This window comes from Macaca fascicularis, chromosome X (genome assembly GCF_037993035.2).
Source record: "Macaca fascicularis isolate 582-1 chromosome X, T2T-MFA8v1.1".
Classification (NCBI taxonomy): domain Eukaryota; kingdom Metazoa; phylum Chordata; class Mammalia; order Primates; family Cercopithecidae; genus Macaca; species Macaca fascicularis.
In genome coordinates, this window is record NC_088395.1 from 89,502,106 (window position 1) to 89,574,194 (window position 72,089).

The window sequence follows — 72,089 nt, forward strand, 5'->3', positions numbered from 1 at the left end:
AACTTTTTCATTCATATTCTGAATTGCTTTTTAAAATTTCTTTGTGATGGTTTTTTATCTTTCTCTGATATCTACTTGAGTAGCTTAATAATCAAACTTCTGAGTTTCTTATCAGTATTTCACAGTTTTTATCTCGTTTTGGGTCCATTGCTGGAGAGCCTGTGTGATCTTTTGGGGTGGCATAGCACCCTGTTTTGTCAGTTATTTTTCTGTTTTTTTTCCTCCTTTGGATAGACTATTTATTCTAATTATTTTTAAATTTATGTTTACTTTGATTGTTTCTTTTGTGTGTTTGATTTTAGTTTTTTTTTTATTTCCCCCTTAAAAATTATACTTTAATGCCTTTAGTTAATTTCACCCTAATTTGGTTCTTGGCACTTTCAGTGGTGAAGACTCTGAAAGAGTACCTTGCTTATTAAGAGTTTTTGTATAATGGTTTTCTCACATACTGGTTGTAGTGTCAGTGTGCCTGGTGTGTGAACACTATTTCCTGTGGAGTTGCAATTATAGAGTTACCTTAAAGCTTAACTCATTCCCCTGCAGTGTGTACTTTTTTCATTTATTCATTTACTCCCAGTATTTACTGGTTTGATAGTTTAGGCTTAAGGGCAGTAGGAGAGGTGTCTCTATACAGAAACTGATTGTGACTTAGCACATGGGTAAACAAAGTCTTAGACCTGACAGAGTGACTGGAGGAACTCTCAGGAAGTTGCACCAAGGTCTTATCATGGAAAAGGTTTGGAGCCAGCTCAGCACCTTTGTCAGCTCAGCAGGACATTTATTCACCTCTCAGACATACTCCTGTCACAATGCTATGGCTATTCTGATTAGACAATCACCTCTTTTCATCTGTAGGAATGTTCTAAGTAGAGAGGAATTGTAACTCTGTATCTCATGCAAACCTGAAACAAGAGGGTGCTTCTTCTTTGAAGATGTAGTCATCCTGATGTGTTCCAGAAAGGCTGTCTATATTTGCACCCTTGTTACACTCCCATGAGAGAAGCCACAACTGTGCTTATTTTGGTGGATAAGTAGGGAAATACTTTCTCTTTTCCAAGACCCTTCACATGCACCAGGGCTGTTTGACTGCTGGAAAATAACTGAACATATTGGTGAATTTAGCACTTAAATGGTGCCTCTGCTGAAGGAGGTTTTCCACAAGTGGTAGGATCTGGTCCTCAGGGCCTCCCATCTGGTTACTTTTGTCCCACAAGGTGTTCCCTTAATGTGGTGCACTCCTTCTTTCTTTAGGAGTGGGAGTCTGTGAGAGCTAGGCAACTGTGAGTGTTGTTTTTCCTGTGTCTAGCTGCCCATTGAAGGTGCCACATTCCAGGCTAGTGTTGAGCAATGTCTGAAAATGATCTGGTGATGTGAGCTGTCCTCAAGTTTCCTAGCAGTGAGTAGCAGCACAAGCTCTAATGGGGGCGGCAAGGGAGTGATGTAGACTCTGTGAAATCTTTTGGTTATTGATAGCTTTAGTGTGTTGGCTTTCTTGAATGCCAGTGTTAGTAATAATGAGCTGGTCAGATGAACAGACTCAGGACCTCCTGGTTAGCTAGATTCATGCAGGTAGTTGTGTGGCCAAGATCGCACAGCCATTTTTTTTTCTTCCTGTGTACAGTATTATTCTACTAGGATATACTATAATGGAAAAAGCCAATGGTGTTTGGCTTTTAGATAGGACGTGGCACTTGCAAAAGAGCATGAGCTGAAGTAGCAGGAGGATTTTGCTTGCCTTATGCTGTCTATGGGGATACTCTGTTTTCTCAGGCAGTGGTAGTTCTGTGTAGCTCCCAAGAGATTCTATTCTCTGTGTTAACTGTCAGAGTGGGGCTCGGTAGGGCAGGTTTGCCCTCTGTATCACCATGTGCAGAGCAGCCTCTGTGGGTGTTGGAAGATGGAAGTAGGTCTCAGGCCAACAGGTTGATGCTCCAGAGAGGAGCATTGCTGCCTCTGCTGTGCAAAAGAGTTTGTGAAGGCAGTGGGGGTGGCAGGTGATGGTAAGCCTCACAGTTTTCATACACTTGGAAGGGAAGATCTATTACAACCTCATGGTATACACAAATTTAAAACTTATAGTAAATACACACACACAAAAAGGTTAACAAATCAAATAATACCACTACAAAAAATCAACAAATCGAAAAAAAAAAAAAGACAGCAAGACATAAGCAAACAAAAAAATGCAAAACAGTCAAAAAACAATTAACAAAATGGAAACAGTATGCCCTTACCTATAAATAATTGCTTTAAACATAAATTAATTTAAATTTTCACCAGAAGACACAGAGTGCTTGAGCGGATTGTTTTTTAAAGATCCAATGAAACGCTGCTATAAGACACTCACATTAGCCTTAAGGACACACATCAAGTTAAAGTAAAAGCATGGGAAAATCATGACAAGAAAATGGTAACCCAAAGAGAGCAGGTGACTATTTATATCAGAAAAGTCAAACATTTAGGCAAAATATTTTACAGAAGAGAAAAAAGTCATTATATAATGATAAACTGGTTAATCCACCAAGAAGATATAATAGTTGTAAATCTATATTCACCCAATATTGAGGCAGGGAAATATGTGAAACAAATTTTAACAGAAATGAAGAAAGAAATAGACATCAATAAAAGTATGATAGGGGATTTTAATATGTCGCTAACAATAATAGTTAAATCATCCAGACAGAAAATCAATATGCAAAAGAAAGACTTGATAAAACACTATAGCAAAATAATACATATTTTTTTCTCAGTGCACACGCAACATTGTTCAGTATGGGTCATATATTTGGCCACATAACAAATCTTGACAAATTAAAAATTAATATCTTATCAAACATATTTTCAAACAATAATGCTATAAATCTAGAAAAAGAAGAAATTCTGGAAAATTCACAAATATATGAAAATTAAACTACACTCTACTAAACAATTAATGGGTAAAAACAAAATCAAAAGGAAAACAAAAAAGTTTCTTGAGCCAAATAATAGTTTTTTAAAATACTGTGTATGGTATGAAGCAGAAGCATTATAAAGAAAAAAGTTATAATAAATACCTACATTTTTAAAAACTCAATATAAAAAACAGATTTTTACACATCAAGGAAAAGTAACAAACAAACCAAGAAAAAATAAAATTAAAAAGAAAAAAACCTAATTTTGCAAAAGAGAGAAAAAAAATTAGAGAAGAAACAAATAAAATTGAGATTAGAAAGATAATTTAAAAAATTAACAAAACTGAGGCTTGATCATTTGAGAAAATAACAACTGTTTAAAAAACCTTTTGATTAACCAAGTAAAATGACAGGAAACTCAAATTAATAAAATTATAAGTAAAAATGGAGATAATACAACTGATACCACAGAAGTACATAGAATCATAAAAGACTACTCTAAGCAAATATACGGCAAAAAATTGGAAAATATAGAATGAATTAATAAATGTTTAGAAACATACAATTGAAGCATCTGAAATATGAAGTATTTTCATATTCTATGAACATACTCATATCCTATGAGTATGTTCTATGTATCGAACAGTAATGGGAAAGAAGATTGAATCAATGAACAAAAATATTCCATCGAAGAAAAGCCTAGGACCTGCTGGTTTCATGGCAGAAATCTACCAAACTTTTAAGGAAATCTAACACAAATCCTTCTCAAGCTCTTTCAAATATTGGAGACAAGTAAATGCTTCCAAGCTCAATGAAGGCAGCATTAGCCTTATACTAAACCAGATTATAATGGTATAATAAATAAAGGTACAGTTTAATATTTCTGATGAGCATAGATACAAAATTCTTCACAAAAAAACCAGCAAACCAAATTTAACAGCACAAAAATAGGATCATATACTCTGGCCAACTTAGTTATATCTCTGAGATTAAGGGATATTTAAAAATATGCAATTCAATAGTAATAATGCACCAAATTAATAGAATGAAGAATAAAATGTATATGTTTATCTCAGTAAATGCAGAAAAAAATTGGCACAATTCAAAACCTTTCATGATAAAAGCTTTCAACAAGTTACTTATAAGAGGAATGTATCTCAATAAAATAAAGGCCATATATAAAAATCACACAGCTAATTCATAATCAATGGTTAAAAGCCAAAAGCTTTTTCCGTATCATCAGACATAAGACAAGAATGCTCATTCTAACTACTTTTATTTGACATACTACTAGAGGTCTTAGTGCTGCTAGGCAAGAATAAATAAATAAAAGGCATCCAAATCAGAAAAAAGAAGTATTTTGTTTTCTATTTCCAGATGACATTATTTCATACAGTAGATGCATATGATACTCTCTTCTTCCATGTAAAAGAGCAGAGTAAGTCAGTAATCACACTTTGATTAGATCATCTAAGAAAGAACACTAGAATTCAACGAAGGATGCAAAGCAATAAAAGCAAGGAAGAAAAGGAAATCAAGGCAGCTTGCTGAGTTAGAATTGGCTGATAATTTAGAGACCTATCTAATGCAGAAAAAAGGTAAGTGAGAGTGGTCCATACTCTCACCACAGACTCCTACCTTCTGAGCCATAAGAGAACTCTTAGAACCCTACAGGTCCTGAGACTAACATAGCAAGCTGCCTGGAGATCACGTGAAGGCATTGTTACAGAAAAATTGCTCACACAGAATACAATCTACTGCTGAGCCTTAAGCAGCTATAGGATAGTGTAATTTGAGAGCCCAGCCCCCACCAGATTACTCCTGGTAGTGGAAAATAAATTTCTGTTGCTACAATTTAGCAAGAACTTTAAATTGGAGCTGATGATGTTGAAGCATTTGCTACTGATGCAGTAACAACTAAAATATTCTACTGAAAAATTGATCAGACCCAGAGAAAAGTAGTTGTCACTCATAGCATACATCGGATATTTGGAAAACAGCAGTGACAACAACTGTATGACACCCTTAATGCTTGGAAACAAACTCTGAACAAAGTGAAAAACAGTCTTTTGAGTCTTTCCGATACCTCAGTTTTTATGCTTATAATTTTTGCTCTTTTTGGAAAAAAAACCCATAAATCATAGTAAAACATTATAAACTAAAAAAAGAGAAATTCTTAGCAATAAATGCCTCCATCAAAAAGCTAAAAATATTTAATATAAAAATCTAATTATGCACATCAAAATACTAGAAGAGCAAGTACAAACCAATCACAAATATGTAGAAGGAGATATGTAAAAAAGATCAGGGCAGTATTAAAAACAATGGAGACACTAACAATAAAAAAATCAATAATATGAGAATTTGAAGTTTTGAAAAATTAAACTTAACAAACCACTTACCAAATTAATCAAGAAAATAAGAGAGAAGACCCAATTAAATGAACCAGAAGTTAAATAGGAGAATTACAACTGATGACAGAGAAATGCAAAAGATTATCAGAGCCTATAATGAACAACAAGAACACATCAACAAACTAGAATACCTTGAAAAAATGGATAACTTTCTGAACATTAAAAATTTATCAATACTGAATTAGGAAGAAATATAAAATCTGAACAGAACAATAATGAGTAATGAAATTGACTCAATAGCAAAAATCTTCCAACAAACAAAAGTTTAAGACTGAATGACTTCACTGTCAATTTACCAAGATTTAAAATAACTATGAATAAGTATCAAAATATTTGAAAAAGTTTAAGAGAAGAAAAGTTTCCATAACTCATTCTGTCAAGACAGCATTATTCTGATATTGAATTTATGCAAAAACCAAACAAAAAAAAAGGAAACTACAGGTCAATATTCCTGATAAATATAGATAAGAAAGTTCTCAAAAAAAGGTAGCAAACCAAATAACTGCACATCAAAAATTTATACATCATGATCCAGTGGGATGCATCCCGGGTATTCAAGGGTGGTTCAACATATGCAAATCAATACATGTGATATGTCACATCTACAGAATGAAAAAGAAAAACCGTATCATTATTTTAATAAATGCAGAAAAAATCTGTTAAAATTTAACATCTTTTTCTGATGAAGCTCAATAAATTATGACTAGAGGGAATATATAACAACATAATAAAAGCCATATATGACAAGCCCACAAAAAATATCATAATGAATGGGTAAAAGCTGAAATTTCTTCTTTTAAAAACTGGAACAAGACAAGAATGCTCACTATCAAGACAAGAATGCTCATTATCAGCAGTCCTACAAAACACAGTATTTGAAGTTTTAGCCATAGCAATCAGGTAAGTGGAGGAAATGACAGACATCCAAATTAGAAAACAAGAAGTCAAATTTTTCCTTTTTGCTGATAATAGGATCTTATATCTACAAATATCTAAAGATTGCAACAGAAAACTCAATTATCTGATAAATAAATTTAGTAAATTTCTGTATACACCATTAACACAGAAAAATATTTAATGTTTCCATGCATCAATAGTGAACCACCTGAAAAAGAAAACAAGAAGGCAATCCCACTTAAAACAGCTGCACGATAAATAAAATATCCAGGAATAATCTTAACCAAGAAGGTGAAAGATCTTTTTAAGAAAAAATTACTAAATGTTGAACCAAAAAATGTAAGATGACAGAAACAAATAGAAATATGCCCTTTGCTCATGTATCAGAACAATTAATACCATTAAAATGACTACACAGTCTGATATGGCTTGCCTGTGTCCCCACCCAAATCTCAAGTTGAATTATAATTCTTAGGGTTGGAGGAGGGGCCTTGTGAGAGGTGATTGGATCATGGGGACAGATTTCCTCCTTTTTTTTCTTGTGATAGTGAGTGAGCTCTCATGAGATCTGGTTGTTTAAAAGTGTGTAGCACTTCTTTTGTTCTTTCTTTCTCCTTCTCTGGCCATGTAAGACATGCCAGCTTCCCTTTCACCCCTTCTCCTTCCAACATGATTGTAGATTTCCTGAGACTTTTCCAGTTATGTTTCTTGTACAAGCTACAGAACTGTGAGTCAATTAAACCTCTTATCTTTATAAATTACTCAGTCTCAGGTAGTACCTTATAGCAATGTGCGAACTAATGGACAGCCCAAAGCAAACTACAAATTTAGTGTAGTTTTACACTAAATTATTACACTAATTTTTACTATTACAATGCCAACATCATTTTTCAGATATATAGCTCAAACAATTATATAATTTGTATAACACCAAAAAATACCCTAAGTAGAAAAACAATTATGAGCAATAAATAAAGCTGGAGGGATCACAATATCTGTCTTCAAAATATATTACAAGACCATAGGAGCAAAAACAGCATTATATTATTATAAAAACAAACACATGGACCAATGAAACTGAAGAGATAATACAGAAATAAGTCCATGCATTTATAGAAAACTGAGCTTTGACAATTGGGCCAAAAGCTTACACTAGAGAAAGGCCATCCTCTTCAATTCCTGGTGCTCAGGAAACTGGATATCCATGTGCAAATATGGAACTTGACTTTATTTCTCATCATAACAAAAAAGTCTGCTCAAGCTGGATTAAACACTTTAATATAAAACCTGAAACTATAAAACTACTGGAAGAGGGTGGAGAGATGGAATGGGGTGGGTTAAAAAACTACTTAATGAGTATTATGCTCACTACTTGGGTGATGGGATTCATACTCCAAACCTCAGCATCAATCAATATTTTCATGTAGCAAATCTGCACATGTACTCCCTGTTCCTAAAGTAAAAGTGAAATTAAAAGAAAAAGTTAGAAGTACTAGAATGAAACATAGGATAAGCACTGCAAAACATTGGTCTAGGCAAAGATTTTACATGTAAGACCTCAAAAGTACAGACAACACAATTAAAAACAGGCAAATGGGGCTAACACCTCAAGCTTGCTGCAGCCATCCTACTGAGAAGAGGCCAGACTATATTCCACACAAGTCACCTGACCTACCTGCTCAGGCAGGGCCCCCTGGTTTGGGCTAACAGCATAGCTGCCCAACCCTAGCTGATTTCTCTTCTCAGCCCCTAAGTTTGCATTTATTTTGGGTAGAGCACCTGCAGACAACTGACAGACCCTCTGTCACCGCCAAAGCTGTGGTACCCATGATTCCTACTCCTGGGCCAGTGGGGAGGACAAAATTTTTGATTCCAGCACATTTCAGTCACCGTAGGGAGAAGTGGCCAGACTGCCTTCCCTGTGAGTACTCTCCTCCCGGCACTTTTATCAGGCAGGGCCTCCCGGCTTGGGCCCACAGCACAGCGGTCCCAATTCTGGCTCATCATTTCAATTGGTAGTAGCCCTGTATTTCTCTGGAAATACCTAAATAAAAGAAATGTAGGTGCAGTGCCAGTGATTGAAGGAGTCTTCTCTAAGGTTCAGGGGTAGACCTGGTGAAGGAGTCATCTTTCTTCTCCACCCTACAACGCAGCATGCCTGCAAATGTGAGGAAATACGACGGAGCCAAGCGGCTGACTTAGAGCCTATCTACAAAGAATTACTTTTACACACCATCTACTGTATTGCACACCACCTACAACAACAAAAATACTTTGCTTATATACCCTCCTGTGAATACAAGGGGAATAATTCAGTCACAAATAAAGAGCCTTCACAGAGCCTTGGTCTTCTGAAAACATCTAAAAATAAAACCAATTGACTATGTCCAACTTACACTACATTTAAAGGAACACCAGCCCACCGAATGAGAAAGAATCAGCACAAGAACGCTGGAAATGAAAAAATCCAGTGTTCCCTTACCTCCAAATTAGTCCAGTAGCTCCCCAGCAATGGCTCTTATCCAATCAGAAATGACTGAAATGACAGACATACAATTAAGAATCTGGTAGCAAGGAAGCTAATCTAATCCAAGAGAAAGTTGAAACCCAGTCCAAGGAATACAAGGAAACCCGTACAGTTATCTAAAAAATGATAGAGAAAATGGCCATTTTAAGAGAAAAAAACAAACTGAGTTTCTAGGGAAAAACAATTAAAAAATATCTCATAATATTATCAGAATTATTAGGAATAGAAGAGACCAAGCCGAGAAAAAAAGTCTCTGAGCTTGAAGACCAGTTCTTGGAATCAACAGTCAGACCAAAATAATAAAAGAATTTTCTAAAGCAGTGAAACATCTGAGAAATATGAGGTTATGTAAAGAGACTAAATCTATGACTCATCAACATTCCCGAGAGAGAAGCAGAGAGAATAAACAATTTAGAAAATATATTTGAATATAACGTCAATGAAAAGTTCTCTAATCTCACTAGAGAAATTGAAGTGCAAATCCAAAACATAAGGAGACCCTTGGCCAGGTACTCGACAAGATGACTATCCCAACCGCTTATAATCATCAGATCCATCAATATGCACAAAGAAGGAAACACATTAAAGACAGCTAGAGAGAAAGATCAATTAATATACAGAAAGAACCTCATAAGGCTAGCAGCAGATCTCTCAGGATAAACCTCACAAGCTAGAAGAGATTGGGAGCCTCTTTTCAGCATCCTTAAATAAAAAGAATTCTGTCCAAGAACTTCATATTTCACTAAAGTAAGCTTCATATGGGAAGAAGAAATAAAATGTTTCTCAGACATGAGAATGCTGAGGAAATTCATTTCAATTAAACTAGACTTATAAAAGATCCTTAAAGGAGTGCTAGACATGGAATTAAAAAATGGCACCTACTTACACAAAAAACACACTTAAGGACATATCCTACAGGTGCTACAAAGCAATCATGTAATCAAGTCTACCTAACACCAGCTAACATCAGAATGACAGGATCAAAGCCTCATATATCAACACTAACTCTGAATGTAAATGGGCAAAATGCCCCACTTAAAAGGCATAGAATGGCAGACCAAACAGAAAGAAAAGTCCCTACAATCTGTTGTCTTAAAACGACCAATCTCACCAGTAATGACACTCACAGTCTAAAAGTAAAAAGATGGAGGAAGATCTCTCATGCAAAGGAAAAACCAAAAATGAATAATCTCTATTTATATATCACATTAAACAGAGGGATAAAAGTTAAGAGGGATAAAGAAGGGAATTACATAATGATAAAGACTAATATCCAACAAGAAGCCTTACCTATCCAAAATATAAACACAAAAATTTGGAGGAACCACATTCGTAAAACTAGTTTTTCTTGGCCTATGGAAGACTTAGACAACCATAGTTTAATAGGAGGAGAATTCAGCACTCCAATGACAGCATTAGACATTTCATCATGGTAGAAAACTAACCAAGAACCTCTGGACTTAAATTTTACACTTGACTGATTGAACCTAATAGACACCTACAGAACACAACACCCAACAACTACAAAATATATATTCTTATCTGTGCATCTGTGCACTGAACATATTCTAAGATAGGCCATATACTTAGCCACTAATTCTTAATAAATTGAAAAAAATTGAAGTCATACCAAGTACACACTCAGACTACAGTGCAATAAAAATAGAAATCAGGCCAGGAGTGGTGGCTCATGTTGTAATCTCAGCACTTTGCAAAGCTGACGTGGGAGGACAGCTTGAGCGCAGAAATTCAAGACCAGCCTGGGAAACATGGTCAAACCCCATCTCCACAGAAAATACAAAAATTAGCTAGGCATGGTAGCGCATACATGTGGTCCCAGCTACTGGGAGGCTGAGGTGAAAAGATCACTTGAGTCTAAGAGGCAGAGGTTACGGTGAGCCAAGGTTGTGCCACTGTGCTTTAGCCTGGGTGACAGAATGAGAGCCTGTCTGAAAAAAAAAAAAAAAAAAATCAATATCAAGAAGATCCCTCCAAACTACACAAACATATGGAAATTTAAAAACTTACTCCTGAATAACTCCTGGGTGAACATATAAATGAGGGAAGAAATTTAAAAATAAACTTTGAAATTAATTAAAATAAAGAGAGAAGTTACCAAAATCTCTGTGATGTACCTAAAGCAGTATTAAGAAAAAAGTTTATAACACTAAACACCTTCATCATAAATTTTAAAAGGTCTGAAGTTAACAATATAACTTTTGAACTAAAAGAACTAGAGAAAAAGAACAAAACAAAGCCAAATCTAGCAGAAGAAAATAAATAACAAAAATTAGTGAATAATAGAATGAAATTGAGATGCAAAAATCTATACAAAAGATAAATAAAACCAAGAGTAGTTTCTTTGAAAAAATAAACAAGATTCATAGACCATGAGCTAAAATTAACAAGGGAAAATAAAGATCCAAATAAGTAAATTAGAATGACAAAGACATTATGACCAAGCCCACAAAAAGACAAATGATTCTTAGATAATAATATGAATAACCCTATGCACAAAAACTAGAAAATATAGAGGAAATGAAAAAATTCTTAGAAACACATAATCTTCCAAGGTTCATTCAAGAAGAGATTGAAACCCTTAATACACTAATATCAAGCTCTGAAATTGAAAGAGTAATAAAAACTTTACCAACCACACCTCTCTGCCTACGGAGTAGCCATTCTTTATCCCTTTAATTTCCTAATAAACTTGCTTTCGCTTAAAAAAATTACCATCCAAAAAAGCCCTGGATTTGATAAATTCACAGCTGAATGCTACAACACATACAAAGAACTAAGCCAATTCTACTGAAACTATTGCAAAAATTTGAGAACGATAGGCTCCTGCCTAACTCATTCTATGAAGTTAGTATCACCCTAATACCAAAATCTGGCAAAGATATAGTAAAAAAGAAAATTTGAAGCCAATATTTTTAGACACAAAAATATAACATAGGCACAAAAACTTTCAACAAAATACTAACAAATCAAATCCAGCAGCACATCAAACGCTTAATACTTCATGATTAAGTAGTCCTCTGGAATGCAAGACTGGATCAACATGAACAAATCAATAAATGTGATTCACCACATAAACAAAATTAAAAGCAAAAACTATACAATCATCTCAATGGACTCTGAACAAGCTTTAAGTAAAATCCAGCATCCCTTTCATAAACCCTCAATACTAGGCATAGGATAAATATACCTCAAAATGATAAGAGCCAAAACCACAGCCAACATCATACTACGTGGGCGAAAACTGGAACCAGTCCTTGAGAACTAGAACAATATAAGGGTGCTTGCTCTCTCTTGAATGTATTCAACATAATACTGGAAATCTTAGCCAGAGCAATCAGGCAAGAAAAAGAAATAGAAGGCATCTAAATAGGTAAAGAAGAAGCCAAACTATTTTTCTTCATCAAAGATATGACACTATATCTAGAAAACCCTCAAGACTCCACCAAAAGGCTACTACTAAAGCTAATAAATAAATTTAGTAAGACTTCGGGATAGAAAAATCAATGTTCAAAATCATGATCATTTCTATACACTAATAATGCACAGGCTGTGATTAAAACCAATAACACAATCACATTTACAACTGCAACAAAGAAAATAAAATACCTAGGGATATACCTAACAAAAGAAATGAAATATCTATACAAAGAATACCACAAAACACTACTGGGAAAAAATCAGAAATAATATAAATAAGCGGAAAGGCATTCCATTCTCATGAATTGGAAGAATCAATATATTATGAATGACCATATTGCCCAAAGCATTTTACAGGTCCAGTGTTATTCCTGTTAAACTACCAATGTAATTCTTCACAGAATTAGAAAAATATAATATTCTGAAATTTGTATGGAACTAAAAAGGACCCTAAATGAAACTGTCTTTGCAAAAATTATATCAGTGAGAAAAATTAAGCTAAACTAGCCACCCCTTCCATGCTCCCTTGTCTTTAATTATCATTAGGCTATTGGACCAAGTTAACTTTGAAAGACATTTAGGCTATAGTTTAAATGATAATAATCCTTGCCCAAAACTTAACCACTTTTGTAAAGCTAATGGAAAACCATCAGGCTGAGGAGAGGAGAGGAACCTGAGTCCTGCTAGGTGCAGACATAAATGATTGTCAGTCATTATCCTGGAGGGTATAATATATGCCATTCCCCCAATTACTCCTGCAAATAAGACAACTATTGTCGACTGGCCTTTGGATATATCTTTCCAAGTTTTTGGCTTGTCTGACACCCAAGGCTCCACATGGACTGCCCGTCCCACTCCTGTGGCCCCATCCAGAAGTAATTTAGGAGGACAGCTTAAACTCCCTATGATTTCATCTCTGCCCCAACCAATTAGAGCAGTAAGCACCTGTTACCTGGTCAGCCTCAACCATTCCCCTAAACTGCCTTTGAAAAACCCTTAACCTAGGAGCCTCAAATGAGATGATTTGAATAGGAATTCCGTCTTCCACGTGGCGTGGCTGGATTCATGTCTATGAAACTCTTTCTCTACTACAATGCTGTAGTCTTTCTTTACACAGTTAGCAGGAAGAACCCCTTGGGCAGTTACACAACCATCTGACTTTTAACAAGGCTGACAAAATAAGCAATTGAGAAAGGACTTCCTATTAAATAAACAGTGCTAAGATAGCTGGCTAGTCATAGGAAGAAGGTTAAAACTGGTTTTCTAAATTTCACTATATAGAAAAATTGACTCAATATGGATAGGAGATTTAAAAGTAGAATCTGAAATTATAAAAGTCCTAAAAGAAAACCTAAGCAATATCCCTCTTGTCATTGGCCTTGGCAAAGAATTTATGGGTAAGTCCCCAAAAGCAGTTGCAACAAAAACAAAAAATTGCTAAATATAACCTAATTAAACTAAAAGGCTTCTGCACAGCAAAAGTATCAACAGAGTAAACAGGAACCTAGAGAACGGGAGAAAATATTTACAAACTATGCATCTGACAATAGTCTAATAGCCAGAATCCATAAAGAACATAAATCAACCTGAAAAAAAAATAACCCCATTAAAATGGGCAAAAGGCATGAACAGACACTTTTCAAAAGAAGACGTACACATGGCCAATAAGCATATGAGAAAATGCTCAACATCACTAATCACTAGAGAAATGCATCAAAATCACAATGAGATACCATCTCACATCAGTCAGAATGGCAATTAGTAAAATGTCAGAAAATAATAGATGCTAGTGAGGCTGCAGAGAAGAAAGAATGCTTATACGCTGCTAGTGAGAATGTAAATTTATTCAGCCACTGTGGAATGCAGTCTGCAGATTTCTCAAAGAACATGATAGGGAGCTGCCTTTTGACTGAGCAATCCTATTACTGGGCATATATCCAAAATGCAATAGATCATTATACCAAAAAGACACACACACTCATCTATTCATCAGCGTGCTACTCACAATAGCAAAGACATGGAATCTACCTAGGTGATTATAAATGGTGAATTCTGTAAAGAAAATGTGATACATATGCACTGTGTAATACTACACAGCAATAAATATAAAATCATGTTCTTCGTGGCAACATGGATGGAGCTGGAGGCCATAATTCTAATTGTATCAATCCAGAAACAGAAAACCTAATGCCACATGTAGTCACTTACAAATGGGAGGTAAAAATTGAGCACACATGGATAACCTTGGGAATAATAAACACTGGAGTAATGGAGTAGGGAGGAACGTAGGGGGCCATGGGTTGAAAAACTACCTATTGTGTACTATGCTCACTACCTGGGTAGAATATACCCATGTAACAGGCCTACATATGTACACATAATATCTAAAAGAAATGTGACATTAAAAATATCAAACCAGTGGGATTTTATTAAACTGAGTAGATTTTGCACAGCAAAGAAAACAATCAACAGACTGAAGTAACAATCTATAGAATGGGAGAAACTATTTGAAAACTATTTATCTGACAAGAGAACAATATCCAGAACATATGAGAAACTAAAAAATCTCAATGGAAAAAAAGGGAACAAACAAATAACCTCAACAACATGTGTCACATTTTCTAAATAGACACATCTTAAAAGAAGATAGCTATCATACTAATAGTCAATGGATATAAGAAAAAGTTGTCAACATCATTATTTATCAGGAAAAGGGAAATAAAAAACACAATGAGATATTATTATCCCAGTTACAGTGCCCATGTTTAAAAAGGGAAAAACAACAGGTGATGGTAATATTGCAGATAAAAGGAAACTTTAATAAACATTTTTGAATTTTTTAATTTTTGTGAGAACATAGTAGGCATATACATTTGTGAGGTACATAACATGTTTTGATACAGGTATTCAAAGTGTAATAAACACATTCTGGAGAAAGATATTCATTTCCTCAAGCATTTATCCCTTGTGTTACAAACAATTAAATTATGCCTTTTTAGTTATTTTAAGATGCACGATTAAGTTTCTGTTGACTATAGTCACCTTGTTGTGCTACCAAATAGTAGGTCTTATTTATTCTTTCTATTTTTGCTTACAAGTAAACCATCCCCACCTCCCAACCACATGCCCCCCCCCCCACCCCCCAGTACCCTTCTCAGCCTCTGGTGACCATCCTTCTACTCTCTGTGTTCATGAGTTTAACTGTTTTGATTTTTAGATCCCACAAATAAGTGAGAACCTGCAATGTTTGCCTTTCTGTGCCTGGCTTATTTCACTTAGTATAATGATCTCCAGTTCCATCCATATTATTGCAAATGACAAGATCTCATTTTTTCTTGAGGCTGAATAGTACTCTATTGTGTTGCATACATTTTCTTTTTCCATGTATCAGTTGATGGACACTTAGGTTGCTTCCAAACGTTGGCTATTGTGGACAGCGCCGCAACAAACATGGAACTGCAGATATCTTTTCAATACCCTGATCTCACTTCTTTTGGATATATACCCAGCAGTGGGATTGCTTGACCATATTGTAGTCTATTCTCAGTTTTTTTAGGAACCTCCAACGTGTTCACCATAGTGGTTGAAGTAATTTACATTCCTGCCACAGTGTTCCCTTTCCTTCATATCTTTGTCAGTGCTTTTTATTGCCTATCTTTTGGATATATACCATCTTCACTGGGGCGAGATAATCTCATTTTAGTTTTGGTTTGCACTTCTCTACTGATCAATGATGTTGAGTACCTTTTCACATACCTGTTTGCCATTTGTGTGTCTTTATTTTATTTTATTTTTTTTTGAGAAATGCCCATTCAAATATTTTGCTCATTTTTTATTTGACTATAAAATTTTCTTCCCATAGAGGGACTTGAGCTCCTTATACAGTCTGGTTATTAATCTCTTGTTGGGGGGGTAGTTTGCAAATATTTTCTCCCCTTATATGGGTTTTCTCATCACTGTGTTGATTGTTTCCTTTGCTTTGCAGAAACTTTTCAGCTTAATATGATCCCATTTGTCATGTTTGTTTTGGTTGCCTGTGCTTGTGGGGTATTTCTTAATAAATTTTTTTCTCAGACCGATGTTTTGGAGATTTTTCCCATAGCCTTTTCAATAAATATTATTGGCAAAATAGGACATTCACTTGCAAAAACAAAATGGATTTTTATGTTACACCATACACAATGAGTGACTCATCATGAATTAAAATTTTAAATATGGAACCTGAAACCATAAAACTCCTGAAATAAAACATAGAGAAAAAGTTCCATTTCATTGTTTTTGGCAATAACTTTTGGATATTATATTAAAAGTGCAGGCAGCAAAAGCAAAAACTAGTGGGACTGCATCAAACTAAAAAGTTTCTGCACAGCAAAACAGTCAACAAAACAAAAAGTCAGCCCATGGAATGGAAGAAAATATTTTCAAATCATCTGATTGATAAAAGGTTAATATTCAAAATATGTAAGAAACTCTTATAACTAGATAGCCAAAAAAAAAAAAACAAATAAACTAATTTAAAAATGGGCGAAGAACCTGAATAGAATATTTTATGGAGAAGACATAAATGACATGCATGCATATGAAAATGTACTCAACATCATTAATCATCAGGGAGATGAAAATCAAAACCACAATGAGCTATCACCTCATACCTATTAGGATGGCTCGTATCAAAAAAGTCAAAATTTAACAATTGTTGATGAAGATATAAAGAAAAGAGAACCTTTATATATTGTAATCGGCAAAAGCATTATGGAGAACTGTATTAAGTTGTCTCAGAAAACTAAAAATAGAGGTACCATATGATACAGCACTTCCACTTCTGCTTGTATATCCACAGGAAATAAAATAACTATCTTCAACAGGTATGTATCTGCACTCTCACTGAATTGCAACATTATTCAGAATAGTGAAGATATAGAAACAAACTAAGTGGCCGTTGATGGATGAATAGATATAGAAAATATGACATATATGCATACACACAAACACACCTACAGACAAGGGAATATTATTCATTCTTAAAAGGAATTAAATCCAGCTGGGTCAAGTGGCTGATGCCTGTAATCCCAGCACTTTGGGAGGCCGAGCCGGGCATATCATGAGGTCAGGAGTTCGAGACCAGCCTGGCCAACATAGTGAAACCCCATCGCTACTGAAAATATAAAAATTAGCACGGCATGGTGGCGTGTGCCTATAGTCCCAGCTACTCAGGAGGCTGGGGCAGGAGAATCGCTTGAACCTGGGAGGTGGAGGTTGTAGTGAGCCGAGATTGTGCCACTGCACTCCAGCTTGAGCAACAGAATGAGACTCCATCTCAATAATTAAATAAATAAATAGGAAGTAAATCCTGCTGTTTGTAACAACATGGATGAATCTCGTGGATATTATGTGTGGTGAAATAAGCCATATGCACTAATAAAAAAAAAAAAGAAAAAGAAAAAGAAAAAAAACTAACAACACTACACTGCATTAACTCACTTACACATAGAACCCAAAAAGCCAAAATTATAGAACCAGAAAGTAGAATGTTTGCTAGTAGGAGACAAGCAGGGGGATGCTATGGGTTGAATGTGTTCCCAGAAACTCATGTGGTAAGTTATAATGGTCAATGTAGTAATAACAAAGGTGGCCTTTAGTAGGTAATTAAGTCATGAGAGCAGAGTTGTCATGGGTGAGATTAGTCCCCATATAAAGGAGCTTGAGGGAGGTGGTTTATCCTCTTCTGGTTTCCTGCAATTTGAGGACACAGCATTTGTTCCCTTTTTGCCCTAACTGTGAAAAAAAAAATGTTGTTTATATTTTACCCTATCTCAGGTATTTTGCTTTAGCAGCACAAACAGATTAAGATGAGGAAATGGGGTGATGTTAGTTACCGGGTCCAAACTTGAAGTTATAAGATAAAAAAGTCCTGGAGACCTAATGCATGGCCAAGTGACAATGATAGTTAATAATGAATTGTATACCTGAAAGTTGACAAAAGAGAAGATATTACGTGTTCTCACCACCAAAAGACTATATGAAACGATAGATATAAAAATTAGCTTGATTGTGGTAATCATTCCACAGTGTATTGTATAACAAAATGGCACTTATATGCCTTAAATATATACAAATTTTGTCAATTTTACCTCAGTAAGGCTGAAAAGAGACTGTTGTAAATCTTCTATGTGCATTACTTGCTGTACATATGCTTAACAATTTTACCATTAGTAATTTCTGAATAAAAGTTTACAGAAAGAAATGAAACACTCCTGTACTTGAAGATCATCTTGAAGTTTTAAAGGCATTTGTAAGATAATAGAGGTAAACTCATCAGAAGTATCATTTTATGCACATTTATAAATCCACAAATAAAAAAGAGGAAATACTATCCTCTACCACAATGTTAATTTATTTTTTGTTAATTCAGTATTATTATTATGCTATTTAGAAAGGTTTCTGTATACCGAATAAATGCAAAAACAGTTTTGAGTTGGCTCTCTTCATTGCTCATTTTGAATAAAGCCAAATCCAGCCAACTCATCTTTGACAAAGCAAACAAAAACATAAAAAGTAGGGAAAGGACACCCTTTTTAAGAAATGGTGCTGAGATAATTGGCTAGCCACATGTAGGAGAATGAAACTGGATTCTCAACTCTCATCTTTTACAAAAATCAACTCAAGACAGATTAAAGACTTAAATCTAAGACCTGAAACTATAAAAATTCTAGAAGATAACATTGGAAAATTTATCTAGACATTGGCTTAGGCAAAGATGTCATGACCAAGAGCCCAAAAGCAAATGCAATACAAACAAAGATAAATTGCGGGAACTTAATTAAACTAAAAAGCTTTTGCACGGTGAAAGGAACAGTCAGAAGAGTAAACACACAGCCAACAGAGTGGGAAACAATCTTCACAATCTATACATTTGGCAAAGGACTAATATCCTGAATCTACAAAGGAACTAAAAGAAATCAACAAGAGAAAAAACAATCTCATCAAAAAGTGGCTAAGGACATGAGTAGACAATTCTCAAAAGAAGATATAAAAATGGTCAACAAACATACAAAAAATGCTCAATATCACTAATGATCAGGGAAATGCAAATGAAAATCACAATGCAATACCACCTTACTCCTGCTAGAATGGCCATAATAAAAAGTAGTAGATGTTGGTATGGATGAGGTAAACAGGGAACACTTCTATACTGCTGGTGGGAATGTCAACTAGTACAGCCACTATGGAAAACAGTGTGGAAAGTCCTTAAAGAACTAAAAATAAAACAACCATTTGATCCAGCAATTCCACTATTGGGTATCTACCCAGAGGAAAATAAGTCATTACATGAAAGATATACTTGCACACGCATGTTTATAGCGGCATCACTCCCAATTGCAAAAACATGAAACCAACACAAATGGCCATCAGTCAATGAGTAGATAAAGAAACTGAGATACACACACACACATATATTCCATTGTGTGTATATATATATACACATATATACAATGGAATACTATATGTGTTTATATATACACACAATGGAATACTACTCAGCCATAAAAAGGAATAAATTAATGACATTCACAGCAACCTGGATGAGACTGGAGACTATTATTCTAAGTGAAGCAACTCGGGAATGGAAAACCAAGTATCATATGTTCTCATTCATAAGTGGGAGCTAAGCTATGAGGATGTAAAGGCATAAGAATGGCACAATGAACTTTAGGGACTCAGGGGGAAAGGGTGAGAAGGGAGTGAGGAATGAAAGACTACAAATATAGTGCAGTGTATACTGCTTGGGTGATGGGTGCACCAAAATCTCACAAATCACCACTAAAGAACTTACTCATGCAACCAAACACTACCTTCTCCCCAATAACCTATGGAAATAAAAAAAGAAACTGAGTTAATATATCTAAAGCTAGACCTGTTGGCAGTGTGTTGCCAGCCAATAACTTCAGGTTTTAGTCATTGCTCTGTCACTAGCTAGCTGTATAATTTTATTTTATTTTTTCTGGGCCTCAGTTTTCTCTATGGTGCAATAGAAATGTCAACCAAATGAATGCTAGTTTTCTTTAGCTAAAATATGGCTGTCAAAAAGTAAATTATTAATTTATTCTGGTACTTGGAACTCCATTTGACTAAAACTTAGTGTTATTTTGCTTATCTTTTTATCTGGAATTCTCTTTCCTCTTACATTCTATAATCCAAGTAAACTGAGAATCCATATCCATTTCTTTCTCACACTTTTCATATCAAATTAATTACTTTGTACTGTCTATTCTACAGTCTTAAAATCCTTTAAATCTATCCCCAAAATGACTGCTTTATTTCAAACTCCTTTTATCATCTTCCTGGAATATTACATCAATTTTTAATTGTTTCTTTTATATATACATTTTACTCCTTCCAATCTGTTCACACTGCCACCAGGAGGAACAGTCTAAAACACAAATCTTTGTTTATTTTCAAAAAGGGAAAATTAGAGACTCTTGCATGCCTCAGCCACCTGGAAATGGCATAGTGCATAACATCAACTCTGTGAGCTTTAATTCAAGAAGGAAAATGGGAATCCACTGGAATAGAGAAAGACAACAGAGATCCCAGAGAGGAGATCATGCACAAAAAGCCCCAATGATAGCATCTGTCTGACAAAAGTAAATGAAACCCCAGAATATGATAGAGGCAGAGAGCTTCTGGTATAATTTGCATGTGTGTCCCCATTTAAATTTTATGTTGAAACATAATAGTTAATGTTGGAGGTGAGGCATGGTAGAAGCTGATGGAATCCTGGAGCAGATTTCCCATGAACGATTTAATACTGTCCCCTCGGTACTGTCCTTGTGATATTTGGTGAGTTCTCATGATATCTGGTCATTTAAAAAGGCATAGAATCTTTCCCTTTTCTCTTTCACTTCTGCTCTGGATATGTGACATCTCTGCTTCCCCTTCACCTTTTATCAGAATTGTAAGTTTCCTCAGACCTCCCGAGAAGCTGAGCAGATGCTAGCATCATGTTTCCTGTACAGCCATCAGGACTATGAGCCATTTAAACTTCCTTATTTATAAATTACCCAGTTTCCTGCATTTCTTAGTAGCATTGTGAGAATACACAAATACAGCCTCCCTCTGTTACTCAGCTTTACACTAGGGGTCTTAGTAAAAGAGGTCAAAATCAAGAACCTTGCTTCTCCCAATCCCTGGAGTAAATGTGAGGAGAACCTTGGAGACACTGAAAGTGAAAAACACTAGGAAAAGCTGCAGGATTTTTCCAGACCTGAGATTGAGAACAGAGTGCTATTTTTAATCCAGGTGAATACAATGTAACTCATTTTTGGCAACCCTGCAGTATGGATGTGCAAGCATTTTAGATTTGGGTCAAAGATTGAAGTACTTGCTCTGGAGTGGGGTAGGAGCCTCCATAGCCAGAACTGTGGAAAGCTTCACAGCTGTATGCACTGAAATTGTGCTCTTCCTTGTTTCATGCCTGTAGCAGGACTAGAGCTGCTAGAGCTGTAGTTTCTCTATGGCGATGAGTGTTGCCGTCAAGTCCAGATTGCTGACCAGGAATTGACCTGCATGTGTCATTGCTGGGTGCCCAAGCCTGCTTCCCTGAGATTGTGCACGGCAGGACCTTCTCTGCTCCAACAACAGGCAGAACTCCAGGGATGCAGAGCACCCACTTTCCTGGACAAGCAGCCTGAGCCGCCCCATCCTTCCTGTGCATAAATTATGCTGCAGCAGGGAACTCTCTGCTCCATACCCCAGCAGAGCTCCAGGCATTTGGACAGAGACCATGGTGACATATGTTCCACTCTGCTTCATGCCCAGGCAGATCTTCAGGCATTTGAAGTACCTTCTCACCCAGATCAGCAACCTGATCAGCTCAAATCTTTCTGTGCAGAAAGTCTGGTGCAGGGAGACCCTCTCTGCTACATGCTCAGACATATCTTCAGTCATTTGGAGCAACTGCTCACCAAGATTGGCAGTCCGAGCCACCCAACTGATCCTCAGCAGATTGTGAGGCAGTGAGGCCCTCTCCACTTGACCTCCAAGCATATCTACAATCATTCAGAATACCCACTTGCCTGGAGCAGCAGCCTGAACCAAACCACCATTCTTGTGCAGAGACTGCAGTGCAGTGTGATCCTCTACTTTCCATGTCCAGGCAGAGAACCTGTCTCTGAGCTCTGAGATTCTTTGCTCAGCTTGGTCTATTGTGCTGTTAATACTTGCAATTGCATTATAAAAATTTTGTAGTGTGTTTTTCAGCCCTATCTTATCAATTTTATTCTTTCTTCCAATCATTATTTCATATATCAGCTGCCATATCATTTTACTGTAAACCTTAGAATCCTTGGATTGGGTTTTAGCTTTCTCCTGGATGTCTATTATCTTTATTTCTATTTATATTCTGAATTATATGTCTGTCATTTCAGCCATTTTAGCCCAGTTAATAATCCTTTCTGGGGAAATACTGTGGTTATTTGGTGGAAAGAAGACATTCTGGGTTTTTGAGTTGACAGAGTTCTTGCACTGGTTCTTTCTCACCGGTGGGGGCAGATGTTGTTTCTACTGTGGTATAATTTTAGTACAGTCACTTGAGTTCTTATCTGGATATTTTTAGAGGGCCATGGCTTTGTGCAGGATCTTTATTTAGGAAAAAAATGAGCTAGTAATACTTACTGATCTTTATTATTTTTGGTGTATAAAACGTTGGGGATCACACAAAACACGTAACCCTAACATATTTATTTCTGAAGATGTATTTCTTTTTCATATTGTTTCTCTGTGATTTGAACGGAGAATGTTGTGAGAGAAGATGCTAAAGGTAAAGCAAGGGCGTTATTTGAAAAAGGAGTGAAGAAAGTAATACTTTTATGTTCATCCTCCCGAGTTCAAACACTTTGTTTATAAGTATTTAAATTCAGTCATATTTTATTGAACTGCTGAGTGTTAGAAAATGAGCTAATCCACTGTATCTGGAACTGGATAGACCTATTTAATTCAGCAAATATTTAATTTGTAACATGCGGCATATTTTGCTGGATATAAAAGTGGATGAGGTTAAATTCTTTGTCATCTAGCAGCTTCCATTTTGGTTTGTGGAGACTGAATTATACCATCCTACTATCCACTTCCCTCTAATACATTTTCTACTTAATGCACAACAAATGAACCACTGTGGGTCCTGGGAGAATAAATATTCTAGAGTATGCTTTGGCAGGTATACATATACTTCTCTAGGTACACAGCAGAAAAAAAGTAAAACGGGTACTATCAGATTTTATGTCATTCTGATGCGTCTGTACTTATTTAAAGGAAAATGTTCAAATATCACATATCATTCTGAGAAAAATCATTGCCTTGTAATTTAAAGAAAAAATTTTACTAAGTAATATTCTTTTATAAGAGAAGCAACACATCTGGTATAGAATTGTGTGGACAACCTACAGAATAAAAGAAAATATTTGCAAACCATATGCCTGATACGGGCATAGTATTTATAATGTATAACAAACTTTAACAACTCAACTATACAAAAACAGATAATCCAGTTAAAACGTGAAAAGGTAAACTGAAGAGGTACTTCTCCAAGAAGATAAGGAAATGACAAAATTCACATGGAAAGGTGTTCAACATCATTAGTCATCAGGGAAATGCAAATTAAAATCACAATGAGATGCTACTTTACACCTACTATGATGGCTATAATCAAAAGTTAGACAATAAGGATGTTGGTGAGGGTCTGGAGGAATTAGAACTTTCGTGCATTGCTGGTGGGGATGTAAAATTGTGGAGCCAAGATGGAAAACGTCAAGTTTCTCAAATGGTAAAACATGGAGTCACAGTATGACCCAGCAATCCCACTCCCAAAAATATACCCAATATAATTGAAAACATCACTCAACACCAAAATTTATACAATAATGTTCAAAGCTTGTTTGGCTTATTCATAATAGCCAAACAGTGGACACACTCCAAGAGCTCATTTACTGGAGAGACATGAGCCAGATGGCACAATAGGAGTTTACTGGTTCCAGTCCCACTCACAGAAATCCAACCAGCAAGTATCTGCATACAAAAATAAAACAATACCTTCATAAATGTCTGGGTACTCAGGAATGAGGTTAACACACAATCTTGGTGTGCAGGGTTTTTACCCTATTTTTCCCCTCTTAACACATTGAATATATTATCCCAATTTATCTTGGCCTGAAAAGACTTCTGCCAAGGAATCTGCTGATAGTATTATAAAGGTTCCCTTGTATGTGATGAGGAACTTTTCACTTGCCACTTTCAAAATTTTCTTTTGTTGTCTTTGATATTTGATAATTTTATTGTAACTCGTCTCAGTGAGAACATCTTTATGTTCAACCTATTTAGAATTCTTGGGCTTTCATAGTTCTGGTCTTACATTGCCTCATCCAGGTTTTGGAAAATATTTAAAAATCATTATTTTTAAAAACATGCTTTGTACCTTTTTCTCTTTCTCTGCTATTTTGGGAGCCCTTATAATATGCAAGTTTGTTTCCTAATGTTGTTTCTTAAGTCCTATAGGTCCCCATTCTGATTTTCTTTCTTTTTGTTGTTGTTCCTTTGACGATAATTTCAAATGATCTTTCTTTGAATTCACTGATTTTTTCTTCTGTTTGATTGAGTCTACTGTCTAAGCTTCATATTGAAATTTTAAGTTCAGATGTTTTACTCTTCACCACCAGAATTTATTTTAGTAATCTCTGTTTCTTTGTTCAACATATTATTTTGCTCATGTACTGCTTTTCTGCTTTATTTAGGTATCTATTGGTGGTTTTCATAGCTCATTTTACTTCAAAATAATTATTTTAATAATATTTAAGGTAATTTATAGATCTCCATTTTGTTAGAGCCAGCCTTTGTGGCTTTATTTTGTTCCTTTACTGCTGTCATGTTTCCTTCATGCTTTGTGGTCCTTGAAGCCTTGCATTTCTGTTTTCTTTTTTTCATTTATAGATGCATTCACCTTTGACGTCTTTCCTGACTGGATTTGGGAGAGAAAGACCTTCACCAGTCAGCATTGCTAGACATTCTGAGGCGTCTCTCAGAATTTTTTTTTTTTTTTTTTTTGCATGTGACAAGTCAACTCCTCTTGTTTCATTTTAGAAAAATGATTCATATTATGTGTGTTTTATATTGACCCCACAAAATCGGTCAGATGTTTCCAGCCTCTTATTTATTTTCCTTAGGAAGTTGTCCTCAAATGTTCAACAGTGTACCCCTTCATCAAATCCAGTAGAATAGAGCAAGATAATGATATCCACACCTGCTTTTGAGATCTGTGTGCTATCAGAGAAGTCTTGTACATGCCCTCTGTAGAAATAACATGGGGCACTGTGCACCAGGGCATGTGGGGTGCTGGTCATGGTGGCATAGAGAATGATGGTGGCATATGTAAACTGATTGTGGGATTCTGCAGGTGTGTTGTTTTGTAGGGTTTATGGAAAAGTTTCTTGGAGTTTACAGGTCAGTTGACAAGATCCACAGATGGCTGTTGTGATTCACACATAGGTTGCTATTAACTCCAGGTCTTTCATCTTGCTCCTAACTTCCCCCAGATATTTCAGAGGTACCAATCCCCTCAGTGCTCTGGATGGGATAAGACATAATCAGGCCTCCTGATAAGCATCCTGCAAGTCTGGAGACACCAGGTGTTCACTTCACTCTCACTTTCTCTTGTGGGAGAAATTACAGATTGAGGGGGCCTCTCTCAGCACCAAGCTGTGTTGCCTTGGTTGAGAGCTGTCATGGGTAAAATGAAACTGTTCTTATCATCTTCAATTTGAAGGGGCCTCTCTTGAGACTGATCTCTAATGCCTCGGGGGAAGAGTGTTTTAGGTAAAATGAAACTACATTTTTTTTTTTTTTTTTTTTTACCCTCTTCAATATATCCAGTCTCAGATATTTTGCTCCACCGGGGTGCTGTAACTTCACCTTAACTCTGGGGCTTCCACAAGGTTATTCTCATCTGTAGGTGGTTGGAAAATTGGCATTTCTATAGAATAGAAATGAGAACTGAAATCTGCTATTCCACCATATTGCTGACTTAACGAGTAACGTGTTGGAACTTGAGTACTCTCAACACATAACTGTATGTCCAGTGAAAATGACCTTAGAATTAAAGATGAAAAAAAGATGTTCTCACATGAAAGGAGTCTAAGAGATTTTTCTTTTTTTTTTTTTTATCAGCAGTTCTTCTCTAAAAGAGATATGCTAAAGAAAGTTCTTCATCTAAGAGGGCAATGATATCAGGGGAACACTTGGCACATCAAAAATGAAGATTAACAGGAACAGTAAGTATCTGAGTAGATGTATTAGTCTAATCCCCTCTTAAGTTCTAAGAAATAGGTATAACAGGTTAAAGCAAAGTATGTAGAGTAATCCTCCCTTATTATCAAGGGATATGTTCTAAGACCTGTAGTAGATGCATAAAACCACAGATAATACTGAACTCTATATATATGCTATGGTTTCTCAACCTGATAACCAACACAGCTATTGAGTGACTAATGAAAAGGTAGCATATACATCATAGATATGTTATAAAAAGGGACAATTCATATCCTTGGTGAAACAGAGCAGGATGACACAAGATTTCATCATCATCATCACGCTACTCAGAACGACACACAATTTGAAATTTGTGTGCTATTTCCTTCTGGAATTTTCCACTTAATATTTTCAGACTATAATTGACCACAGGTCATTGAAACTACAAAAAGCAAAACCGCATATAAAAGGAAACTACCGTTACATTGATGAATTTTCAGTGTATGTACAGGTATGACAAACACAACAGAAAGGGATAATTGTAAAGGGACTTATTTTATGATAAGCTGTCTACATTCCACTTGAAGCGGTAAAATATTTATTAAGTTCACTCTACAAAGTCTTTATAGTTTAAACCCTAGAGAAACCATTAATAAAATCATAGACATAGTAAAAAACTTAATAGATAAAATATTAAAAATATTCAAATAATCCTCCCCCAAAAAACAGGAAAGGGAAAAAGAAAGAATAAAAATTATGGGAGCAATTAGAAAATGCATGCTGTAGGAATAAACTTCAGTTCTATTTTAAAGACTTTAGTATTCCAAAGGAGTTTAACATCATGGAAAATCTAAAGGATAAGACTAAATACGTTAGTACCACTGCTTCTTAGCTTCCTTTTAGTCAATGTGATGTATTTCACAGTTTTTTAAAACTGCCAATTTAGATGTCAAAAATTAGGTCAAAATTCTTACTGCATCAATTTTATCACAAGATTTAAATTGGCTTCTTCCAAATTTCTGCCATTACATTGCAATAGTAAGAGCAACTTTTTAGTTTTACACTTTTACTGTTTAGTATTTCTTTACAGCCTTGGATTTGTGTAGACTTACTAGAGGCTTGCTGATGAGTAAATGTCATTATGTATAACTAAAATGGGCTGTTATCCAGGTAAACCTAGAATGGAATAACTGAGAGAAGAAAATTTCAAAATAATCTCATTTTTCCCAATCCTTCTGCAGAACCTTCCACACAAACAGTCACAATTTATTTTGTTGTGAGAAAAAAATGGAAGCTAAGATAAAGGAGGTAGTAGCCAAATATTCAGGGCTAGCAAGTGACAGGTCCCAAAAGAGATGAAGATTGCCACCACTAGCAAAAGTGTGCACACACAGGTGCCTCTACCCCATTCTTACTGGCACATGCATGACTCATCATACTTCTGGCACACATGCACACACAGACAATGCTGCCACACCACCACTGGCATACACAGCATGCAAACTGAAACTCTGTTGCCACTGTCTTGATGAACCACTTTTGTGGGCACCGCATTGGAGTGTCATTGCAAGCAAACCAGGAAAATATTTGACCCTCGGACACAGCAAGTGCTTAACTTCAGGAAGCCAGAGAAAAAACGCTATGGGCCTGGTCCCAGCCCCTCAGAGTTAGAGCACGCAGACCAGCAGTACTGAACTGAGCCATGGTGTCCTGCAAGCATCCAGAAATGAAGCCAGTTGTATGAACCCAACTTACACCACAGTCAAACCCTCAAGGGCATCAAATATTATAAAAGGAAAAAATAACTCTTCAATGAACAGCAACTTCAAAGATTAAAGGGACATCAACCCCAAATAAAAAGAACCAGCACAAGCACTCTGGCAACTCAAAAAGTCAGCGTCTTCTTACCTACAAATAACTGCACCAATTCCAAACAATAGTTCTTAACAAGGCTGAAATGACTGAAATGAAAGACATAGAACTCAGAATATGTAAAACAACAAAGACCATAGAGATTCACAAAAAAAGTTGAAACCCAATCTAAGGAAATATATATATGTATGGAATATATATATTATATATAATGTATATATAATGTATATCATATATATTATATAATATATAATGTATATATTATATAAATCATATATATTATATAATGTATATATTATAGATCATATATTAAAAACACAACAAGAGATAAAAAATATCAATTTTTAGAATCAAACTTATCATACAGAACTGGAAAATCACTACAAGAATATTATAGTACAATAAGAAATATTAACAGCAGAACAGAGCAAGCTGAAAGAATCTCAGAGTTAAAAAACAATTATTTGGATCAACTCAGTTAAACAAAAATAAAGAAAAAAAATTTAAAAAATGAGCACAGCCTCCAAAAATATAGAATTATTTAAAGAGACCAAACCTATGACACATTGGCATCCCTGAAAGAGAGGGAGAAAGAACATGCAACTTGGAAAATATATTTGAGGGTATTATCCATTAAAATGTTCCGAAACTTGCTAGAGAGGCCAACATTCGAATTCAAGAAACTCAGAGAAGCCTTGTGAGATACCGTGCAAGAGAACTATCCCCAAGACACATCGTCATCAGATTCTCCAAGGTCAATGTGAAAGAAAAAAATACCAAGGGCAACTAGAGAGAAAAGGCAGGTCAACTACAAAGGGAACCCTGTCAGGTTAACAGTACATCTCTCAACAGAAAGACTTTGAGTCCGAAGAAATTGGGGGAAGACTATTTTCAGTGTTCTTAAAGCAAAGAAATACCAAACAAGAATTTTATATCCATCCAAACTAAGCTTCATCAGCAAAGAAGAAATAAAATCCTTTTTAGGCAAGCAAACGCTAAGGGAATTCATTATCACCAGACATGCCTCATAAGAGGTCCTTAAGGCTAAATATAACCACCCAATAATAGTAGATGACATTAAAATCCCAATGACAATATTAGGCACATAATTGAAACAGAAAACCATTCAGGATCTGAACTCAAAATTCAACTAAATGGAACAGATAGACACCTACAGAACAAGCCACTCAACAACAGCATAATATACCTTCCCATCTGCACTGGGCCCATACTCTAAAATTGATCACATCCTTGGCCAGAAGAAAATCTCAACAAGTTTACACAGCCAAAATTATACCAACCACACTCTCAGACAACAGAGCAATAAAAATAAAAATTAATACTGAGAACACTGCTCAAAACAAGATAGCTACATGGAATTCAAACAATCTGCTCTAGAGTGTCTTTTAAGTAAACAATGAAAGTAAGGCAGAAATTGAGAAATTCTTTGCAGGTAATAAAAACAAAAATAAAGCATACCAGAATCTCTAGGACACACTTAAAATACCGTAAAGAGGAAAGTTTATGGCAATAAATACACACATCAAAAATTTAGAAAGTTCTCAAATTAACAACCTATCATCACTCCTAGGGAAACTAGAAAAAAAAAACAGTAAAAGTACACCAAAACTAGTATTAAAAAAAATAATAAAAATGAGAGCTAAACTAAAGAAAACTGAAACACGAAAAACCATACAAAAGATCAACAAAGCCAAAAAGTGGTTGTTCGAAAGAATACTTTTAATTGATAGACTGCTAGCAAGAGTAATAAAATACAGAGATGATTCAAATAAACACAATCATAAATGACAAAAGAGACATGACTACTGAACCCAAAGAAATACAAAAAAACTTCTCAGACAGTATTATAAGCACCTCCATGCACACAAACTAGAAAAGCTACCAGAAATGAATAAACTGGAATCATACAGCCTTCCATGATTTAACTAAAACAAATTGAAAGCCTGAACAGACCAATAAATTCTGAAACTAAATCAGTAACAAAAATGACCAACCAGAAAAGGCTCTGGATCAGAAAGATTCACAACCAAATTTTACCAGGCATATAAAGAAGAGTTGGTGCAAATCCTACTAAAATTATTCAAAAAAAAATTGAGAAGGGACCACTACCTAACTAATTCTATGAGGCCAGCATCATTGTAACACCAAAACTTGGCAGAGTAACAACAACAAGAGGAAACGTCAAATCAGTATTTCTGATGAATATAGATGTGAAAATCCTCGGCAAAATGCTAGCAAACTGAATCCAGAAACACATCAAAAAGGTAATCCACCATGGGCAAGTTGACTTTACTCCTGAGACTCAAGGTTGGGTTAATGTACAAAAATAAGCATCACTCATCACATAAAAGGAACTAAAAGCAGAAAGCTCCACGATCACCCCAATTGATACAGAAAAGGCTTTAATAAAATTTAACCTTCCTTCATGTTAAAAATCCTCTTTAAGCTATGCATTAAAGGAACGTATGTCAAAATAATAAGAACCCTCCCTAACAAACATATAGCCAACAACATGCTGAACAGGCAACAGCTGGAAGCATTTCCCTTGAGAACCAGAATAAGACAAGGATGCCATTTCTCTCCACTCCAATTCAATATAGTACTGGAAATCCTAGCCAGAACAATCAGGAAAGAGAAAAAATTAAAGGCATATAAACAGAAAGAGAGAAAGTCAAACTATTCTGTTTGTAGATGATATTATTTTATACCTTGAAAACCCCATAGTCTCGGCATAAAACCTCCTAGACCTAAAAAACACCTTTGGCAGAGTTTCAGTATACAAAATCAATGTACAAAAATCTGTAGCATTTCTGTACACCACAATGTACAAGCCAATAGTCAATTCAAAACACAATCCCATTCAAAGTAGCCACACACACACACACACATACATACACATACACACACACACACACACACACAAATAAAACCAGGAGTACAGCTAATCAGGGAGGTGAAAAATCTCTACAGTGAGAGTTGTAGAACACTGCCGAAATAAAATGAAGTTCACACAAAAATGCCATGCTAAGTGACAGGAAAATCTATAATGTTAAAATGACCATTGTGTCAAACACAATTGACTATTTCAGTGCTATTCCTATCAAACTACCAAAGACATTTTCAAAGAATTAGAAAAAAAAAACATTCCAAAATTCATATTGAACCAAAAAAAAGTGTCTGAATAGTCAAATCAATCCCATTCAAAATGATTTTCCCACCTGAATTAAAACTATACTACAAGGCTACAGTAAACAAAATAGCATGGTACTGGTAGAAAAACACACATAAACCAATGAAACAGAATAAAGAACCCAGAAAGAAAGCCACCTGTCTACAATCATCCATCTTTGACAAACTTGACAAAATCAAGCAATGGGGAAAGCATTCAAAATTTGATAAATGGTGCTGGCATAACTGACTAGCCATATGCAGAAGATTAAAACTGAACCCCTTCCTTTCCCCATCTAAAAAAATCAACAGAAGATAGATTAAAAACTTTAAAATGTAAAAACCTAGAACTATAAAATCCCTTGAAGATAACCTAGGAAATATCATTCTGCACATAGGACCTATCAAACATGTCATGACTAAGGCTTTAAAAGCAATTATGACAAAACCAAAAATTAACAAGTGAGATCTAATTAAATGAAAGAGATTCTGCACAGCAAAAGAAACTATCAACAGTGTAAACGGAAAGCCTATAGAATGAAAGAAAAAATATTTACACACTATGCATCCCACAAAGGTCTAATATTCACAATCTGAAAGAAACTTAAACAAATTAGCAAGCAAAAATAAACAACTACATTAAAAAATGGGTAAAGGTCATAAACAGACACTTCGCAAGAGAAGACATAAACATGGCCAAAAAGCATATGAAAAATGATCATCGTTAATCATTAAAGAAATGCAAATTAAAACCACAATGAAATACCATCTCACACCAATCAGAATGTCTATGACTAAAAGGTAAAACAATAACAATCACAACAACAACAAACAAGACAATAACCAGATTCTGGCAAGGTTGTATGGAAAAGGGAATGCTTATGCACTGCTGGAGGCAATGCTAATTATTTCAGCCACTGTTGAGAGCAGTTTGGAGATTTTTCAAAGAAGTTATAACAAAACTACCATTCACTACAATAGTCACATTACTGGGTATATTATGCCTAAGAATATAAATCATTCTCTCAGTGATATGGTTCGTTCTGTGTCCCCACCCAAATGTCATGTTAAATTTTAATTCCCATTGTTGAAGGTGGGTCCTGGTGGGAGGTGATTGGATCATGGTGGTGGTGATCATGGGGGCTTAGCACCAACCCCCTAGTGCTGTCTCCTGATAGAGTTCTTACAAGATCTGGTTGTTTGAAGATGTGTAGCACCTCCTCTTTGACTTTCTCTCTCCTGCCTACCATGCAAAGACATGCTTGCTTCCCCTTCACCTTCTGCCATGATTAAAAGTTTCCTGAGGCCTCCCCAGCCATGCCTCCTGTATAGCCTGAGGAACTGTCAGTCAATTAAGCCTCTTTTCTTAAAAAATTACCCAGTTTCAGGTAGTTTTTTATAGCAGTGTGAAAACAGACTAATACACCAAGAAAGACACATGCACATATATGTTTATTACAGCACTGTTCACAATAACAAAGACATGGAACCCACCTAAATGCCCATTAATGTGGACAGATTAAAGAAAATATGCTACATATACACCATGGAAAACTATGAAAACTGAAAACAAAAAGAAAGCATGTCCTTTGCAGCAACATGAATGGAGTTGGAGATCATTATTTTCAGTGAATACAGGAAGAGAAAGCCAAATACTGAATTTTCTCACTTACAAGTAGGAGGTAAATATTGAGTATACATAGATACACAAAGGGGAGTAATAGAAAATGAGCTCTATTTCCTATTTTTGAAATATGCCAGGCGGGGCGCGGTAGCTCACCCCTGTAAGCCCAGCACTTTGGGAGGCAGAGGTGGGTGGATCACGAGGTCAGGAGATCAAGACCATCCTGGCTAACATGGTGAAACCCCGTCTCCACTAAAAGTACAAAAAATTAGCCTGGCGTGGTGGCGGGCTCCTGTAGTCCCAGCTACTCCAGAGTCTGAGGCAGGAGAATGGCGTGAACCCGGGAGGCGGAGCTTGCAGCGAGCCGAGATCAGGCCACTGCACTCCAGCCTGGGTGACAGCGAGACTCCATCTCAAAAAAAAAGATAGATAGATAGATAGATAGATAGATAGATAGATAGATAGATAGATAGATAGATAGATAAAAGAAATATGCCAGAATATTCTTTCCTTCTTAACAACGCCTGCACTCAGGAGAAACTGTTTTACCTGAACTTAAGCTGCTTCTGTTTCATCAGAGTCTAACGTAACTGAGAGGAAAGCCTTTAAATGTCTCATTACTAGACTAGAACCAGCTGAGGAAACAATATTTGAGCTTAATTATATAGCAAAAGAAACTTCCTAAACTTAAAAGAAAAGAAAGAGAGAAAATCAGAACAGAACATCCACAAATGCTGGGGCAATTCCAAAATGTATAACATTGATTGTGCAATATAAAGGCCAGAAGCGGAAGACAGAAAAAACAGAACAAATATTAGAAGAAATAATGACAGATAACTTCTCCAAATTAATGTAATACGTCAAGCCATAGATCCAGGAAGCTAAGAAAACATCAAACAGAAAAAGTTGAAAACAACAGCAGCAAACTATGCACCCAAATATATCATATTCAAACTTCACAAAATAAAATAAATGATAAAGGAAAATATCCTTAAAGAAGCCAGAGGGAAAAAAAAATCTTACCTATAGAGGAGTAAGGATAAGTATGAAATCTGACTTCTCAGAAACCGTGCAAGCAAAAAGTGAAGACGGAGTGCTGTATTTAAAGTACTGAAATAAAAAAAATAAATAAATATATGTTTTATTATATAAAATTATATATTATTATATATAGTATATGTATTTCTATAATAAAATATACATATTTTATTATATATTTATTTATTTATTACATATTTTATTATTTACTATATATAGTAAAATATATAGAATAAAAATAATTTTACATTTTACCTTAACTTATTCATTCTCTGATGATCTTTGTTTCTTTATGTAGATTTAACTTTCTGACCCATATAATTATCCTGCTACCTAAACAACTTATTTAACAGTTTTTGCGAGGCACATCTACTGGCAGGAAGTTTCTGTTTCTGTTTGTCTGAGAAAGTCTTTATTTCTCCTTCATTTTTGAAAGATATCACCAGGTACAGAATTCTAGATAAGTGTATATATACACACACACATTTATTATATAATTATAATAATAATATATATTTTTATTATAGATAATAAATACATATACACTTATCTAGAATAATATATATTAAATATATATTAAATATATATTACATAGAATATATACTAAAATGCATATTGTATAATATACAATATATATTATATACAGTATATATTATATAATAAAATATGTTCTATATAATTTCCAATATATAATAAAATATACATTACATATTATATATTATATACAATAAAATATATGGCTAAAAGCTACCTGACTTCAAACTCTCTTGCCCATTTTTTTAATTGAGTTTTTTTGTATTGTAGAGTAATAAGCATTTTTTTTTTTGCATATTTTGGTAACAGTGCTTTATCTAATATGTATCTTTCGCAAATATTTTCTCCCCATTCTGTAGATTATCTTCTCATCCCCTTTATAGTGTCTTTTGCAAAGCAGAAATTTGTAATTTTTAATGAAGTCTGGCTTATAAATTTTTTTTCTACATGGATTGTGACTTTGGTTTTGTATATAGAAAGTTATTATTATACCCCTGTTCGTCTAGATTTTTTATGTTACCCTCTAGGAGTTATATAGTTTGCATTATATATTTAGGTCCATAATGAATTTTAAGTTACTTTTTGTGAAAAGTATAAGGTCTGTGTCTAGATTATTATTTTTTGTTTGCATGAAGATATCCAGATGTTCCAGCACTATTTGTTAAAAAGATTATATTTGCTCTATTATATTGCTTTTTCATTTGTGTTGGAGATTAACTGACTATATTCATGTGTGTCCATTTCTAGGTTCTTTATTATGTTTCATTGGTCTGTTTGTCTACTCATTTATGAATATCACTGTCTTGATTATTATAACTTTATAGGAAGTTCTGATGTTAGATAGTGTCAGTAGTCATATGCATTCTTTTTTTAAATATCAAGTTGGGTATTCCGGATCTTTTGCCTTTCCGTATAAACCTTAGAGTCAGTTTTTTCATAACCAAAAAATAATTTGCTGGGATTTTGATATGGAGTCTCCTTATGTTGCCCAGTCTAGTTCTGAACTCCTTCAAACTTGGCCTACTGAGTAGCTGCAATTATAGTTGCATGCCATCAGGCCTTGCCATTGTTGAAATTTTGAAGGGGATTGCGTTGTATCTGCAGATAGATTTAGGAATAATGGACATCTTTAAGATATTGAGTCTTTCTGTTTATGAACATGTACTATCTCATTCATTTAGCTCTTCCTTTATATATATGAGATATAAGGATAACATAACATATAAAGATCCTAACATTGACTTTCTTCACAGAATTAGAAAAAACTACTTTAAATTTCATATGGAACCAAAAAAGAGTCTGTATAGCCAAGAAAATCCTAAGCAAAAAGAACACAACTGGAGACATCATGCTACCTCACTTCAAATTATACTACAAGGCTACAGTAACAAAAACAGCATGATACTGGTACCAAAACACATATATAGACCAATGGAACAGAACAGAGGCCTCAGAAATAACACCATATATTTACAATCATCTGATCTTTGACAAACCTGACACAAACAAGCAATGGTGAAAAGATTCCTTATTTAATAAACGGTGTTGGGAAAACTAGCTAGCCATATGCAGAAAACTGAAACTGGACCCCTTCCTTACACCTTATACAAAAATTAACTCAAGATGGATCAAAGACTTAAATGTAAGACCTAGGACCATAAAAATCCTAGTAGAAAACCTGGGCAATACCATTCAGGACATAGGTATGGGCAAAGACTTCACGTCTAAAACACCAAAACTAATGGCAACAAAATCCAAAATTGACAAATGGAATCTAATTAAATTAAAGAGTTTCTGCACAGCAAAATAAACTATCATCAGAGCGAATAGGCAGCCTACAGAATGGGAGAAAATATTTGCAATCTATCCATCTGACAAAGGGCTAATATCCAGAATCTACAAAGAACTTACACAAATTTACAAGAAAAAAAACCAAATAACCCCATCAAAAAGTGGGCAAAGGATATGAACAGACACTTCTCAAAAGAAGACATTTATGCAGCCAACAGACATAAAAAATGCTCATCATCACTGGTCATTAGAGAAATGCAAATCAAAACCACAATGAGATACCATCTCACGCCAGTTAGAATGGCGATCATTAAAAAGTCAGGAAACAACATGCTCATGAGGATGTGGAGAAATATGGACACTTTTACACTGTTGGTGGGAGTGTAAATTAGTTCAACCATTGTGGAAGACAATGTGGTGATTCCTCAAGGGTCTAGAACTAGAAATACCATTTGACTCAGTAATCCCATTACTGGGTATATACCCAAAGTATTATAAATCATTCTACTATAAAGACACATGCACATGTATGTTTATTGTGGCAGTATTCACAATAGCAAAGACCTGGAAACAACCCAAATGCCCATCAATGTTAGACTAGATAAAGAAGATGTGGCACATGTACCCCATAGAATACTATGCAGCCATAAAAAAGGATGAGTTCATGTCCTTTGAAGGGGCATAGATGAAGCTGGAAACCATCATTCTCAGCAAATAACACAAGAGCATGAAACCAAACACCACATGTTCTCACTCATAAGTGGGAGTCGAGCAGTGAGAACACATGGACATAGGGAGGGGAACATCACACACCGGGGCCTGTCAGGGGGTGGGCGACTAGGGGAGGGATAAAATTAGCAGAAATATCTAATGTAGGTGACAGGTTGATGGGTGCAGCAAACCACCATGGCACGTGCATACCCATGTAACAAAACTGTACGTTCTGCACATGTACCCCAGAACTTAAAGTATAATAAAAAAGAGGCAAGAATTTTTAACAGACACCTCACCAAAAATATATACAGGTGACAAATAAACATATGAAAAGTTACTCCACATAATATGTCATCAGGAACACACAAATGAAAACAGCAATGAGATACCGCTACAAAACAATTAAAGTGGCTATAATAAAAAAGACTGACAGCAACAACTGTTGGTAAGAATATGGAACAATATCCTTGTAGCAATAGACATACAGGAATATGGTCAGTTGATCTTCAACACAAAAATAATAATCTAGACACAGACCTTATAATTTTCACAAAAATTAACTTAAAATGTATCATGGACCTAAATATAAAATGCAAACTATAGAACTCCTAGAGGATAACATAGGAGAAAATCTAGATGAACTGGGGTATAATAATAACCATCTAGATACAAATCCAAAATCACAATCCATGAAGGAAAAAAAAATCGATAAGCCATACTTCATTAAAAATTAAAAATATACACATTGGTGGTGGGAATACAAAATGGTACAACCTCATTGGAAGAAGCTTTGGCAGCTTGTTACATGACTAAACATACTCTTACCACATAATCCTACAATTATATTCTTTGGTACTTACACAAAAGTGTTGAAAACTTATATCCACACAAAAATCTGTACAGAGGTTTTTGTAGCAGCCTTATCCATACTTGCCTAGACTTGGAAGCAAACAAGATGTCCTTCAGTAGGTGAATGGATAGGTAATCTGTGGTAAACCGTAGATAATGGAATATTATTCAGCACTAAAATATGAGCTATGGTGGCATACAAAGACATGAGAAAACCTTAAATGCATATTACTAAGGGAAATAAGTCAGTCTGAAAAAGCTACATATTATGTAACTTCATTTATATGATATGTTAGAAAAGGCAAAACTATAAAGACAGTAAAATGATCAGTGTTTGTAAGAGGATGGAGGAAGGATGAGATTAACTGGCATATCACATAAAAGTTCCAAGGAAGTAAAACTATGCTGTATAGTTCTACAATGTCAGATACAATTCAAATTCCTGTACATGATATGTATACATTTGGCAAAACCGACAGAATGGGCAACGCTATTATGGACTGAATTGAATTGTATTAGTTGCAAAGTTCAATTTTGAAGCCCTATTATACTGTATTTAGAGACAGTTTATTTAATAAGGTAATTAAAGTTAAATGAGGTATTAAGAGTGAGGCTTAAATATGATAGGATTGATGTCTTTATAATAAGAGGAGGAGGCACCATATTTATCTGTTTGTTTCTCTCTCTCTTTCTCCATGCAGTCACAGAGAAAAAGTCATGTGAGGACACAATGAGAAGGTGCTATCTGTAAGCTGAGAAGAGAAACATCACTAGAAACCATCCCTGCTGGCACTGGATCTTGACTTTCAGCTTTCAGAACTTTGAGAAAATAAGTGTATGTCGCTTAAACCAGTTCATCTCTAGTTATTTCGTTATGTCAGCCTGATCAGAATTAGAAAAGCACTAACAGTAAACTATAAGGTAAACTGTAGGCTTTGGGTAATGATGTGTCAATAGATTTATCAGTTGTAACAAATGTACCACTGTGGTGTGGGACATTGATAGTGCAGGAGGTTGTGCATGTGTGGGCTGTGTAGGGGCAAATCATATATGGGAATTCTCTTTCCATTCTACTGAATTTTTCTAAGAACTTAAAACTGATCTATAAATAAAATATATTTAAAAAATTAATTTTGATCATATTAACAGAATAAAGAAAAAAATCACATAGCCATGTCAATTTATGCAGAAAAATCATTTGGCAAAATTCAACTTTTATTTATAATAAAACTTCTCAGCACCCTACAAATAGAAAAAAAACTTCTTTCATCTTAAAAAGAACCTATACAAAACAAGTGGACAAGCAAGCAAACATAAAGCTAGAATTACAGAAGGCACAGAAATCCAGTCTCACCTCTTCTATCCAACATAGTAGTGGAAGTTCTTGCCTTGCCAGTGCAATTAGGCAAACTGAAAAAAAAAAAAATTTAACACAGAATGGAAGGAAATAAGCTATCTCTATTCAGAGACAACATGATTATCTACATATAAATATCAAGGAATGTGCTCTAGAGCTCATAGGACTATCAGAAAAACTTTAGCAAGTTTGGCAGATCCAAAATCAACCACATAAAGTCAATCATATTTCCATATAGAGTAGTGAAAACTAGAAAGTGCATTAAAAATTATGTAATCCCATTTATAATAGCACCCCACAAATAAAATATTTAGGTAGAAATCTTACAAAATATTTGCATGATCTGTATATTGAAGATTTAAAAATGTTGGTAAAATATATTTTAAAAACTCTAAAGAGGCATATCAGGTTCATTAAATAATACAATAAATCAATATACTTAAGGCTTTATTTCTTTCCAAATTGAGGTATAGACTAAACACAATTTCACTGAAAATTCTAGCATACATTTTATAAGTTAGACGAATTCTTTTAAAAATTTATATAGAAAGGCAAAGGATTAAAAAAGCATAATAATTAAAAAATAAATTTAGATGGCTCATACTATCCTATTTTAATGCTTATGATAAAGCTACAATAATAAATACAGTGCGACATTAGTGAAATAATAAACTCATTGATAAATAGAACCAAGTGGAGTTCAGAATTGGACATAAACAAATATGGCCAATTAATTACTGACAAAGGCACAAAAGCAATTCAGTAAGTTGAGTATCTTCTTTTTCAATAGATAATATTAGAAGAATTAATTATGTGCAATAAAATACCTCAACTGAAATTTCACTCCTGGGTTTCATAGAAGTGTTCTCAGATATAACAACTAATGCAAAATACATAAAAGAAATAAAATAAATTTACATTCATTGACAATAATAATGTTCCCTCTCAGGAAAACATAATTTAAAAAATGAGAAGACAAGCCTTAGACTAGAAAAAAAATTGCTAAGCATATATCTAATAAAGCAATTGTATTCAGATTATATTGATAACATGATAAGAAAATAATCCAGTTTTTAAATAAGTAACAGATTTTAAAAGATATTTCATCAAAGAAGATACATAGATGGCATAAAAGCACATAAAATGATTAATATTGCTAATCATTAGAACATGCAAAGAAACCATTTTAAGTTATCCCTATGCACATTAAAATGATTAAAACTTAAACATAAAATTAACAATACTAAGTGTTGGTAAGGTTTAGGAGCAATTCAAACTTTTGTATATTTCTGATCGAAATGCAAAAGAACACAGCTACTTTGCAAAAGTAATGTAGATATTTCTTATAAATAAAGTTAAATATGTATTTACTTTATGACACAGCAATTCCATATCCAGGTATTAGCATAGAAAAATAAAAATGTATTTGTACACAAACCTGCATATGAATATTTATAACAGCTTGGCTATAAATTCCAAAAACTAGAAACTACTGTCTTTCAAAGGGTGAATAAATAAAAAACTGGTACATTTATATAGAGGAATATTACTCAGCAGTAAAGAGGGATGGATTATTGATACATGCAATAACATAAATGGATCTCAGAAGAATTATGCTGAGTAAAACAAGCCAATCTCAAAATGATATTTATTAATCACTTTAATTTATATGACTTCAGGGAAAACACAAAACTAAAGTGATAGAAAACAAACTGGTCAGTGGTAGCCTGGAAATAAATATAGGGGATGGGTTTTAATACAAAGGAGCAGCATAAAGATAATTTTTGGGATAATGAAACTGTTTTCTGTCTTGATTGTGGTGAGGGTTGCATGAATCTATAAATGTGATAAAAATGCATAGGACTCAGCACACAAAAAGGTCAATTTCCGTCTATGCAAAAGTTGTAAATAGTAATAATACATACTGGATTTAGAGACTTGTTCAAGTGTTCACTCTTCTAAATGAAATGGAATGTTTTTCAGCCCAAATCTAGAAGATTCTAATGTATATTACAACCTTCTCTGGCACAGAGGAACTCTATGGTTTGGCCAAGATAACCGAATGAATTTTAATGCTAGAATTTATGGCTTCTTAGTTCTAGAATTTATGGATCCTTATTTATAGCACAAAGAATCTTCAATATGTTATACTGCCTGTCATAACATTTGAGAAGAATGATTTCATTATAATCAGGCCAATCCTTGATCAGTACTCAGAATTTCCTGAAAAACGATTGCATAAATATCCAACACTCAGATAACTCAAAGCTTAAGTGCAGTAATATCTCAAAGTCTTTTCCATAAATTTCTATAGAAGTTTTAAAAGATGCCATGGGATTAGGTGACATCAGCAGCGTGGCAGACCAAGAGATTACCAGCCTTCTTTCCTCACACAAAGAACACAGATCAGAATACCTCTCTAAAAAATCTAATGACTATTTGAGAAGCTACAGCGATCAAACCACTGCAAAATCAAGAAGAGATTCCTATGAAAGAAAGGGGAAAATGAAAGGCATTTGAAGTGCAAGACCATGTGTTTCCCGCCACAGCATAGTGTGAAACAATGAGAAGGTAATGTCCTACATGAGAACTCTTCCTTCAGTATAGAAATGCATCTGATGTTAAGGATTAACTGGTGGCTTATCCAAGGGAATAATTTCTGCTTTTCCTTACTCAAAGCACTTGAAGGACTAGTGCCAGAGTTTGGAGCTACTGAAAGCAGAGGTGACTATGCAGCACATTTTGAGCTTAAGTTATACAGATAGACAACAGGTGGAATAAGATATGGGAAAACTTTGGAAATCCTAGAACCTTCAGCTGTGCTGATTGTTGAGGGGCTTTCACAAATAAAGACAGTACACAGAAACTGTGAGAGGTGGTTGCTTTCCAACTGCCCAAATAATCATTAAAGTTTACAAAGCATACAAGGAAACAAGAAAATATGGCTTAATCTAAGGGGAAAAATAAAATTCCAGAAGCTGACATTAAATAAATGCAGATCTATGAGATACCTGAGAAATAATTTCAAATGTGTCAAATATGTTAAATAAGCTAAAAACAAAGACAGATAACTAAATGAAATCAGTAGAGCTATGCATAAAAGTAAAAATATCAACAAGGATAAAATGCAAAAATCATCAAAGATTCTGGGGCTGAAAAATATAAACATTTAAATATAAGAAAATTACTGAAAGAGTTCAATACAGAATTGGCAAGACAAAAAAAAAGAATAAGTGAACTTGAAGACAGGTCATTTGAAATCATTGAGTCAAAGGAGCAAAAATTAAAAAAAAAAAAAAAAAAAAGAAGGAAAGCAAAGAGCCTAGGGGAATTATGGGAGACTATCAAGCATACCAATATACACATTGTGGATTCCCAAAAGAGAAACAGATAAATAGAAGGACAGCATATTTGAAGAAATTACAGTTAAAAACTTCACAATCTACAGAATTAGACATGGAAGTTCAAAAATCACAAATAACTTAAACTGGAAAAAAATCCAAAGAGAACTACAAGACAAGTTACAATCAAACTATAAAGTCAAAGACAAAGAGAGAAGCTTCAAAGAAGCAAGGAAAAAGTTATTTGTCATGTACAGCAGAGCTTCCCCTTCATGGTAAACACCTTTTATAATAGAAACACTCAACAAAGTAGGAATGGAAGAAAGCCATCTTAACATAATAAGGGCCATTTATAAAAAGCCCACAGCTAATATCACACTTCATAGTGAAATACTAAACGCTTTTGTTTTAAGAGCAGGAACAAACCAAGGATGCTAACTATTGCTTCTTCTATATAACATAATATAGGAGACCCTAGACACAATAAATATGAAAAAAAAAAGGGAGGAAAGGCATCCAAATAGAAAGGAAGAGGTAAATATTTTTTTTTCTATTTGTAGCTGAATTGATTGTATATGTAGAAAAGTCTAAAGATTCAACACCAACAACAATGTAAAAATTGTTATAACTAATAAATGCATTCAGGAAAATTGCAGGATACAAAATGAACACTCAAAAATCAGTTACGTTTCTATATACAATGAACAATCTGAAAAGGAAGCAAAAGCAATTTATTTATAATAGCATCAAAAAGAATACAATTATTAAAAATAAACCTAACTGAAGAAGAGAACAACTTGTACTATGAAAATAAGGAGCATTTCTGAAACAAATTTTAAAAGATGAAAACAAATTTTAAGAAAACCTCCATAGATTGGCAGTCTTAATACTCACATTTATCACTGCACAAAGTCATCTACAGATTCAGTGCGATCCCTATCAAAATTCCAAAAGGATTTCTTGCAGAAATAGAAAAATTCATTCTAAATTGTGTATGGAATATCAATTAATCCCAAATAGCCAAAGCATTTTTTAAAGAACAAAGTTTCAAACACTCACACTTTCTGATTCTAATACTTTATACAAGATGCAATAATGAAAAAAAGTGAGGTGCTGTCACAAATACAAACAAACTGACAAATGGGGTGCAATAGAGAGCACAGAAACAAACCCTTGTATATATGGTCAAATGCTCTTTGACAAGGAGGCCAAGATAACTTACAGGTAAGAGAACATTCTCTTCAACAAATATTGTTAAAACTATACATTCTTATGCAAAAATTATAGTTAAGACTTTATTATACATCTTGAACATAGACTAACTAAACTAAAAAAAAGAAAAGCTTTAAAGACCTAAGTAAAAGGTTTAAGGCTCTAAAATTTTTAGAAGAAAAAATAGGGGGGAAGCTTCATGATATTGAATTTGACAATTATTTATTGCAAAACAACACCTACAGGCCAATAGGACAGGCAACAAAAGCAAAAGGAGTCAAGTTAGGACTACATCAAATTTAACTTTTTTCATCAAAGGATACAATAAACAGTGAAAAGGCAATCTATTAATTGGGAGATAGTATTTGCAAATCATATACCAAATTAGAAATTAGTTTGCAGAATAGATAATAATCTCTTGCCACTCAAAAATAAAACATAAATAACACAATTTAAAAATGATCTGAGGACTTGTAAAAATATTTCTCAAAAAATTATATACAACTAGTCAACACATATATGAAAATATGCTCAACATCACTAATAACCAGATAAATGCAAATAAAAACCACAATGGTTTATTACTACATACCCATTAAGATTTCTACCACAAAAAAATAGAAACAGAAAAAAAACAGAAAGCATTGATATCTGAACCCTTGTTCATTACTAAGGGAAGGATAAAACTGTGCAATCACTATGGAAAACAGTATGGAGATTCCTCAAAAAATGTTTTAAAAACTACAATTAGATCAGCACTACCATTTTTGGGTATATTTCCAAAATAATTGAAAACAATCTTTTGAAGATGTATTTGCACATTTATGTCCACGGCAACACTAATGACATTGATTTTTTAAGGGAAATTTTAGTCCTAGGCCCATCTGTGCACTTCCTTATAAATTCCAATTTTAGTAAATAACCCTGTTAAGTCAGTTTAGCAACTCCCTCACCCTTATTGATAACTAAACACCTTCAATATATGATCAGGTTCCTCACCCTCTAACATTCTTCAGGAGATGTCTGATTACCCTGGCTTGTTATCAGCAAAAATCCTGTTATGTAAGTTTAGCTAGAATTCCAATTATTCCTGATGTTTTCTCTTAGTAATTTTTTATCCATTGACCCCAACCTTGCTTCTTGGCTCTAAATTCCCACTTGCCCATGTTGTATTAGGTGTTGAGCCTAACTGCTTTCTCCCACTGCAAAATCCCATTGCAGTGGTATCTATTTATTGTGATGATCTTGAATAGAGTCTGCCTTACCATGTTTTAACAAGTATAATTGATTTTTTTTTTTTTATTCTGAGTGTTCACGTGTGAAACCTTTGTCATTAGTCCTGACTGACTGATTGGAGATTCATTGGTGAGTCAGACTATTGCTCTGAATAAATGTCCATTGGACATGGTAATTACAGATTTTTTAATCTTAAGAAGCCTAATGTACTCCTGAAGCTGGTTTAGAGTTCCAGGTTTCTTTGAATGGTACTTTCTGGGCTAGCAGTTCTTCTTCTTGGGTCTTTTTCTTGAGTCAGAATTATTCCCTGACTCCTTGGGCTGGAGATGTCCTCTTTCTAGTCGTCTTTGAGACTTCTATTTTCTCCCTACTGGACCATGCTGCTCCTATGTGAACTTCTCTGTCACATGAAACCTCTCTTTTTGAACCCCTGTTGACTAAATTATCCACCATTTCTGTCTACCTTCTTCTTGTTGGCATAATTTTGTACTCCAGTTTTCAAGAATACTTGGAAATGTCTTATTTCAAACCCCTTCCTCCTACATATCTCTGTGCACCAGTGCCAAACTGTTTTTTTTGTTTGTTTTTTTTTGTTTTGTTTTGGTTTTTTTTGCTTTCTAGATCCTGCTCAGTTACTTGAACTTCAGTACCACGCTTTCAAGGCGCTCAAGATCCCATAAAAGCAACTACCTGAGACCAAAAAGAAAATAAGAAGCTGTTTGAAAACAAAACTATGTTTTGTCCACTCAGAGGAGTTTTGGATGAGTATGAGAAGTATGAGTTTTAAATGAGTATGAAAGTATGAGATACTTTCCTACCTTTGGATTATATTGTCAAATTAATTTATAAAATCCATTTAAGGAGTTCTATTTAGATTGGCTAGAAAACAAATGAGCATCAAAGGAATTCTATTTAGATTTGCTTGGAAATAAATGAGCACTTACATACATTAAGTATTCCTAAAACTCTCGAAAGTACAAAAGCCCAAGTGCTTTTTAAGTTTATGTGATCTGAATAATTTTTGGTAAATAAAGCTAGTTTTTAAATTGTCAGTAAATAAAGGCAAAAAAAAGTCTTCAGAATTATTAGCATTAAGTATACTGTAGACACATTTTTATTCTATCTGGATTTACTAGTCAAAGTATCTCTACTACTTTAAGATGAATAAAGTATGAGTTTAGCCAAAGGACAAATGTGCAAGTGAAACTGCCCTGTCCTTTAGTATATGATTATTAAACACAGCAGCAAAAATTAAAAAAAAAAACCCTATGTATATTTTTTTTTTATTTTTTTTTTTAGAATTCTTGCTTTCATGATTACTGCCTAACATGCACAGGCTATAAAAACTTGTAAACAGGAAAATTATTTGAGATGATGGCTAGCTTTGCTAAATGGCTCATGATATTTTCATGAGTAATTCAACATAATAAGTGAATTAAAACTTGTAAATGGGATAAAAATTTATAAATAAACTTTTCAAAAACAATTTTTCCTTTCAAAATATATATCCAATTAAAAATAGTTTTCAAAATCTTTTTGGTAACTAACAACCTTAAAGGTATTGTAAATTAATTAAAGTAATAGGTATTTATTACATGTCTGGTTCATTTCTAAGAAAAATAAAATACTAAAATATTAATTGTTGAACATACATTTAAGTTTATCTCCTTTTGCTTTCTTAAAATTTACAGAAAAAGCTAAATATATTTTGGTCTGTTAATAAACATCAAAAATTATACTATATGTTTCTAAAAATTATAAAATAGTATTCGTCTATACAATGTTGGTATTTGACAGTTCACAGATGCTTAGTTTATAGTTTTCATTAGAAATTACACTTGCTAATTATTAAAACTTCTAAGTAATATATAAATTAGAACTACTATAAATTACAAGTGAAACAACTCTCATGAAAAGTATACAAGGAAAATAAGAGGTGGTTTTGGTAAGGAATGTTTCAAATATGATATCTTTTCTGTTAAGGAAAAAAGAAATAATTAAATCTGTAAAATTAATAAAATGATAATTCTAATAAAGTAGAATGACTGATTGTTCCAAAGTAAGAAAGACAAAATGTAGGAGGCAAAAAAGCTGATGAATATGTTTTAAATGCTATAAATGGCTTACGTGAAGGCAATCTTTAAAAATAAATCTTGAACAATGAGATCACTTGGACTCGGGAAGGGGAACATCACACACCGGGGCCTATCATGGGGAGGGGGGAGGGGGGAGGGATTGCATTGGGAGTTATACCTGATGTAAATGACGAGTTGATGGGTGCTGACGAGTTGATGGGTGCAGCACAGCAACATGGCACAAGTATACATATGTAACAAACCTGCACGTTATGCACATGTACCCTAGAACTTAAAGTATAATAATAATAAAAAAATAAATAGATAAATAAAAAAAATAAATCTTGTGTGTTCAAAGCTCATTGAGATTGGGTAGATTCATTTATAAATGTCATTTAAAAACTAGCTTTAGTATTAATAGTACACTGATGAAAAATGAGAATTTATCCTTCTCTCTTAAAATTATGTTAAAATATTTGATTCCACAAAGTAATCAAATTTCCTTGTTAATTTCATGATTATTGTAATGACCTTTAACTATAAACATTTTAAGCTTTCAAGTTATTTATTTATTTATTTATTTATTTATTTATTTATTTATTTTGAGATCTGTCGTCCAGGCTGGAGTGCAGTGGCGCAATCTTGGCTCACTGCAGGCTCCGCCTCCCAGGTTCACGACACTCTCCTGCCTCCTGCCTCAGCCTCCTGAGTAGCTGGGACTACAGGCACCCGCCACCACGCCCAGCTAATTTTTTTGTTTGTATTTTTAGTAGAGATGGGATTTCACCGTGTTAGCCAGGATGGTCTCGATTTCCCGTCCTCGTGATCCGCCCTCCTGGGCCTCCCAAAGTGCTGGGATTACAGGCGTGAGCCACGGCGCCCTACCACATTTCAAGCTTTTTATTGACAGTTATTGTGTTATATTGATTCTTCTCTGAAAGGATTTTCAGTCGGCTATGTCCAAAATTACTTCTTATTCAGGAAGATTTATTATAAAGACTCTGACAAGTACTCTGGAATATATATTTCTGATAAATTTAAGATCATAATATTGAACTGAAAAAAATTTCAGGACTCTAACGAAGAAACTGACATTCACGAAACTGGTAACCAAGATAAAGTAGAACAAGAATTAATTACATAAGACTGAATAAACTGATGAGGATATTTTTAGATGATATTTTTGTTAGAAGCATTTCTAGTTTTTAATGGTTTTCTTTCTAATTTTAGGAAACCTTTTTTGTTGTTTTAAGATCTCTATAGCTTATAGCAATTTTATAAAGTATACTTCTGTGAACAAAAATGTAAACATTTACTTTTTTTCCTTACCTCATCCCTCCAGAATTCAGAAACTAGTAATTAGTATTATTATTTTCATAGAAATATAGCTATTTGCATAAGTTTAATAAGAGTCTGTTCTTCCTTTAACAAGACACAATTCAAAATATTGTTTGTACTACCATGGCTTTAATTGGAATGTCATATTTTATACATGACCAGACAACTTTAAGAAATTAAGATCGACTTTATGAAACTAATGAAGCCCCTTGTGAAAAAAAAAATGACCTGGTACATTACATACATGGTTTCCTTACATGGTTACCTTACAGTTGACTAAGAAGTGTCATATCCTTGCAGGCTCAGGAACCTCCGGATAGTTTCAGGATCCTGAGAAGAGATAAATTTACCCAAATCTGTAAGTATTGTAGGAAAAATAGGATTATAAGTTATTGGCTTGGCTTCTTGGACTTTCGAGGCTTTTAGAAGTCCAATATGAGATTTCTTATTAAAAATTTCAGAAAAGAACACTTAAAAAAGAGCCTCTGTGATTCATCAGTACCAATGCTTCATTTATGTAAATAATCAGGCAAAGCTTAATTAGAGTTAATTAGAACAATTTTGCAAGCAACTTTGTCTTATTTGATTGTCTTATAGAAATGGGGTGTATGTAAAAAAAAAAAAATGTGTTTCAATGGATAACATATCTATAGCACTTGCTATTGGGTTCTACCCCTGTCCACTGTTTCTGACATTTTTTTATTTACATACAAACTGTACCAGACCCTGAATTCTTCTAGTTTCCCGCAATGTCTGGCTACAGCTCTCCATACTAATATTTCCAATTTTTCTCTCGCCCTTCTGGTTTGAAGTAAATAAAAATTTAACTACTCTTTTTCAGACACCCTGTAAGCTGAATAACTAGATATAGACTTCAGAGAAATAACAACAGCTTGTTTATGCAGAATCTTCATGCCTATTGTTGCATAGTGTAATCAGAAAGTTCACCATGATATCTGATATAAACTTCAAACAATGAATATCCATTAGATTCACAATATCATTTTCACTTTACAATGTGAAGATGAGCTGAAATTGAAAGATCTTTGTTTTTAAACTTTTATTTTAGGTTCAGGGATACATACGCAGGACTGTTATGTAGATAAATTGTGTATCGTGGGGTTTTGGTGTACAGAGTATTTTGACACCCAGGTAGTAAACATAGTACCCAATAGGTAGTTTATTGATCCTCACCCTCCTCCCACTGTTCACCATCGAGTAGGCCGTGGTGTCTGTTGTTCCCTTCTTTCTGTCCATGTCTACTCAATGTTTAGCTCCCTCTTATCAGTGAAAACCTGTAGTATTTGGTAATGTGTTCCTACATTAGTTCACTTAGGATAATGGCCTCAAGCAACATCCCTGTTGCTTCAAAGACATGATCTTGTTCCTTTTTATGGATGTGTAGTGTTGTATGATGTATATGTACCACATTTTGTTTACCCAGTCTATTCTTGATAGAAATTTTGGATAATTCCATGTCTTTGCTATTGTGAATAGTGCTGCAAAAAACATACATGTGCATATGTTTTTACAGTATAACAATTTATACTCCATTGAATATAAATATATATGTATATCCATATACCATAATGGCATTGCTGGGTCAAATGGTTATTCTGTTTTAAGTTATTTGAGAAATCACCACATTGCTTTCCACAATGGCTGAACCAATTTAAATTCTTAACAGCAGTGTACAAGCATTATATTTTCTCTGCAACTTCACCAGCATCTGTTATTAATTTATGTTTTAATAATAATTATAATGACTGATGTGAGATTGTATCTCATCATGGTTTTGATTTTCATTTTTCTAATGATTAGTAATGCTGAACATTCTTTCATATGCTTCGTGGTTGCATGTGTATCTTCTTTTGAAAAGTGTCTGTTCATGTCCTTTGCCCACTTTGTAATGGGGTTGTTGGTTTTACGTGTTAATTTGTTTAAGTTCCTTAAAGATTCTGGGTATTAGACCTTTGTTGGATGCATAGTTTGCAAATATTTTCTCCAATTGTGTAAGTTGTCTGTTTACTCTGTTGATAGCTTCTTTTTTTTTTTTCCAAAATTACTATATCATTTTATTTATTTATTTATTTATTTATTTTTTATTATTATTATACTTTAAGTTGTAGGGTACATGTGCATAACGTGCAGGTTTGTTACATATGTATACTTGTGCCATGTTGGTGTGCTGCACCCATCAACTCGTCATTTACATCAGGTATAACCCCCAATGCAATCCCTCCCCCTTACCCCCTCCCCATGATAGGCCCCGGTGTGTGATGTTCCCCTTCCTGAGTCCAAGTGATCTCATTGTTCAGTTCCCACCTATGAGTGAGAACATGCAGTGTTTGGTTTTCTGTTCTTGTGATAGTTTGCTGAGAATGATGGTTTCCAGCTGCATCCATGTCCCTACAAAGGACACAAACTCATCCTTTTTTATGGCTGCATAGTATTCCATGGTGTATATGTGCCACATTTTCTTAATCCAATCTGTCACTGATGGACATTTGGGTTGATTCCAAGTCTTTGCTATTGTGAATAGTGCTGCTTTTGCTGTGCAGAAGCTCTTTAGTTTAATTAGGTCCTATTTGTCAAATTTGTTTCTGTTGCAATTGCTTTTGATGACTTTGTCATCAACTCTGTCACAGCCTATGTCCAGAATAATATTTCCTAGGTTACCCTCCAGGATTTTTACAGTTTCAAGTTTTACATTTAAGTCTTTAATCCATGGTGAGTTGATTTTTTTATATTGTGTAAGAAAGGGGTCTAGTTTCAATCTTCTGCATAAGGCTAACCAGTTATCCCAACAGCATTTATTGAATATAGTGCTTTCCACATTGCTTGTTTTTGTTGACTTTGTCAAAGATCAGATGTTGTAGGTGTGTGAATTTATTTCTGGGCTATTTTATTTCATTGATCTATGTATCCGTTTTTGTATAAGTACCATGTTATTTTGCTTACTGTAGCCTTGTAGTATAGTGTGAAGCTGGGTAATCTGATGTCTCCAGCTTTGTTATTTCTGCTTAGGACTGCTATGGCTATTTGGGCACTTTTGGGGGGTATATATGAATTTTAGACTTTTTTTTCTAATTCAGTTGAAAATATTGCTGTAAGTCTGATAGGAATACCACTGAATCCACAAATTGCTTTGGACAGTTTAGCCTTTTTAACAATATTGATTCTTTGTATCCATGAGCATAGAATTTTTTTGTGTCATCTTATCTTTTAGCATTATTTTAAAATTTTTCATTGTAGAGCTTATTCACCTCTCTGGTTAGCAGTATTCCTAGGCATTTAGTCATTTTCATGGCTATTGTAAATGAGTTTGCTTTCTTGATTTGGCTCTCAACTTTGACACTGTTGGTGTATAGAAATCCTACTGATTTTGTGCACTGATTTTGTATCCCGTGTTTATCAGATCTAGGAGCTTTTTTCAGAGACTGTGGTATTCTCTACATTCAAAATAATATAATCTGAAAACAGAGATATTTTGACTTACTGTATTCCCATTTGAAAGCCTTTTATTTCTTTTTCTTGCTTGATTTCTCTGGCTAGGATCCAGTACTATCTTGAACAGGAGTGGTGAGAGTGGACATCTTTGTCTTGTTCCAGCTCTCAAGGGGAATGCTTCCAGCTTTTGCCCATTCAGTATGATGTTGGCTGCAGGTTTGTCAGAGATGCCTCTTATTGTTTTGAGATATATTCCTATAATGCTTAGTTTTTTGAGGGTTAAAAACATGAACAGATGTTGAATTTTATGGAAAGCCTTTTCTGTGTCTCTTGAGGTGATCATTGGGTTTCTGTTTTTAGTTCTATTTTTGTGATTAATTTTATTTATTGACTTTTATATGTTGAGACAAACTTACATCCCAGGTATAAATCCTACTTGATCATGGTGGATTAGCTTTTGAATATGCTGATAAATTTAGTTTGCTAGTATTTTGTTGAAGATTTTCATATCTATATTCATTAAAGGTATTGGCCAGAAGTTTATATTTATTGTTGTGTCTCTGCCAGGTTTTTGTATCAGAATGTTGCTGGCCTCACAGGATGAGTTAGGAAGGAGTCCCTCCTTCTCAATTTTTCTAATAATTTCACTAGGAATGAGACAAGCTCTTCTTTATACATCTGATATAATTCAGCTTTGAATCCATCCGGTCCCAGGCTTTTTCTATTTGGCAGGCTTTCTATTACTGACTCAATTTCAGAACTCATTACTGGTCAGCTCAAGGTTTCAAATTTTCCTGGTTCAATCTTGGTAGGTTGCACGTTTAGGAATTTATCCATTTATGCTAGATTTTCCAGGTTGAGTGCAAAAAGTGTTCTTAGGAGTCCCTTTGTAGTTGTTGTTGCTGTTTTCTTTCATTTTTGTGGGGTTAGTGTTAATGTCCCTTTGTCATTTGTTATTGTGTTGATCTGGATTTTCTCTCTTTGTTTCTGTATTAGTCTAGCTAGCAATCTACTTTATTTATTTATTTATTATACTTTAAGTTCTGGGATATATGTACAGAATGTGCAGGTTTGTTACATAGGTACACATATGCCATGGTGGTATGCTGCACCCATGAACCCGTCATCTAGGTTTTAAGCCTTGCATGCATTAGGTATTTGTCCTAATGCTCTCCCACCCCTTGCCCCCCATCCCACAACAGGCCCCGGTGTGTGATGTTCCCCTTCCTGGGTCCATGTGTTCTTATTGTTCAACTCCCACTTATGAGTGAGAACATGTGGTGTTTGGTTTTCTGTTCCTGTGTTGGTTTGCTGAGAATGGTGGTTTCCAGCTTCAACCATGTCCCTGCAAAGGACATTAGCTCATCCTTTTATATGGCTGCATAGTATTCCATGGTGTATATGTGCCATATTTTCTTTATTCAGTCTATCATTGATAGGCATTTGGGTTCGTTCCAAGTCTTTGCTATTGTGAATAGTGAGCAGTCTACATTTCTTATTTACTCTTTAAATAACAAACTCCTGGATTATTTTATCTTTCGTGCATTTTTTTTTTTTTTTTTTTTTTTTTTTGCATCTCAATTTCCTTCAGATCAACTATGATTTTGGTTATTTTTTGTCATCCACTAGCTTTGGGGTTGGCCTGGTTTTGTTTCTCTAATTCCTAAGTTTAATGTTAGTTGATTAATTTAAGATCTTTCTAACTTTTTGATGTAGGTGTTTAATGCTATAAAGTTTCCTCTTAACACCAATTTAACTGTGTCCAAGAGGTTTGCAAATATTATATCTTTGTTTTCATTCATTTCAAAAAATTTCTTAATTTCCTTCTTAATTTTTGTTGTTTACCCAAAAGTCATTCAGAATCAGGTTGTTTAACTTGCACTAACTTCCATGTAATGGTTTCCAGTAATGATCTTAGGATTTCTTTCTATTTTCAATGTGCTATGGCACTTCATATAATTTCTTAAAATTTGCCAAGGATTGCTTTATGTCTAATTGTGTATTTGATTTTAGAGCATGTGCCATGTGCAGATATGAAGAATGTATATTCTATTGTTTTGGGTTGGAGAGTTCCATATATGTCTATTAGGCCTAGTTGGTGAAGTGTCTAGTTCAGGTTCCAAATGTATTTGTTAGTTTTCTGCTTCTAAAATCTATCTAATACTGTCAGCAGGTTGTTAAATCCTTCTACTATTATTGTGTGGTTATCTAAGTCTCTTCTTCAGTGATGTCTAAAAACTTGCTTTATGAATCTGGATGCTCTTGTGTTGGGTACATAGATATTTAGGATAGTTAGGATTTCTTGTTGAATTCAAACCATTACAATTAGGTAAAGGTTTATCTTTTTTGGTTGCTGTTGATTTAAAGTCTGCTTTGCCTAAAATTAGAATGGCAACCTCTGCTTTTTCTGTTTTCCATTATGTTGGTAGATTTTTATCCATCCCTTTACTTTAAGCCCATGAATGTCATTGCACATAAATTTGATCTCCTGAAGATAGTGTACTATTGAGTTTTGGGTTTTTATCCAATGCCATTCTGAACCTTTTAATTGAAGCATGTGATTCATGTACGTTCAAGATTAATATTGATATGTGCTAATTTGATACCATGATAGTGTTGTTAGCTGGTTATTATCCAGACTTGATTGTGTAGTTACTTTATAGCGTCAGTGGCCTCGTAATGCAGATCTGGTGGAAACAACTTACCTTAGCATTTTCTTGTCTGAAAAGGGTTTATTTCTCCTTCACCTGTGATGGTCAGTTTGACTGGATATAAAGTTCTCAGTTGAAAATTCTTTTCTTTAAGAATGTTTAATATAAGCCCCCAATCCTTTCTGGCTTGTTGGGTTTTTGCTAAAACAGCCACTGTTAACCTGATGGAGGTTCCCTTTGCATAATAGGTGGCCTGCTCTTTCTCTCTAAATGCCTTCAACATATTTGTTTGCTTGTTTGTTTGTTTGTTTTTTATATCAGCCTTGTAGAATCAGATGATTATGGTTCTTAGGGATAGTAATATTTTATAATATCTCATAGGGATTCTCTGCATTTTTGAATTTGAATTTGAATTGTCTCTAAAGGGTTTGGGGAAATTTTTATGGAAAATATCCTGAAATACGTTTTGCAGGTTGCCTCCTTTTCCTCCTTCGCTTTCTGGGACACAAATGAGTTGTAGATTTTGTCCCTTAACATAATCCTATATATCTTAGAGTATTTGTTCATTCTTCTTTATTTTTAAAAAGTTTTGTCTGGCTGAGTTATTTTGAAGAACATGTCTGAAAATTATTTCCTCTGCCAAGCTATTCAATTGGTGCAAAATAATTGCAGCCTTTGACATTAAAAATAATGGCAAAAACCACAATTACTTTTGCCACCTAATAAAATTCTTTCTTCAGCCAAGCTGAGATTCTTTCCTCAGCTTGGTCAATTGTGCCGTTAATGCTCGCAATTGTATTATGACATTGTTGATGTGACATTTTCAGCTCTATCAGATCAGCTTGGTTCTTTCTAAAATTGACCGTTTCATCTTTCAACTCCAGTACCTTGTTACTGTATTCCTTAGATTTCTTGAATATGGCTTAGACATTCTTCTGAATATCAATGATTTTCATTCTTATCCACATTCTGAATAGTGTTTCTGGTTTTTAGCCATTTTTGCCTGGTTATGAACCATTGCTGGGGAACTAGAGCAGAGGTTAGAGGTAAAAATACACTGGATTTTTTAGTTTCCAGATTTCTTGCACTGATTCTTTCTCATCTACATTGGCTGATTTCCCTTCTGTCTTTGATGTTCATATCCTTTAGATTTTTTTTTTTTTTTACTTTTATCTTTTTTGATGCCCTTGGGAGTTTGATTGTGCTATAAGTTGGATTCAGTCAACCTGCTTATTTCTGAAAGAGTTTTGGGGATAAAGGCTCAGCTCAAGACTCCTGTACTGCATGCTCTAAATCTCAGTGTCTGAGATGAGGCCCATATATTCATGGCATAGGGGTGGCTGCTGTGTGTGGAGGATACAGATGGGCTGGTATCAGTGGAGGCCACCCTGCTGGAGCTCTCCAATGGTGAGGCACAGTCTGCCAGTGAAGGAGCAATGATGAGGGACTCCAGGAACAACTTGGTTGGGCTTCTGAGAATGTACTCCAAATGAGCCTTGTCGGGCTGTGGGCCTGGAATGGGCTAGCAGACAGGGGAGTGCTCAGATAGAACTGACACTATCTCATAGGCAAGACCACTCTGCTCTGTCCAGGTCTGATGATCACTCCACAGCTAGTTCCTTAGAGGAGCATGGCGAGCCTTGTGGGATGGGTGTCCCTGGTCATGCTTCACTACAGACATTCCTGTTCTAAACCCTCTTGGCTCCACTCAGGCATAAGTCCTGCTTTCTCTTATGTCTCTAAGCATCTCCTCCTACCAGCTCAAGTGTCTATGAAGGTCATGGGGTCTCTTGCTGCCAGGATTCCCAAGGTCTATGCTGAGACTGAGCCACTTCTCTCCTACTCAACTCTCTTCTTCCTCATGAGCCATCAGAGGCCAGTAATGAGTCCCAGTGCCCATCAGTTCTGTGCAGTGTTCTCAGCTTCCTTTGCCTTCAGTACAACATCTATGTCCTTCCTCTACCCACTCTCAATACCTTCCCTCTGCAGAGTGTGTCAGTCTTTCCAATGTGCCAGTCTGTCATTGGCAGACATTTCTCCTGGCTGTGTCTAGTTGGCCATCTTATAAAAATCTTGACTGGTTGCCCTCTGGACTCAGAAACTGAGTTTATAGATTTTTCCAACTATTAACCTGGTTTTACTTCTATTTTTATAGATATCAACCTCCCCTCATTAAATGCCTGTCTGCTATCACAATTCAGCAAATACTTTCTGCTACATAGTCGCAACAGATAAGTGACTTTCTCATTAATGAAAAACTAGTTAAATGAGAAAATGGGCTCACACTGTTCAAAGAAAAAAAAAAAGATGTTTCTTATTTTCTTAAACAAGAGGGAGGCTGACAAGGATTCTTTGCTTGGGTAATCTTTAGTGAAGTTCCTGAACCTTCTCATAGACTCAACTGTGTACCTCCTTTTAAAGTTGATTTTTATCAGAGAATTCTGCTAAGTCAATGTCTTAGTCAATTTATGCTGCTATAACAAAATACCTAAGACTGCATGATTTATAAAGAACACAAATTTATTTCTCCCAGTTCTAGAGGCAGAAAGTCCAAGCTCTAGGCACTAGGAGATTTATTGTCTGGTGTGAGTCATGTCTCTGCTTCCAAGATAGCTTTTTGAATGCTGTGGTAAAATGTGGAAAAGCAAAATGGCCTAGCCAAATTCTTCCAATCCATTTATAAGTTATCAATATTATTCACAAAAGCTCTTCCCCCATCACCTCCAAAAGGTCCCATTGGCAATGAAGTTTTTTTTTTTAAATACTGTTACATTGGCAATGAAGTTTCAACACATAGATTTGGAGGCCATTTAAACCATACCAGTCAGTTTAGAAAGTACTCCCCCTACTCTCAATATCTGATCATCCTTGATATATGATCAGGATCCTCATCATTCATCATTCCCCAGGTGATGCTTCAGCACCCTGGCCTGTCTTCAGCAAGAATCCTGTGTTTATTTAGTTAGAATCTCAGTTATCCTTGATTATTTCTCTTAATAATTTACCATTCACTGACCTCATCACTAGTTCTTGGCTATAAATTTCTCCTTAATCATGCTATATTTGAAGTGAAGAACAATCTCTCTACCCCACTTCAAAATCCTGTTGCAGTGGCCACTATGCCTATTGCAGTGATCCTGAATAAAATCTGCCTTAGCATGCTTTAACAAGCATAATTTAATATTTTTAACGGTGTTCCCAATAGCCAAGAGGTGGAAAGAACACCAATGCCCATTGATATATGAATGGATAAACAAAATGTCATGTACATATACAATGAGATATTATTCAGTCTTAAAAAAGAAAGAAATCTTGTCATATGCTATAACATGAATAAACCCTGAAGACACAATGCTAAATAAAGTAAGCTAATCACAAAGTCAAAATACTCTACAATTTCACTTATATGAGATGTCTAAATTAATTAAATTTATAAAAAGGGAAAGTAGAATGTTGTTTACCAACTACCAAAGGGAAAAGACAAGGAAAGTGACTGTTAGTGGACACAAAGCTTCAAATTTGAAAGATAAAAAAGTTTTCGAAATATATTTCATAATAATGTGACTATACATAGGAATCCTGAATTGTACACTTAAAAGTTGTTAGTATGGTAAATTTGTTGTTATTTGTTTTTGCTATTTTATATATGTATATAAACATCATGGGACTCCTGCCAACTATTTCCACTAGGGACAAAACTTCACTTAAAAACATGCTGCTTTCTCTTTTTCGTATTTTTTCCCAGACCCCATATGCATTTTAGATCTAAATACTGAACTTTAGGATATCATGAAATATGCAAGTTTCTGTTATGTTCTTCTCTATGTACTCTTCTTATGAAATAAAGCACCATAAAAAATTAGAGAAATTAGATTTGGAGAGAAATGGATTTTAGAGACTCTCAAGTACAGTTCTTTTATTTGAACGGATGACTAAACTGAATAGGAGCAAACATGATTAGTTCAATGTCACATAACCACTTAATTTTAGAACTAGAAAAAAAAATCCCTATCTTTTGATGCCAAATGCTAGTGTTAGAGACTAGAGTGGACTGAATAGTGGCCCCCAAAATGAAGGTCCACATCTTAATCCCCATGACCTGTTATCTTATTTGAAAACAAAAGGTCTTTGCTTATACAGGTAAGTTAAGGTCGTTGAGATTAGGATATCATCCTAGATTATCTAGGTGGACCTTAAATCCAATGATAAGTTTCCTTATAGAAGACATAGAAAGAAGAAGAGACAGATGCAGAGGAGACAATGATGTGAAGATGAAAGCAGAGATTGAAGTGATGTGGCTACAAACCAAGGAACATCAATGATTTCTGGTAGCCACCAGAAGTTAGAAGAGCAGCAAGGAATGAATTATTTGCTACAGCCCTGTAGTGAGTGCAGGTGTACTATTTTGTGAAGTTTCATTCTCCTGAAAAGTGAGATGATAAATTAAGTTATAAGCCACCAAATTTGTAGTAATATGTTATGATAGCTACAGGAAACTAAGAGACGAACACAAAACATATAAAAAACTCACATACTAGAAATTTTCCCATTTATTAGAGATAGGGAAACTTATGATTGTTTCATAGTGTAATATTGCCAATATTTTCAAATACAGTTCCTAAGGACCCTTACAATTATTTCAACTGAAATATGGCAGGAACTTAAACAACAATAACAAAAAGATTTATTAGTTCACATTGGAAATCTAGAGGTTGCATAGCTACAAGTTAGTTCATATACTTAATAATAGCATCACAAAGTCAGGATTCAGGACACTTTAGGAAGAACTGCTCAAGCAACATAAGGAAGTCAACTCAAGCCTGACCAATTTGTAATGGGTACCACTGGAAGGCAGACTGTCTCCAGAGACACAAGTCTCCAGGTCCAGAGCCAGTCTCCTAAATGGTCCAGCAGAACTGATGCATCCCAGGGCTTCTCTCCTCAGCTCTGTTGGTGCAGACAGCCATTATCATCCAGGAGGCCTATGTGATTCTGGAAGTTGAAGGAAGGAATGTGGACCTCCTCCTGGACACCAGAATGAGCCTTTCAGTTTTCTCCAATTCAGCCCACCTTCCTCCCCACCCACTTCTCTCTTAGCGCGACCATGAGGAGTATCTTAGGAAAACCTCTAACCTGATGTTTTTCCCAAATCCTTACTTGTATGAGAGAGACTTCTTGTTTACTCATGCTTTTAAAATTATGCCTGAAAGCCAAACTCTTCTGTCGGGCAGAGATATTTTGGCTCCTGTGGCGACCACTACCCTTATGGCTCTGGGACAGACTCTTTGTCTCCCCCTGGTGGAGACAGATATTAACCCACAAGTTTGGGCAACTCAAGGAAAAACTGGCCGAGCCGCAATCGCCACACAGCTGTGGATCCACCTTAAGGATCTTACCCTCCTTCCCTAACCAGAGACAATATCCCCTAAATCTAGAAGTTAGGAAAGGACTAGATGGCATCATTGATAACTTGAGGATGCAGGGCCTCCTCAAACCCTGCAACAGCTCTTGTAATAGCCCCATATTAGGGATACAGAAACCCAATGGTGAATGGAGACTATTCCAGGACCTCTACCTCATTAATGAGGCTGTGGTTCCAATTCATCTGGTAGTTCCCAATCCCTACACTCTGCTAACTCAAATATGTGAGGGAACTAAATAGTTTACTGTTCTGGACCTAAAGAATGTTTATTTATTTATTTATTATTTATTTATTTATTTTCTGCATATCATTACACCCTGACTCCCAGTACTTGCTTCCTTTTGAGAATTCTTCCAACCAGGCCACCCAATTAACCTGGGCAGTATTACTTCAGGGATTCTGAGTTAGCCCCCACCTGTTTGGACAGGCGTTGTCAAAAGATCTGTCAGAGTTCCTTTATCCTCAGGTGAAAGTTTTACAATATGTGGGTGATATTCTCCTTTGTGCCTCACCTGAGGACATCTCTCAGGAGGGCTGTAAGACTCTTCTTAATTTTCTGGCTAACAGAGGATATAAGATCTCAAAACCTAAGGCTCAACTCTATCAGACTTCAGTGAAGTACCTGGGCCTAGTCTTGTCAGAGGGGAGTAGGGCACTAAGCAAAGAAAGAATCAAGCCTATCTCCTCCTTTTCCATCCCTCAAACCTTCAAGCAACTGAGGGGATTCTTGGGCATTAAAGGATTCTGCAGGCTACGGATACCTGGGTACAGTGAAATAGCTCATTTCTTATATCACCTAATAAAGGAGACTGAGGCAGCTAATACCCAATCCCTAACTTGGGAACCAGAGCCTAAAAGGGCCTTTGACCAATTAAAACAACTCTTGCTTGAGGCACCATGCTCATAGTTTTCCCACTGGGGAGTTGTTCAATCTTTATTTTTTCAGAAAGGAAGGGAATGGCCCTGGGAGTTCTAACATAGGTCTGAAGTCCAGCAGCAGCCTTTAGGCTACCTAAGCAAGGAGCTTGATTTAATAGCTAATGGATGGCCAGCCTGCATACAAGCAGTTGCAGTGGTAGCTTTGCTGGTACCAGAGGTTACTAAGTTTAACATGGGGAATAACTTCACCATTTATGCCCCACACAATGTGGCAGGACTGCTATCTTCTGAGGGGAGACTCTGACTAATGTACAACCACGTCTTTAAATATCAAGCTCTGATATTAGAGAGATCTGCAGTCCATTTAAAAGTCTGTCCCTCCCTAAACCCAGTCACCTTACTGTGAGAGGAAGCTAAGGTCCTTGAACATGACTGTAAACAGATAGTAGTTCAAAGCTATGTGGCAGAAAGACCTCAAAGAAACCTCCTTAGGCAAACCAGACAGGAATACCTATGGACAGAAGTTTCTTTGTAGAGTAAGGGTTCTGTAAGGCAGGGTATGCAATCGTCACCCTAAATGACGTTATTGAGAGCTTTTTCCTCTGGCACAAGTACTCAACTAACTGAGCTAATTGCCCTTATGAGAGCACTTGAATTAACCAAAGGGAAAGCAGTTAACATTTATATTGATTTTAAGTATGCTTTCCTAGTCCTCCATGCTCATGTCACTATCTGGAAAGAGAGGGACTTTGTCACAGCCAATAAGTCATCCATTAAATAACATCAGGAAATCAACAGTCTATTATCCTCGGTCTTTCTTCCATGGAAAGTGGCAGTAATACATTGTGAAGGCCACCAAAAGAGAACAGATAAAATAGCTGAGGGAAGAAAGTTGGCAGACCAAGCAGTTAAGTCAACAGTGAGAAGGCTCCAGATTTCTGATCCACTTGAGGCCCTTGTGATCTGAGAGGGCTCCATAAAATGATAATAATAATAAAAAAATCAATATTCCTCTGCAGAGATAGAATGGGCTACCTCTCAGGGATACACCCTTCAGTCCAAAGGATGGCTGCAATTGGAGGATGGCAAACTTCATCTACCAGCCTCCAGCCAATGGAAAGTTTTTAAAATCTTCCACCAAGCCTTCCACCTAGGTAAGGATAAAACCTATTAAGTGGACCAAAGGTTATTCTCAGGTGAAAAAAAAAAAAAAGGTCAAACAGGTTGTTAATGCTTGTGAGACTTGCCTTAAAAATAATCTCTTCAGGCTGGGCGTGGTGGCTCAAGCCTGTAATCCCAGCACTTTGGGAGGCCGAGACAGGTGGATCACGAGGTCAAGAGATCGAGACCATCCTGGCTAACATGGTGAAACCCCGTCTCTACTAAAAATACAAAAAACTAGCCGGGCGAGGTGGCGGGCGCCTGTAGTCCCAGCTGCTCAGGAGGCTGAGGCAGGAGAATGGCGTGAACTCGGGAGGTGGAGCTTGCAGTGAGCTGAGATCCGGCCACTGCACTCCAGCCTGGGCGACAGAGCGACACTACGTCTCAAAAAATAAAAAAAATAAAAAAAATTAAAAAAATAATCTCTTCAACTGACGCTTCTCCCTCCCAGAACCCAAAGAACAGGAGGTTACCTGGGAGGAAGACTGGCTGATGGATTTCACCCATATGCCAAAGACAAGGGGCATCCAGTACCTCCTAGTATGGGTAGATACCTTCACTAACTGAGTAGAAGCATTTCCATGTCAAATGGAGAAAGCCTCTGATGTGATAAAAGTTCTGATTAATGAAATAATTCTTTGCTCTGGGCTTCTTAAATACCTTCAGAGTGAAAATGGCCCCTCGTTCAAGGCGGCTGTCACCCAGGAGGTCTCAAAGGCATTAGGCATACAGCACTACATTCATTGTGCTGGGAAACTGCAGTCCTGGGGAAAGGTAGAAAAGATAAATGATATTATCAAAAGGCACATCAGAAAACTGTCTCAAGAGACACATATGCCCTGGATTACTCTTCTCCCCATAGCCCCACTACATTTTAGAAACACCCCTTCGAAGCTGAGTTTAAGTCCCTTAACAATGATGGCCTTTCCTCACCAATGGTTTCTTGCTAGGCCAAAAAAACCCTCTGATTTAATTGAGCATATAATCTTTTTGGCTCGTTTCCAACATGAACTGAAACAACTATCAGAAACCCAATCCCATGAGCTAGGGCCACTTCTGTTTAACCCAGGAGACTTAACAACGGTAAAGGCACGTTTTTCCCTTTCTCCCTTTCTAGTCCTGAAATGAGAGGGACCTTACAGTGTACTTCTTTCTACTCCTACAGCAGTAAAGGTCACTGGAATAGATTCTTGGATTCTTTACACTCAAGTAAAGGCCTGGGAAACTGAAGAAATTACTTCCGTTGAATCAGTAGAACACCTGAAGTACCAGAATGAAAGAATCAGGGACCTCAAGCTAAAAATCACAAAAGAGAAGTGCTGATAGTTAACTCTCCATTGTTATGCTATGCTTATGGTTTTGCCTTTGTTCTGTTCCTTACCACAAGACATCTTTGTTAAGTACCCCTTCCCAAGGGATTATCTACCCCTCTAAACAGTCATTTCTCTTTTAAAGCTTAACTGACCCCATACAATTTTTAATTTCTTCCGCCAGGGTGAAACAGTCTATCACATACTTAACCTCCTTGTAAAGTGTGTTTCTTCTTGCCCAGAAGCTGTAAAACTCCAAGCAGTCATGCAACTGAAGCCTTGGACAATGACCCCCTTTTTACTGGGAACCCTAACATAGGCCTCTGAGAGAAGATATGACTCCCATTTTCCCCAAAAGATCACCCACTGTCTGTATTAAGCAGTTAAGTGTGGTCATTGTCCCAATCCTAATGGCAGTTAGAAGTACCTCTTTAGCTGAGGTATTGATGGCTGTGACGGCCCATCTGGAATTGCTGCTGCCATGATGCCATCTGCAGTGGGGTAGGTGCAACCAGGGCTGTGCACTCCGCAAAGCCAGGAGGGGCAAGGAGCAGGCAGAAGCCCTGCCCTCCCAGGTGCAGCTGCAGCCACCCAAGTCATGGCTGTGAACCCAGGCCTCTCTTTATTCTTGGGGGCCAAGGAAAACCTGCCCCAACCTCTACATGCTCAGAAATGTCTGCTTCTGCTACTTGGCCTCTCCTTGCTCCTAGGACCCACTCATAACATAGAGCAAGGTTGGGGCCGAGCCTGGGTGTTATCCCAGCCCAGCCAGGTATGCACGTGTTTGGAGCAGTGCTAACACACCAGCTCCCTGCTGCCTTGGTCCCCTCTGGGCTTTGGGCATTGGCAAGCACAGGGAGCTGAGGGCAGCTCAGCACGGGCTTTCAAGCACCCCTTGGCATGAAGAGCGTGTGTGCCATGAATGGTGACAGAAGGCAGACAGGTTTCTTGGCAGAAGGGGGCGGGTCCCTGGTGAAGCTCCACCTTCCAGTCAGGGAGGGTCTGAAGGCTGGGGGCAGAGTTGCTTGTCCCGTGGATCAGTATGGGAACTTGTAGTGCTTTTACTGGGTCCGCCCATGGCTTCCCATGGAACAATCAGCATGTACTTCTTCCCCTCTGAGGCCCATAAAAATCCTGGACTCAGCCAGACTTGAGCAGATGATGGGATGGCCAGCTGTGGAGAGGAGCTACCCACTCCATGGTCTTCGCTCTGCAGAGAGCTGAAGAGGTAATGGGATGATCTGCTATGGAGAGGAGCTACCCACCCCAGAGTCTTCTCTCTGCTCAGAGCTGAAGAGATGACTGGTTGACCATCTGCAGAGATCAGTTACCTGTCCCAGGGTCTCCTCTCTGCTGAGAGCTGAAGAGACAATGGAATGACCAGCTGTGGAGAGGAGCTACTCACACCAAGGTCTTCTCCCTGCTGAGAGCTGAACACTCATTAGGACACCCACGTGCAGAGAGGAGCTACCCACTGCAGGTCTCTTTTGAGCTGTTCTGTAGCTCAATAGAGTTTCTCCTTGCCTTGTTCACCCTCCACTTTTCTATGTACTGAATTCTTCCTGAATGCAGAACAAGAAGATGGCACCCACCAAATGGCAGGGCTAAAATAGCTATAACAGATAGGGCTTAATATACCCCTTGCTTGGCATGTTGTGGGCAACAAGAAGAGAAGAGAGAAGGAGAGAAGAGCGGCAGCCCCTTGGGGAGCCCAGACCTCTGAGCTCCCTGAGCTAGGGCTGTGACCCTCTTTTTGGAGATCTGTGGTTTTTGGTGTCTCCCAGCATCTGGGCACCACCATATTACCCAGTGGCAGCCATGGAAGCTGCTTGAGGTGTGACTGGTCCAGTCACAGCCTCACAGGGAGCTGGTGCCTGTATCAGTGCCTGAAGCTGCCTGCCTTGCTGCAGCAGGCATACCTGACTGTGCACAAAGGCCAGACCCCACACTTGCTCACATACCCCTTGCCTCTTCACACCTGGCTTGCCATGGGCAGGTTTGGGATGAAGGCTGGTAGCACAAGCCAAGTGCGGCCTGCCAGGCCACACGGGTGAAACAAGCCCAGCCAGCCCAAGCAAAACTCAGGCAAAGGTGCCACTGGACACAGAGGGTTCCAGCTGGTGAAGCGACACCCCAAGAATCCCATGACACTATTTCTTCTGTTTCTTTGGAGACTCATGACTAATATCACTAATTAATATTTATCGAGTAGACATTGGCCCCAAATTAGGGTTCTGCTAAAAGAAAAGCAAAGAAAATTGGATACTGAGTATACAACTAACTGAATCAGCTTCACTGTTTAAATCAATAGAAAGAAAGAAAGAAGCAGGGCATGGTTGCTTATGTTTGTAATTCTAGAACTTTGGGAGGCCAAAGCAGTCAGATTACTTGAGGCCAGGAATTTGAGACTAACCAGGCCAACATGATAAAATGCCATCCCTACTAAAAATACAAAAATTAGCTAGTTTAGTGGGGCACTCCTGTAATCTCAGCTACTCAGGAGGCTGAGGCATGAGAATCTCTTGAACCCAGGAGGTGGGAGGTTGCATCTCACACGAGTCAGAATGGTTTTTATTAAAAAGTCAAAAAACAGATGTTGGTGAATTTCTGGAGAAAATGGAACACTTACGCACTGTTGATGGGAAGGTAAACTAGTTTCTGCGGAAAGCAGTTTAGGGACTTCTCCCAGAACTTAAAACACAACTAACCATTCAACCCAGCAATTACTTTCCTGGATATACAAAAAAATCAAAATTATTTGTTCTACCAAAGAGACATATGCACTCATATATTCATTGCACCCTTTTTCACAATAGAAAAGGCATGTAATCAACCTAGATGCTCATCAACAGTAGACTGGTTATAAATAATGTGGTGCACCTATGCCTTGGAATACTATGCAGCCATAAAAACGATTGGGATCATGTCATTTGCAGCAATATTGATGCAGCTGGAGGTCATTATCCAAATCAAATCAACACAGAAACAGAAATCCAAATACCTCATGTTATCACTTATAAGTGAGAGCTAAACATTGAGTATACATGTACATAAATATGGAAACAATGGAAAACGAAGAACTACTAGGGTGGGAGGATGAGAGAGGAGCAAGGGTTGAAAAATTACCTCTCAGGTACTATGCTGACTACCTGAGTTACAGGATCATTCATACACCAAACCTCAGTGACATGCAATTTCCCATTGTAACAAACCTGGACATATACCCCTTGAACCTAAAATAATAGTTGAAAAGAAAGGAAAGAAAGAAGGAAAAGAAAGAATAATTACAGAAATCAGAAGTAATCTAACAGAGATTAAATGATTCTCTGGTTTAAAATTTTACAGTTTCACAGAACATACAGGCTAAAATAGACTTTAAACTTGGTCTATCTAATTTGTTTCCAAACATAACTGATCAGTAGTATCATTTGTAGTGACAATAAGAAATAACTTTTGGAACATGTCTCTAGATCTGCTGAATCAAAATCTCCGGGATAGGATCCCAGGTACCTGCAATTTTAAGTTTCTTAAGTGGTTCTGCTGATTCAGGATGTTTGAGAATACCAGCATGTTTTATTCCCTAGCTCTTGTCCAGGCCTGAAAGGGTGAGTGGCCAATGTTTTCTAAGCATATCAAAACAAAGTCTAAAAGCAGGAATATCTAAAAGCAGAAAAATAGATTACAACATAATTATAATTTTGAAATTAAAAAATAATTATTTACATGAACCTGCTTGTTCAGTAAATATTTTTAGCCTTTGCTGCATTCATATATTCTTTCTAGGAAGCTAGTAATTTTATGATTCAGGTGACATATCTGAAGTATGAGCTTTATCGATTGGTATACATTCTTGCTTTGTTTGGATACCCAATCTTGTAGCAATAAAAGGTTAATTTGTCACAGAAGGTCAACCTGCTCCATCATCAGGTACTACAATCTGAAGCTCACATGGTCCCACATGCCTAGGATTAATGTGAAAATCAATACGCAATGGTCGAATTTTTAACTGTGGCGTTTCTGCAAAGGTTTTAACAATTTATACCCCCAAATAAAGTTCAGCCCATATGTTTCCATACTGGAGCTCATAAGGTCATAAACATCATCATTAATACCACTGTTCTTAAGCTTCATAGACTAAACAGGACCTGAGTATTCCTGTTGATTGCATTTGTACAAACTTGTTAACTCTCATGAGTGTACTCTACTCTAGAAAATGGGCAGTTTCAGTTTAGGCAAGATACAACTGTATCCTTCTTATTGTTTGCTTAAATATTATGTGTTTTCTGAAGAAACATTTTATCATAAGCTACATTTCATGATGCTATAGCAACACTTTATCCTAACAATACAAAAACAAAATAAAAAACAACTTTAATTTGGTTGTATTTATTAAGACATTTTCCATCTTTAAAAATATATTAAAATTACAATTTTGAAAAGGATAGGGTTTGCCTCAAAGTTTATAAATATTTTATTTGCTTAAACATCTTGGGTCTGAAAGTTCTTGGCCAAAGAAATTGCTTACAAAAAGAGTATTAGAAGAATCAGGATTGTGGAACCATTTGCAAATAATATGTTGGCTTACCTATAACTGAAACTAGAGAATCTTACGTTATCAGTTTTGAACAAACATCCAAATGAAATACTATATTCCAACCACATTGTAATGAAGGCCACTTACTACAATATGCAGACAAGTATATGTTGTGTTTTTAAAAGTTATTTATATAAATTACAATTTCAATGTATAAAACATGGGCAATTGCATTAGATTATACAACATGTTCTAATATTGGCTGGGACCCTTAATTGCAAAAAACAAAAACCTAACCCAAATTAGCTCCATTCTGAAAATTTCTAGGAAACCAGTATGTTTGGCATAGCTTAGGTCATATGCCCTCTTGGACTAATAATTATGGCTATAAAAAGAGAATCTGTAGTAAAATGACTTCATTCCTTTGAGTCACAAATTTAAAAAAGAAAACATTTAAGTAAGATATTGGGTGGGGAAACAGTTGCTGCTTTTATAAGAAGTGAGAGATGATGAACTGATGAACAAATGTCTACTATTCTCTCTACTGAATATTTATTGGGCATTTTTTATTAGTCATTTTTTAAGGTGCTTTATAATGTGAGGCAGGGTATAAAGAACATACCGTGTAACTTGCCCTCCAAGAAATGACAATCTAGTAATACAAATTTATACAATTTGATTGACATCAAACTTTACAGGTTATCCAGATATTCTGTTATTGAACATCAAATCAATCTAAAAATAATTAACCATAAAATCAAGAGGTGTCTATTCTCAGTTACTTATACAGCTTTAGAACATCACACATGATTGTTGTTGAACTCAGTGTGACTGTAGACCTTCTGTACTGTGTAGTAAGCAATACGAACTCTTACCCCAAAATGAGAGAGACACTTATCTTACTCTCACAAAACTTCTGGTAAAGTCAGGAAGGAAAAACATTTTCATATATAACTATCATATAAGGCAAAGTATAATTTATTTTAAGAGACAATGGCAGGAAGATTAAAAATTTGTCTAAAAACCTTTGAGTAATTTAAGAATCCTTAAACGGAGATGAATGTGATTTGGCAAACCGACTAGAAAAATATAGGTGGAATTTCTTCTGATTTTTTTTCCATTTTTTTGTTATGTACAATAAGAATAACTTGAAAAAGACAGGCACATCAAAAGCAATTAAATATTTCTTATTTTTATTGGCATTTCAATTTGTATATGTTAATCTATCATATGCTAGATACTGTTGTGTCATGTACAATTAAACAAAAAATTCAGACAGATAAAGATAAATATTTTTCAAAAGATTTATTGCAGTGGGTAGATGACTATTGCAATAGAGAGACGAGGAACTATTGCAATAGTGTGAACAATCTGAACATAAGATATACAAGTATCTCAAATTTAGGTGGAAAGGAATTTTTCTTTTACTAGAAGGAATAAACAAGGATAGAATGAAATGGGTTTGGGAAAGCACTAGTGGTATATATGAGATGAAAAGGTTGAGAAAAAATGATTAGAAAGATCAGAGGAAGTTTTTTCCTGAGGTCAGTCTTTTCTAGAGAGGAGACATTAAGGAGGGTGTTGAATGCTGGCTGAGGCTGAGTTTGGTTCAAAGTTCAAGGCCCTGGGAGAAGGAAATAATTTTATCTAAAGTTTCATTAACAAGCGGTTTGTTCTAACTAATCAGTGTGGACAAGTAGTTCAACTAATCATTTATAAGAATTGTAATTTGGAAGGTTGGTGTCTGATCACAGGTAAAAATGGGGAGTATCCATGAGTCTTATCTAAGTCATGTAAAGATGAATGATTATTTTCAGCAAACCTTTTTAGGGAACAAAAGTGTGGTAAGGTATCCTAACTATCACTGTTTTCTAGGAGCATGGGGAATGGGTAAACTTTAACATTGTCAGTACAGAAAAATGAGGTATATTTATTTCATGCTATTTAAAATGTATGTAACTGTCACAATGTTACCTAACTTCTCTGTGCTTCCTTTACCTCATTTATAAAATAAAGGTAATAATATAATCATATCATAGGGTTTTGTGATAATTAGATGTGTTAATATGTTTTAAATGCCTAGAAGATTTTCTAGCACAATATGAGAGCTCAAAGTGATGTTCTGTTTTGGCTATTTTTGTCATAATTACAGTTGTCATTATTATTGTTATTTCAAGAGGCCAATAATCTATGGAGAGACAGGGCTTACATAAAAAATAATCAGATAACTCTACAGAATGTACTTGACTTTAACAAAGTACTGTACTGTTTGTATTGAAGTAAGCTATATTTAAATAGGAAAGTTAGGAGTGGAATTACATTGAGAAGGTCTAATACCTTGCCGACAGTACTGAAATATATGATTCACATCTTTTTTTTTTTTTTTTTTTTTTTAACTATAATGACTTTAGTTGATTACTGCAGTCATTATCTATTGAGAATCTACTTTGGTCAGTCAGTGCTGTTGACTATCAAGCACTCTCCCTTCTCCCATAGAGTTCACAGTCTAGTAGAAAGGTTCTTAAATAGATCATAATTGATCGATCAGTTGATAGATAAAAAATTGTTCATATCATGACACATTACTAGTTCAGATGGTTAACTTTCTGTCTTCTTGAGACCTCAGAACATTTGGGACTTTTTCTGATATATGAGTTTACTTTTCTAGGGTCCTGCTTCTCTTTTCAAAACACATTTTTAAGCCTTTAATTTATTAATCCTTTTGTTTTACTGCAGACTCATTTTGCTTTTGGTGATTTTCTGCTGAATTTTGGCCACATTAGCAAACCCACTACCCACCTGATTACACTTGTTCCAGTTTTCTCTAAAATATTTTCATTTAATTTATTTGGTAGGGAACATCTTAAGTCAACTATACTTAAAACTATCATATGAAGGAGAATTAAAATGGCATGCTCATAAATGCTTCTCCCTATCTACTTATATCTAAAACTAAAACTTACCCACTGACAAATTCAACCATTGTAATATTGAAATACAGATGAAGTCAAGAATTTTTTACAAATGGAAAATGAGTCTTTTCTTACCTTGACAGTCTTTATGAGACACCTCGACAAAAAAAAAAAAAAAAAAAAAAAAAAGTGCCTATTTAAGAGCCCAAATTGACCCAAAGCATTTTTTATAGAAATTATTTTCAAATCTAGATATTATTGGTTTTCAGATATGAAGAGTCAAACAATTCCAACTCAGGAGGAGATGAGGGTCTCTGATGCACTACACACAGAATTATATCTCAACCACTACAAACATCATTTGACGAACCCTACCTAATAACCTCTTCATTGGTTTGCATTAGTAATATTATTCAAAAATAATGCTACAAAAACTAAAATTAGTGCTTTCTCGAGGGAGAACTGACTTTTTCCAGGATTAGTTAAAAGGGATTGCAGGGAGAAAATTAAAGTAACAGAGAATTTTCTAAACTTAAAGGGAATATAAAGAATCACAATCTAATTACAAAATGCTGTCTAGAGACACAGTATTTGGGTAACTTCCATTTTCTTTGCAAAACATATTACCATACTTATATTTAAAATAGTTGATTTTACCAGAATCTAGTCAGATATAATTTTCTTCTTTAAAAGTGTTTGTCTTTATCATGTATGTTTCCTTCAAAGGAAATGACTTATAGCAATAATTTTTATTTGAAATAATATTACTTCATAATGTATACCCTTTATAAAATAAATATGATAATGTTGACGTTAAATCCAAGGTTTGTTGTGGCAGATGAAAAGTGACAATAATTTACAGTAGTTCTGCAAATTTAAAGCTACCAATGCAAAGTAATAATATTTCTTTTTTATTATGTAACCTGATTTCAGTGTTTGTCATTCAAGTAAAAAGGAGAACATCTTTATCTTCACAATTGTTTAGATAAAGAAGCTAAGTCTAGAAGTCAGAACCATGGCATCTATTTTGTTTTGTTGTTTGTTTGTTTTTGTCTTTTTTCTTTTGTTTTTTTTAATTTTAAGTTCAGGTGGTATAGGTGCAGCTTTGTTGCATGGGTAAGCGGCACGTCTTGAATAT

General features: G+C 35.4%; 1 long non-coding RNA gene across 1 annotated transcript; it reads left to right on the plus strand.

The window, feature by feature from the left end:
- Positions 1-26,385: 26,385 nt before the first annotated feature.
- On the plus strand, positions 26,386-46,075 carry LOC135969069 (uncharacterized). Its single transcript, XR_010584142.1, has 3 exons — positions 26,386-26,485; positions 38,775-38,908; positions 45,841-46,075. It is a non-coding gene; the product is annotated as an uncharacterized lncRNA (long non-coding RNA).
- Positions 46,076-72,089: the final 26,014 nt, after the last annotated feature.